At 43.2% G+C, this 56,530-nt stretch overlaps 1 protein-coding gene across 1 annotated transcript; it reads right to left on the reverse strand.

The window, feature by feature from the left end:
- Positions 1-11,537: 11,537 nt before the first annotated feature.
- HGD (homogentisate 1,2-dioxygenase) lies at positions 11,538-53,289 on the reverse strand. The gene is made up of 14 exons (XM_008708190.2): positions 53,275-53,289; positions 47,996-48,067; positions 47,087-47,175; positions 43,276-43,381; positions 30,545-30,604; positions 28,530-28,621; positions 27,385-27,419; positions 26,495-26,574; positions 25,830-25,929; positions 23,640-23,764; positions 21,143-21,247; positions 18,560-18,686; positions 14,333-14,514; positions 11,538-11,695 (listed from the first exon to the last, which is right to left on the reverse strand). The coding sequence occupies exons 1-14, from the start codon at positions 53,287-53,289 to the stop codon at positions 11,546-11,548; spliced, it is 1,338 nt and encodes a 445-aa protein (XP_008706412.2). The 3' UTR covers positions 11,538-11,545.
- Between the last annotated feature and the right edge of the window lie 3,241 nt (positions 53,290-56,530).

The following is a 56,530-nucleotide window of genomic DNA, read 5'->3' on the forward strand; positions in this document are numbered from 1 at the left end:
GAAGCTTGTGTGCAGGTAGTTTGTATCAGGCAGTGATCTCAAAGAACAAGTGGCAGACTGTAAGAGTGAAACGGCTAGAGGGACAGCTCAGGAGTGTGTGCTGTTGGCCTGTTGCCTCAGAGTAGTGGGCTCAATTCCCTAGGGACCTTCTCGGGAGCCCTGAGGAATGTACAGGAATGTTCCCTGCAGATAAGGAAAAAACAAGGATCTGCAAGCTCCTCCCCCAGTTGGTCACAACTTGTCTCGCGCAGTTAATTCTCTTAAACTTCCAGGTCTGGGCAAGCCTCAGAAAGGCTGAGGGTTCTTACGGGCTTCTCGCATGGAGGGGGAAGGAAGCCTAGGGCAGAAAGGAAGTGATGTGCTGTACAACTGAGGTGGGCATATTGTCAGGTCACACCTACAGGAGCTCAGAGATGCAGCAGCAATTGGAGTAAAAAGACTGGCCAAGAGGAAGTGAGCTAGGCACAAGAGGTAGATGATTTCCTCATCCACCATGTTCTCTTGGATCTGTGCACACGTTAATCTGCAGCGTCATTCGGGGAGGCGACTAGGTCCGATCTCGGTATAGGAGGGTTAGTGGAACAAGCTCCAGTCCCACACTGTTGAAACTGGTCTGAAGCTGTAACTGAGATCCATCATTTCTCCCACCACACTTTCTAGATTTTCCTTCCTTGGCCATGACTTCAGAAGGTCTAGAATGCTTGGGTGATGGAGTCACCAGGACCTCTATCTGCAAGGCCAGAACATTAGTTACTCTTGTAACTAATCAGGCCTTTGTTGCAGCAATTGTCTATTACCATTCATCACTGGACATGGAAACACCAAGAAGCATCAGTGACTCCCCTGGGTTCCAGATACATCCCTTTGGGCCCCATTCTGTAGTAGAAACCCTAGCTCCTTGTAATGAAGGTCATTTAGTGCTGCCAATACGGAAACTTTTTTTTTTTTTTGGTCTACTGTTTCCCAGGCACAAGAAGCCCAAAATGACCAGGAGGTAATCACAGTTTCAGATTAAAGTGAAATCCTATGATACTACGATTTATTAATAAGAAATACATATTTAGTCTTTGTCCTTGTATCTGGTACAGAGCTCCTAAAACCCTCAGGATTTCCCAAGTGATGAGATAGAGGTGTCTTATTATGTTAATTAGGTAACTTTTTGACCACACTTAAGGTTGGGGCCGGTTGCCCAGAAAACCAACTGTGTTAGTCCCACTCCCTGACCTTGCATTTATATCCCTGCTCTCCCACTTACTGGTGAAGTAACCTGGAACATATTTAAGTTTTCTGTGGCTTAGTTTTCTTATCTTTAAAATAGGTACGTATACTAGTAACACATTGTTATTAAATTCATTGTTTCATCAGTTACTACTTAGAAAGCATTTAGTATTTAGGATAGTTCTATTCTTAACTTTTTGAGGAACCATCATACTGTTTTCCACAAGTTTGCCTTCCTACCAACAGTGCACGGGAGTTCTTTTTTCTCCACATCCTCACCAATGCCTGGTGTTTCTTGCGTTTTTGATTTTCTCCAGTCTGACAGGTGTGAGGTGGTATCTCATTGTGGTTTTGATTTGCATTTCTCCAATGATGGGTGATGTTGAGCATCTTTTCATGTGTCTGTTGGCCAGCTGGATGTCTTCTTTGGAAAAATTTCTGTTCATGTCTTCTGTCCATTTTTTAATTGGATTATTTGTTTTTGAGGTTGAGTTTGGTAAGTTCTTTATATACTTTGGATACTAACACTTAACGGATATGTCATTTGCAAGTATCTTCTCCCATTCCATAGGTTGCCTTTTAGTTTTGTTGATTGTAAAACATTTTTGTTAACATTGAGAATTTATCAAGCGATATGTTCTTAAGAGTTTAATCAATTTCTAAAGATTTTTTATTACCACAAACAATCCCCCAGATCATACCCAGAAGTGGTCTGGTGAGAATACCGATTGCCACCTCATCTGAGTGCTTAATGTTACCATGTGTCTGACTGTTACTGCTGGACCTGAGCACTGGGCACAGGAGCCTACACTGGTATCGCTGCCTCTGTTGGCCCAAAAGCTCAAGCTTGTTACAACCGAACCACCACAGAGTGTTCCTCGAAGTCTCCATATCTTCCCATCACTCGCTTCTGCGTTCAGGAGCATATAATTGGCTGTTCCTGACTTGCAGCTGCAAGGAAGGCTGAAAAGTAAGCATGTGGCATGTTCAGCTCCAAAGTGTGAGGCAGGTAAGGAATCCCAAACATAAGAAGGTGGTTCAAATGCTGAGGATCCAAAAATGACAAGGAACCAGAACCAGATCATAAGGCCCTTATCACAATTAAGGAGTTTAGACTTCATCCTGATGGCAATGGGAGCCACTGAAGGTATTAACCAGGAGTAACCTGATGGGATTTGCATTCCTGGAAGATCATTCTGGATTCTGGAGGAGGCTCTCAGGGCAAGAAAGGCTAGAGGATGACCAGTGATCAGGCTGTTGTAAGCCTTCAGGCTAGAAATGATTTTCAGTTTTGAGACAGCCCTCTAAAGCAGTTCCTGCTAATCCCAGGATGACTCCTTTGGATGTGAACTTGTTGAAAGCTTTATGCAAGTCTAAATATATCATCTCTATTAGTTCTCCTTTATGCACATGCATGAGGAGCCAGTCTTCTTAATAATTCCTTATCCGTGTATGACATCCCTTCTCTCTCTGGGACAATATTGCTTCTGTAACAGGCTGGTTTGTTCAAGTACTATGTCTTTTTACCCTTTATTACGGATCCTGACTAGAGAAAAAGATTACATTCATGCTCTGATCAAAATCCCATTTGGTGCATTCTCTGATTTATTTTCCATTTTATTTTTTCTCATTCTTGGTGGCACTTGACACAGTCTTCTCATAACTTTGGGGGAGATACAAAGCATTGGTCATTTCTCCATTCTCCGGGATCATTAATGGAATATTTGAAAAGATTAGAGATCTGTATGAGAAACTATCTTGATCAAATATGCATGATTTAAAAATATGGACAGCATCTTAAAATTAGTAATTATATAATGCTAAAAATATATTCAAAGACTCTGAATTTCAAAGTTTCTGCTGCTACTTTTACCTTCTCATGAACACCTAGAATTTTATCATGATTCTATTAGCGGATCCATTCGTACCTATGATTGTAATACTTCCACTTGTTTCCCTGCTGGCTGTCTTGTTTACTGCCATTTCCCTAGCTGAGACAGAGACCCCTTCTGCTGATACTGTGACCTGGACGGACACTGAGCCAGCTCATCCACCTGGAGACCCTTCAGCATCCCAAGAAAGTGCAGTGTGCTTCGATCTCATTGCCAAGCTTTAGGTTTTAAAAGATTAGAGTCAAGCTGAAAGTCTGACATCCGATCTCTGAATGTTGCTGGTGAAACATCTGAGATTTCTGGAGCAAACTTACCATTAGAATTCAAGTTCTTTTCCTCCATAATCACAAGGAGTATCACCTTACCAGTTTTGAGTCAATTCTTTATTTCTATCACCAATTGCATTTAAATCATTCCCCTCTTATTTAATGATTAAGGTCTAAAAAAATAGGGGGTGGGAGTGGGGAAAGGAGGCAACTGGTGGCGGCTGCTCCATAAATCAATATAGGAGGGACTCAGGGGTTGCAACCGGATATGAAATTGTTGTGAGTAGGAGGAGAAGGTGTAGACTCTTGAAACTGCATTTGCACAGTTAAGACATTTTTTTTCTACTTACATTATGTTTCATAATTAAAAATACAAAGTTTGCTAGAGAGGGTTTTATTTATGCTTTATATAGGATGGAGACAGCATCACAGAGTTACTATTTTTTTTTATATGAATTGGGTTGGGTGAGGGTAGATGGAGATAAGTGTGGTCAATTACCCTGAAGCCATCTATTAGAAGCTGGATAGACAGCTTCTCCTCCAAAATCATGCTCTGCGGAAGAGGTGGTACAGAAATGTTTGGTCCCATCAGGGTATTTGGGAGGAAACACCAATGCAGGGTGCAAGGGGAGTAAGCTGCTCTTGGTCTGCAGGTACTGGAGGTGCTTGGTTTCCTGGAGCCACTGGGGTGAAGGAGCCTGCGTCCTACTGAATTCTAGGACACTGGCTGTCAGGTCTCCTGCACTGATCAAACACTTACTGAGCCCCAGCCATGTACTAAGCACTGAGGATACTTACATGAAGAAGATACAGCTCCTTCTTGGAGGAATGCACATTGGAAAAAAGCAATTATAGCAGCCAGCACTTAATTAAACTTTTACTTGTATTCTAGGCACTAAAGTAAGGGCTTTACACATCTCACAACATACCTTAAAAATCCCCATTATGCAAATGAGATTTAGAAAGGTTAAATAATTTGCTTGAGTCCTCAGCTAATAACAGCTGAGCCAGAACTTAAATCTGGGGCAGGCTGACTCCAGAGGGCATATCTTTAACCATTCTTTCAATTGGATAAAGACTGATGCTGTGTGGAGTTGGGGACTGAAAAAGAATGGGAGGGTCTGGAGGGTTTAAGAGGTGGTGTTTTCTAGAGTAGGGCCTGCCACTTGCACTTTTAGATTTTCTAGCACATTCACAGGTATACAGGATGTTAGAGCCAGAAAAATCTTCAAAAATCTGCTAGTCTCACAGCCTAATGCTATAGGAAAATTTTGGGGAGGAGAAATGACTTGTCCTGTTCTTCAAGAAACCCTGCTAATTTGAGGATTAGGAGTCTAGGTTTTGATTAAGATGGTCCATGTCACCTGTTTGTGATTAAAAATGAGACTTGGGATAATTGAGACAATTGCTCACCAACCTCCTTACCTCATACATACAGAAGACTCAAAAAGTCATTTTAATAAGGATGTATTTGGAGAAATCAGGCAGATGTTTGGAGCATTTCCTGTGTTAAGCGAGTATTCACAGATTTGTCTCCTGGACTGTGAGAGTGAGGATGTTAGATTCAAATCCAACACTTCCCATATTGTTCTTGTTGGATTCCCATAGGAATGTATCCCTGGCGGGCACCAGCTTTCCCACCAGCAACCACTACCCCTCCTTTCCTTCTGATAGAACCTCGATTTGTTCAGGAGGTCGGTGGAAGTCTCTTTATCTCAGTCTGGGCAGGCATGACCCAGCCCCAGGGAACGAATCTGGGATTGGTCTAAGTGTGGGCATGGGATCCAGTTCTGAGCGTAAGACATCGGGAGAATCTGGCAGGAGGGCTTCCTTTCCTGAATAAAAAGATTCTCCCAAGGAGAAATCCTTTGTCTCTTCCTGCTTTTGCTTTCTTCTCTTCTTCTAAGAACATGGATATAAGGCCTAGAAATGAAATGAAGATAAAACACTTTGCCAAAAATTGTGGAGCAGAAAACCAGAATGAATTTGGGTCCAGGATCATTTCATGTCCAAACCTGCCACTCTCAGTCTTCTTTTATGAGATAAAGTTCTCGTTGTTAAGCTAATGTTAGATTTTCAGTTTTACAATCTTTTAGAGTTGAATGCACTCTTAAATACCCCGTCTTTTTATTAAGAGAAGTCATGTCATAAAATATACCTGTCCTTCAGATTTTAATTTTATTCACAGGATCCCAAATAAAGGCAATAAATGCTCATGAGTGAGCAAAACTGCTCTATTTGTTAGATTTCTCTTCCACGGAATGTATAGCATTGCAGACCCTTGGTTTTTACAAGGAATCGCTGCTAATAGTGCTGTGGTGAGTTGTGTCGAAGCTTCTGACGCAATATTAGATTTATTTATTTATTTGTTTATTAAATCTGTTTATTTATTTGTTTTTTTAAACGATTTATTTATTTATTTTAGAGAGAGAGCTGGAGCAGGGGGAATGGCAGAGATGGAGGGGGAGAGAGAGGGAGAGAAAGAAGCAGACCCCCTGCTGAGCGCAGAGCCTTGTGCTGCACTCCCCTATCAGAGGTCAAGAGTCCCATTCTTTTCCAACTGAGCCAGCCAGGCGCCCCATAAAGGTTAAAAATTGAGCTACCCTATGATCCAGCAATTGCACTACTGGGTATTTACCCCAAAGATACAGACGTAGTGAAGAGAAGGGCCTTTATGCACCCCAATGTTCATAGCAGCATTTTCCACAATAGATAAATAGTGGAAGGAGCTGAGATGCCCTTCAACAGATGACTGGATTAAGAAGATATGGTCCAGGGGTGCCTGGGTGGCACAGTCATTAGGCACGTTAGGCATCTGCCTTCGGCTCAGGGTGTGATCCCAGTGTTAGGGGATCTAGCCCCACATCAGGCTCCTCTGCTAGGAGCCTGCTTCTTTCTCTCCCACTCCCCCTGCTTGTGTTCCCTCTCTCGCCGGCTGTCTCTATCTCTGTCAAATAAATAAATAAATAAATAAATAAATCTTCAAAAAAAAATTTAAGAAGATGTGGTCCATATATACAATGGAATATTACTCAGCTATCAAAAAGAACGATTTCTCAACATTTGCTGCAACATGGACGGCACTGGAGGAGATAATGCTAAGTGAAATAAGTCAAGCAGAGAAAGACAATTATCATATGGTTTCTCTCATCTATAGGATCTGGTCTCTTAATTATGCACTACACTGACTCACAAAAGGATAAAATTTGGGCATACCTCAGATTTGTGATGCAATTATATAAAGTTGATCATATGGAATTGAAGTGTATTTGATCACTAAATGTAATGAAGAAGTTTAAATGCCATCTCTCAAGCCTTTTTTTTTTTTTTTAAATTTTAGTAGTAAGATATCTTTCCAAGACAGAACTTATTTCAAATCCGTAGTGATAACTCTTTCATCACTCTGGAAAACCGTAACAGAAACTGCACACTAACTTCTAATTTATAAAGAATTTACGCCTAGGCCTTAGATTTCCTAACTCCTCTCCTCTTTCCCACACTCTCCCTGGGCACCTAAGCTCACTCTACTGTTTCTAAGGTAGTTTCCAAAACAGTGGTTCTCAGCTTTGCCTGTGCACTGGAATGACTTGAGGAGTTTCAAAAAAAAAAAAAAAAAACCCTCTCATTTGGGGCAAGAATATGCAATTGGAAAAAGACAGTCTCTTCAACAAATGGTGTTGGGAAAACTGGATAGCTACATACAGAAGAATGAAACTGGACCGCTTTCTTACACCATACACAAAAATAAATTCAGAAGGGGTGAAGGACCTAAATGTGAGACAGGAAACCATCAAAATCCTAAGGGAGAACACGCAGCAACCTCTTTGACCTCGACCGTAGCAACTTTTTGCTAAACACGTCTCTAGAGGCAAGGGAAACAAAAGCAAAAATGAACTATTGGGACTTCATCAAGATAAAAAGCTTTTGCACAGCAAAGGAAACAATCAATAAAACTAAAAGCAAGCTACAGAATGGGAGCAGATATTTGCAAATGACACATCAGATAAAGGTTTAGTATTCAAAATCTATAAAGAACTTACCAAACTCAACACCCAAAAACAAATAATCTAGTTAAGAAGTGGGTAGAAGACATGAAACAGACATTTTTCCAAAGAAGACATACAGATGGCCAACAGATACGTGGAAAGATGCTCAACATCACTCATCATCAGGGAAATGCAAATCAACACTACAATGAGATACCACCTTGCACCTGTCAGAATGGAGAAAATCAAGTGTTGGTGAGGATGTGGAGAAAGGGGAACCCTCGTGCACTGTCGGTGGGGATGCAAGCTGGTGCAACAACTGCAGAAAACATTATGGGCGTTCCTCAGAAAGTTAAAAATAGAACTACCATGTGATCCAGTAATGGCACTACTGGGTATTTACCCAAAGAATACGAAAATACTAATTTGAAAGGATACATGCATCCCTATATATAAGTCAGCATCATATACAATAGCCAAGATATGGAAGCAGCTCAAGTGTGCATTGATAGATGAATGGATAAAGAAGAGGGAAATCACTCAGCCATAAGAAAGAATGAAGTCTTGCTGTTTGTGATGACATGGAGGGAGCTAGAGAGTATCATGCTAAGTGAATAAGTCAGAGGAAGACAAACACCATGTGATTTCACACATTTGTGGAATTCAAGAAACATAACAAGTGAACAAATGGGGAAGAAAAAGGTACAAACCAAAAAGCAGACTCTTAACTATAGAGAACAAACAGAGGGTGACCAGAGAGAAGGTGGGTGGGGGAAGGGTGAAACAGGTGATGGGGATTAAAGAGCACACTTATGATGATGGGCACTGAGTAAAGCATAGAATTGTTGGACCCTTTATTGTACACCTGAAACTAAGACAATGCTGTATGTTAACTATATTGGAATTAAAGTAAAAAACTTAAAAGAAAAAAGAACTTAAAAAATTTCATTTGGGCTCTCTCGCCAGCATTTCTAAGTTAGCTGATCTGAGGCATCCCCCAGGCACTCGGAGTTTCCGGAGCTGCCGGGAGTCGGAAGGTACAGCTGAGCCTGAGAACCGTTGTGGCTTCGGCAGCGTTTCTCAACCTCGGCACTATGGACATTCGGGGCTGGCAATTCTTTGCTGTGGGAGACTGTCCTGTGCGCTATGGAATGTTGATGAGGGTCCCTGACCTTTATCTGCTAGATGCCCGTAGCAACTTCCCCAGTTGTGACAATCGAAAATGTCTCTAGACTTGGTCCAGTGTCTTGGGGAGGCCCAAGATGGCCCCCGTTGAGAACCATTGCTCTAGAGCCATTGCTACTGTCCAGGCTGTGAGAGAAGTCTCCCAAAGAGAGACTATTGCAGCCTCCCAGACAGGAAAATATATCATGATACCAAGGGGATCTGTCAGAAAACCCTCTAGTCACTGGAGGAAACCTAATCAGGGTGACTTTTTTATTTTGAAGAATTTTTATTTCTCAGTAAAGAGGTGGTGTCTCTCTTCCGGAGCATGGGAGAGGAAGGTAACTTTGAGAACAGGGAATTAAGGAATGGGTACGGATCTTTCTTGCTGATCTGACGCGCAACAGAAGGAAACTAAATCTTTTTTTAATTAGCGTGAACAGCCTGGCGGGGTGAAATCTCGTCTCCTGCTGAGGAGTGGCTGCCATCAGGATAAGGTGGAGCAGATAAAGCAGGGGCTGGGCCTGAATGGACGTAAATGCCGCATGTTTCCTCAGCTCCGGGAAGGCCCGGCCCCCAACCTGATGATGCAGCGAACAGAAATGGACAAGAGTCTAGGTCCGTGGGTAAGAGCAGAGTGAGGAGGTTGCTCTGGAAAGGTTGGAGTTTGGGAATCAACTATTGGAGTGGTCGTCTTCGTTTGGGTCATGTGAGAGAAGAGCCCAGGAAGCACCACAGGGGGTGGGGCGGGAGGGGACGGAAGCTAAAAACAAGCGCATTATTGGACATCGCCCCGTGGACACTGGAGCTTCAGGCCTCTGGAGCTTGCAGGGGGCCAGGGCCAAGCACAAGCCCCGGAGGTGTGGGGTAAGAGGGCCGGCGTGTTGACCCACGAATTCCCGTTCGTGGCTGGTTGAGGGCTGTGTCGACGGCCATTCAGTCCCTGCACCTTTGCGGGCTTCTGATTTGGGCCTCGGCAGAGCTGCGGTCTGGCGCAGGCAACTGGATTCGGCTGGTCAGCAGGGGATGGTGCTTGCTGGTGAGAGATGGGCGGGCCTCTAGCAACTTCCGCTGTACTGGCCAGTTTCAACATTTGCTTAAAGGGGTTGACGGCTTTACTGGTTAACAATGTTCCATTTTTAATAAAGACTTCCTTATATTAAGGAACATCAGGAAGGCACACCAGCCTCTGTCACCACCTCACTGCTTGAGACCATGAAATACCACTGCCAGAAGCCTACCAGTCTTCTTGGCCCTGTCCTCAACTCCTCCTCCCCTCACCCCTTGCAGACAGATCACTAACAAGGGCTTTCGGGTCTTCTCCAAAACACTCAAGAATTTACCCACTTCTGTCTCTGCTGCCATCTCAGTAGTCGAGGGCAATGCTGTCCTTTGCCAGGACTGTTGCAGTGGCCTGCTGGGCTTCACACACTCGCTTTTCTTTCAGTTCCTTGAAACTACAAGCCTTTTTTTTTTTTTTTGAATGCTCCTCCTCTCCACTACACCCCAGCCCAGCGCTACCCTTCCAATGACTTGTTTCTTCTTATCTTTTAGGTCTGGCCATCACTTAATGATCTCCCCTTCGCATATGCTATACCTATCTCAGTCCCTGTTTGTTTTGTGTTGGCATGTTTCACAATTTGTAATTATTTTGTTTGTTTATTTCATCAGTCTCCCTCTTCAGCATGTAACCTCCATAAGGGGGAGAACCATATCTATCTCCTGGACCACCACATCCCACATAGGGTTGCCAGATTAAGCAAATGAAAATACAGGCTTCTGTGTCCATACTTGTACTAAAAATTATTCAGGGTTTAACTGAAATTCAGATTTACCTGGGCATCTTGTGTTTTATTTGGCGACCCTAGTTCCTGGGCCCTGGCACATAGCTGACTCTCACTACATGTTGTTAAATAAAAACTTGATAGCAGCGTATCAAAACTGCTATTAGGGCAACAAAGCTGGGGGGGGGGGATGTTCTAAATCTACAGAACAGAGCAGTGAAAAACACACTTGCCATTCTTTTCCGTTCTGATTTTCCTGTCTTCTCTGTCCAAGAGAACCTAATCACCCCCCAAATCTTGGACAACCCAGTCTTCTGGGAGGGATGGCGGCCGCGGGAGGGGAGCTGTTAGGAACAGCATTTGTACACCGTGTGCTGCTTCAGTCTTGCTTGGCTCTGTGCTGTGCTGGGACCTTGATCTTCTTTGGCCCTGACCTCCCCAGACTGTGAGCTCACTAAGGCAGGGGACAGATGACTTCTTCCTTCTCAATCATTCACCCCCAGTGTCTCACTCTGTAGATGGCACTTACCAAGGACTCATTGAATGGTTGCCCAATGGACTGATAAATGAGTGAATATAGGGGGCTAACTAGTCTGGTTTGACCAGGCCTGAGGGTTTCCTGAGATATGGGGCTTTCGGTGGGGAAACCAGGGCAGTTGGTCCCCTCGGTGAGTGATGCTCACTCTCAGTGCCCGGGCTTCTTGTCCACAACCGTCTAGATTGGCTGCTTCATGACCATCACGATCAGACAGCCTGCTGGCCTGGCTGCCCATCTGTTTTAGGATGACGCCGGATGTTTGTGCTTTCCTATGCCTGGGACCTTGGCCTTGGCTTCAGCCTCAGCTCATGGTCCTTCCTTGTGGCTTGGTCTTGTGGTCTGTGGTAGACACCCTGGATGTGCACTCCTGGAATAACGGCATTCAGGCTAAGCTCATGCGAAGGGCTCTTGATCTTGAGCTAATCTCATGGACCCCCAGTCCTGGCCACTGTAGGTATCCTCACCAAGAGCTGATTATGACCAATTCCTACTTCCACGGAACACCAGCCAAGTGTTTATTGAATAATTAAGCTGACACAGAACTTTTCAAATACATTTCTACAAATGTCTGAGTTACTTGCCCGTGAAAAAAAATGAGTTCTTGTGTTAGCCAACCTCCTCTCCCTATTGCTAGAAGGCATGATTCTAAACCAAGCCACACAAATCCGTTTTCAGTTATGGCAGCAATGCTCCAGTCTCAGTTAGGTCCTGCTGGTTTCCTGGAATTAGGGGTGAAGTGGCTCTTGAGAGGTTCCCAGCACTTATAGTAGTTCTCATCCAAACAATTAGAGGTCTTGAGCCCCCACTTGGTGACGGCCATACTTAGAGAAGACTCAAACATAAATGCCTGTAGGAAATGAGGAGGGAGACAAGAAAGAAGAAGTGAGGTGGATAATAAAATATATTTGATTAGATGTCACGAGGAAAGGTGTAGGTAGGCAGAATCTTTTAATATAAGTCATGTGTGCTAACACAGTGAGGACAGCAGGCTCACACCTCGGGTTCTGGCTCTGGCCCCACCACTTATAAGCAAATGAGATTCAGTGCAAGACTCTTAACTTCTCTGAGTTCCATGTTTCATTCTATAAAATGGAGTTGGGCACGTAAGCCTCACACTGTCCTTTAGCATTATGGAGCTAAATTTGCCAGATCCAAGGGGAGAAGGGGGAGAGTTCTCGGAATATTCATCTTCTTAGGGGAAGTCACTCACTGTGGCTATGTCCTTGTGGGGAGGCCATACTCCCTATTTTGTAGAGGAGGAAACTATGGCTGAAAGCTGGGAAATAGCTTGTCTTAGGTGATGGTAGCAACAAGTGGAAGAGTTGGGATTTGAGTTTTCTTTTTCAGGACTCTGATCAAGAGATGGGCTGGGAAAAGGAGAAGGAGGAAAAGAGAGAGTGAGGAGGAGGAGGGGGAGGAGGGAAGGAGGAAGCAGAAATGGCTGTAACGCTTTTAAAAACCCTATCCCAGAAGGCTCTGAGTGGTGGACGTCCCGCTCTGTTCAGGAGGTTTCTGTCTCCAACAGAAAGACTATGCAGGTGTTCTGTGCAGCTTAGACATTCCACCTTCAGCAATTGCTGGTTTTCCTACTCACTGTGGCTTTTAAAAACAAAATAAAAACAAAAACAGAATAAAACCTTATAATTCTTAAGTGTCCACATTTCTGGAAATTTTAAAAATATAGATGGACAAAAGGAAGTTAAAGTTCTCCTGTGTCACAACCCTGAGAACCCATGTTAATGTTTGGTATCTAATACACATTAGCTTCTTTATACCTAGAACAATGGAGGGGATTGTCCTTGCCTGACTTCCCATGACAGGCTCGATGTGAGGAGCGTGTGATCACATGGAAGTGCTGTGCCCATCCTGCAGCACTATTCAGATATAAGGGTTATTATTATGGCTGTTGTTGTTGTCTCTTTGAGGACTGCTTAAGAGCCTTGCTGTCTGACTGGAGTGAAAAAAAAAAAAAAAACCATTCCAGCTGAGCTGCGAAGACAGTATTATACAAAGTTTGGTTATTCCAAACTGGAATAAGGATAAGGTGTATAGCTGGGCCTGGGTCCAAATTATATAATGAGAAATGGTGATGGAGACCCAAAGTTAGGTCTAGGTAAAATGTCAGAGCCTCCCCTGCCAGGTAGTCCGGGCTCTCTGGCTACCCAGGGCCTCTCCTGCCCTTAATCCCTTACATAGGAGAGCTCTTTCTGGCTCATGCTCCAGGCCCTAGGCATTTCCCAACGTCTTGCTCCTCATATAAACAGCCCTGTCATTGCTTCTCTGAAGCAGAACACTCAGATAACACTGACTAGCCTAAGCCAAGTTGGGTACCAAAGGTTACTGAGTGAGAAGTCTGGGGTAGCCCACGCACCTCAAAGAGCCTTTGGAGGCAATAGCTTAATTGAGATCGTCAAACCACATCTCACAGAGATGTAAGGTTCCACAGAAATCCTGCAAAGCCCCTTGGAAAGACAAAGAGAGCCAAGGTCAAGCAGATGGGACCCTGCACCCTCCCCCTGCAGATCAGCTCCATCAACTCTGGTCCTGAAGTTGGGACTGAAAACAAACTACAGTGGATAGGGAGACAGATAATGCTCTCTGTTTGCAAGCTGGGCATGGAGTCAGGCAGGTCTGTGCTATTGATTTTAAAGTCAGGTAGCACTGAAGGCATTTGCTTAAAAATGTAAAGTAAATTTGCATATGATTTAGCATAAAATTACTCCTTGTGGTCCATAAACTCCACCTCCAAGAATGCAAAAATAAAATAAAAATCAAGTACCGCAGCCAACTGCAATCGTGTTCAGCCTCGATGTTTACAGCCTGATACAGGAAGAATACAAAACAGGTTTTCAATCCCATCAATTTCGTCCCATGCCAAAGGAGAGCAAAAGAAAATGAGAAAACAGCCGAGAACTGCTGCTCATAAGCCTTGACTCTAGTGAGGCAAAGGCTTCCTGATCCTTCCTGGCTTGAGAACTCCACTGAAGGTGACATCCTGCATCCCTGCGTACTGTGGCCCTAGAAGATTACCTCAAAAAGCAGATGATTCTGAGACACAGCATATGTACTCTGGGCTGCATACAGATAGTATTAACAATATTCCCTTGTATTTGAACAGTGCTGCACAGTCTATAAGGTTGAATATAGCCACCTGCTTGGGGGAATACCACACCCATTCTACAGATGGGGAAAACGAAGCACAGAGAAGTTAAGTGACTTGTTCAAGGTCATGCAGGAACTAAGAGCTAGGATTTGATCTCAGGTCTGACTCAAGTCCAAAGCTCTTTCTACCCTACCACATCAGGAGTCCAGTATACACATGGGGGTGTGTGCATACACACATGGAAATAAATACACACACAGACACACACTCCCCTCTCCTGATTCCTTCTCTGTGACTTTGGAGAAATAAAAAAACAGCCACTCCTCTCAAGAAGGCTGGGAAGCCCGGAGGCTGCCAGAGCCTGGTATTTAATTTGCTTACCATGGTACCCTCAGCAATCCTCTCGGGTGCCAGCTTGGCTTTGCTGGCCTTCTCAAAGCAGTCGGCATCAGGCCCGTGGGGGGTCATGGAGCTGTGCAGGCTGCCTCCCCCGGGCAGGAACCCACCTTGCTTTGCCTCATAATGACCTTTGATAAGTCCCATGAATTCACTCATGCAGTTCCCTGGGAAGGTTGAAATCGTATTATTTTTATTATCCAAGGCAAGACCTGTAAAGTACCAAGACCTCTCAAGCATTATTTCTGTGGAATGCCAAGAAGATAGGAGAATCTGGTAAATTTTCTTAGGATTACTAACAGATGCAGATAGATAGGGGAACCCCCCCCCCCAAACATTCATCAGTGTGAAACTCTTGGTAGGCAAAACTCCACTTGATGGACATGTGGATTATCGGAGGTCTTGAGTTCCACTGCCTGAAAGAAATAATGTTGGATCTAAAGAAAATCATGGCCCAGACAAGAATGTTAATAATAATTAAAATGAAATTTATAATAAAGAGTAGATGTGCTCTATCATCTAGACTTATAAGCCCTATATTAAAATCATCTTTCCCAGATCTGATCTGCTCCTCCCACAAATAGCCCCACAGTAGTACATGGTATTACCATATTTCTGGTTCCCAATCCAGAAAGCTGAGATGGAGTGTGTATGTGTGTTAATGTGTTGATGGAAGAGTCATGTAATGGAAAGAACCCTGACTTGAAGTCTATTACCAAACGATAATCTGTGTGAAAGGATCTTAGTAGCTGTAAAAGCCGGTCCATAAATGCTACATAGCCTAACAAACATTATCTTCTGTATCTGAATCTATCATCTTATTTTCCACTCTCCAAAATGCCTCTTAGATTCATTCTTTTCTTTCTATTTCCATTGATATTCTCTTCATAGAATCCTAAAATTTTAAAATTGGAAAGGATCACTATTACTCAATACAGAAGAATTTCTATATCGTTCTTGACAGATTACTTCCTGGGGTCTGCCTGCATGCCTTCTGTGAATGGAAGCTCTCTACTCAACAAAGCAACCTACCATATTATTGAAAAGCTCTGGGTGTTAGAAAGTTCTCTCGTGTTAAGCGGAAATTTGCTTTAATCTAAGTTAAGTACATTGGTCTTAGTTGTGTTTTCTGGAGTCAGCAAAATTTGACAAAAAGCACCACATTCCCACTCTTTCAATCATATGTTTCTGTTGAAATAAAGCTCCTTATTAGAACAGCAACACACTTAAGGGCAAGAATTAAAGAAATACAATACCTGAGAAAATTGAAGTGCCTTTCCATTCATTCACCCATCTACCTATCTGTCCATCCCCCCCATCCATCTGCCTATCCATCCATCCACACATGTAATTGGACACTGTGCTAAGTGCTGTGACAGAGATCAGTAAGAAAGAGCCCATCTAAAGTTACTGGCATAGTCCGTCCCGTGAGAGGGCTGAGAGTGCAGACCACGAACAGAGCAGAGAGCTATGGCATTGGCAACCCTTGCAAAGCTGGACATTTGGCGTGATAGATGCCCCGGGCCTCTTCCTGACATGTGAAGAATAACCAAGTGCCAAAATATTTCTGTCCTTGACTAGGCAGCCATATTCATCCTGCCTAGGAAACAAAATACTGCTGCAGGCCCCTGTAGGAAAGGTAAGGCCCAGATCACAGCTCTACTCATTTCTTCATGAAGCAGAAATAGAAGAAAAGAAGCAAGGGTAAGCATAAGGTGTGTATATTTTAAAAGCAGCTCTGCTCATGACTGAAATATACGTCACCCTTCTCAATCTAGGATGTGTCCTCAGGGTCACCTTCATGGCTTAATTTTAAGAGCAGAGCAATACAGAATTCAGCTTTGATCTGAATATGAATTTAGGTAGCAATGACTTTGGTGATGACATTTCTATATCATTTTCTGTATTTCAAAGGACGGGAAGGTAGCCCTTGCCTCTCTGATTAATGCTGAATCCAGTTGACTGGAGGCAATGTTTCTACAGAAATAATTCTCTACTTCTCCTATAAAGTCACATCAAAGTAGCAAAGGTTTTGATTATTGCTAAAGCAATAGTTTTAATATCTCTGGAAAAAATAATTTTAACTTGGGGTTCGGTGGTTTTTCCAACTAACTCAGGCAGCCGTTCACTTCCGATATCTATCTACCCTGGGCCAAATGTACTTGAGAGTCTTTTAAAAAATTAAATTTAAAAAAGGGGCATTTTCACGAGGTCGTTTGTTTCAGGCGACCAAACTACAAACCGAAGTGGTTTGAGAGCTATATAGCACAAAACTTACCCGAGTTAGACAGCTCTACTAGCCTTCTCCCCGGGTGGGGAGCCGAGCCACAGGCCAGCGTCTCTCAATACGTGGCCTGTAGACTCCTCTGACTTGCTAACTCAACATGCAGATTCTGAGGTTCCACCTCAGAACCCACCAATTACGCTCTCTGAGAGTGGGCGCTAGGAAGGACTGTTTTTGTAGCAGGCATTCTAAGTGATTTTAACATTCCTAATGTTCTCTAGGTATGGTTCCTGGAGCAACAGCATCGGCGGCACACGGGAGTTCGTTTCAAAAGGCGAATTCTTAGGCCCCACCCTGGACCTACCGGAGCAGGAATTCTGAGGGTAGGGCCCAAGAATCTGTGTTTTAACAAGCCCTCCAGTGACACTGACACATACGAAAGTGTGAAAACCGCTACCGCTGGTACATAAAGCAGCCTCAACGCAAGAACTTGGGGAAATGGTGAATTATCAGGGACTAGCGTGTGAGGTGCAGGCGAGGGTAAAGCAATTCTCTCAGCGGCACTAACTTCCAGGAGAACACTCAGGGCCTGTGATGGGCTTGACACGCCTCAGAAAAGTTGGTAGTCTGTTTTGATTCTATTTACAAAGTATCTGGTGTCTTTGTAGCGGTAACTGATTGTATCCTTTCTTCCACCATTATGGTGTCACCCGAAAAAGGTGGTGCTGGAATTTGACCATGAAGCGGCTTTCTTCCATCCTCAGAGCCCTACTTCTGTACCTTCTATAAATGCCTAAATTGCCTCTTCAGTGCACTGTTGTATCTTCTTGAGCTGGGGGACCTGGGAGCTGGTACATATAAAGGGGAACCTTATATAGACAGAAGGCTCTGAGGTCGACTAAGGAAAGGGATTTGTTTTTAAGAATGTTCCAGCTGAAATGCACCTCAGAGTCTTTCCAGTACTCTATGCACAAAAATGCACTCTTCAGGAAGTGGATTGTGCATTGACCTTTAGGCTGGATTTACCGCTGGCTGTTGGACTGTTACAGATGCCCGCTTCATTAAGCACAGCCGCGAAATACCTATTCATTCTTGGTGTTGCATTTACTAATTAAGTAAATGTTTATTAGATGCGTATTGTGTATCGGGCACTGTGCTAGGCACGTGTTAGTGGTCGGGAGTGTGTGCGTGCTCTGGCATCAGACTACCTTCAATTAAATCCTGATGCCACCACTGAACTAGTTGTGAGGCCTTGAGCAAGTTACTCAGTCTTTCCAAATTACTTAATCTTTCATGCCTCAGTTTAACCTTCTGAAAAAAAAGGGGATAATGATACTACCTCCCTCTTATAACTGTTTTGTGGATTAAGTGAGTTAATACTTTTAAAGAACTTATAACAGAGCCATAGAAAATGGCCAATAATTGTTAGCTGCTAGTAATAATACTAATAAAATAAAAATAATAGATTTATTACATTCTGTTCTAGGCAACAAATGTTCCATAGAAACTGCTTTCAGAATGGGGTCCCTTCCCTAGTGCGGACTGCAGTCTGTTTTATCCCACTAAAATAATTGGAGAAGGCACATTTCACTGGCTCTTGAACCAGACTTAGGTAAAGAGCTTTCCAAAAACAACAAACTAACCAACAACATCCCACCATTCCCTCTCCCCCGAAAGAAGCATCTGAAATGTAAAGAAACGTCTTGCTTCACACTCTATCAGCCTTTCTGCCTCTCCTCAGGGCCAGAGGAGCTGGGCTGTAGGCATTACTTCCTTCTCAGAGCCAACACATCACTGGCATCTCCACAGAAGTCATGGTGTTTCAGTAATTACAAATTTGGGGAGTGGCACTAGGCCTCTGAGGCAGGATCCTGAAAGTCAGCATGGTATGGTGTCCAGAGACACCTCAGTGGTATTCCCAGTGGCTAATGTTCACCATTTTGTGGTCTCTTTGGTTTCCAATGTGGCTTGGTAAAATAGAGACTTACTGTGGTAATAAGGAGGCCTGAAGGTCTTGTCAGCAACCCCCCATCGAGGTGGGAAGATGACAAAATCAGCGACAGCCACACCGGGGCGAACAGACTTGGCAGTCAATACTGTGAAGATGGATGGGTCCTGTGAAAGACAAGGAGACGCTGAGCCCACGATGGAAGGGAGGTGACTGGACAATAGTACCCATGTCACCCACACTGGAAGGGGTTTCCAAGTTGATTCTAGGTTTTTTTTTTTTTAAGTAGGCTCCATACCCTTTGTGGGGCCTATTGTGGAGCCCACTGTGGAGCCCAACCTGGGGCCCAACCTGGGGCCCAACCTGGGGCCCAAACTGGGGCTTGACTTCACAACCCTGAGATCAAGAACTGAGCTGAGATCAAGAGTCTGAGGCTTAAGCAACTGAGCCACCCAGGTACCCCGGCACTGTAATTTCTGATCAAGCCAAGCTTGTGGCTGAGGTGCAGAAATCACTCATCTGACTTTGCCCTCTTGCTGTGCTTGAAGCAAAATGAATTAACACTAGCTAAGAGGATTTGGAGCTGCTTTCTCACCCTGCTGAGCCCCCATTTCATGCAAGTATTACCCCATGGGTCTGAGAACCAGTCGTGTCTACCTCCCAACGTCAGGTCAGGGTGACCAGAGCTGGGATGTGCTGCAGGGAATTCTCTGCAGGAGGGATGTTCAGAGTGAGGCAGAAATAGAAATAAAATAGTATCCAGCTTTTGGTATAGATGTAGGATATATTTCTCTTTGGGGGCATCACCGAGATTCCAGATGGTATCCTCATTGCTTTCCTTATCCTTGTTTGATTCTCAGGTCTAAAATACACCACTTACATCATTAGTTTGGGTGGTGGTAATATAGAGGGCACAGGCTGAGGGACAATACTGCGATTTCAAAAGAACTTTAGAATCCTTCAGTGGAAAGATTGAGATTCAATTTCATTGAAATCAAGGATCATATTTGCTTTCACATGCCATGTTAGGGTCTGGGATTCAAAGATGGTTGAGATCTATCCCTTGTCCCGTTAGCATTGTTAGTAGTGGTGGGGGGGGGTGCTGGAGGAGTCATCAAACAGGTGTATGAACAACTGACCACAGCAAGGTGCCAAGGGCACTCCAGCTTTATAAACAGAAATCCCAGGGAGTAGAGAGTGCCTACCTACCTAAGGGGATCAGGGAAGGCTTCAAAGAGAGGGTGGTATTTGAGGAAGTTCTTGAAAAATGAGAGGAGAAAGAAAAAGGAGGGAGGGAGGAAGGCAAGAAGGAAGAAAGGAAAGAAAGGAAAAGGACTTTAAAGCACAGAAAACAGGAAGGACATCAAAATGCACAGAGGTTTTGTTAAAAGGCAAGAAAGCTAAAGCCCAGAATGCACTGGCAGAAGGCAGAGGGGCTAAGAGTGGGCACTGGAAAAATGAGTCTAGGGCCAGATGGTAGACAGCATCAGATACCACGCTTCAGAGCTCAGACAACCCTAACCTACGGGGAGGCTGCAAAGATTCTCTAATGCAGCGGTAATGACTGGACCTGGATTTTGGAAGAACAACTGTAGCAGCAGTACAAAGACTGGACCTGTGCAAAGGCAAGCCAAAAACCCAACCCTATCGCTCCGAGACTTTACACTTCTTCATCTGTCTTGAGAAATGATCTGAAACTGTTAAAGAAAAGGTAGTGAGGCTCAAATAAAGCTCTATCTGTGTCTCTGAATCCTTTTTCATGCTGTTTTGGGCTTGATGCCTCATTTTCTTTTCCCTTTTGGTTTTGTTACGAGTTGTTGCTCTTCAGAAAGGTGGTTTTGTCCCCCTAGAGATAAGCTGAGTTGGCTCAGAGTAATCTTTCTGTCTCTGGTTCTCTGGCTTCTGCTCTAATTATCCTTCCAGCTTCTGGGTTAAGTTAATCTATTATAAACTAGGCTGCAAAATGACCTTTCCCCCAGGATCTCAGAACTAGTGCTTGATCACGAACGTGGGGCCTTGGGGGCTTGCCCTGTAGACCAGGGACCTATTTGTGGCCTTCTAATTGAGTGAAAAATATGACCGAGTTGATGCTTTAGAACTTCTTTGTTTTAAATTCAGGCACTGAACATTCTGAGAAACTAGAAGAGGGCTGTCCGCTCCATCACTGCTAGAAACAGCCAGGAGTGAAGGCACCGGAGGAGGCAGCTGGACCGAGCAGACTCAGCATTTGTGAGCAGGACAGAGAACTTTCCAAACCCAGAGCTGTTTCCTTCTCATGACTTTATCACTATCATTAGCAGTTGGTTTCCTTTGGGGATGCATTTGCCAAGGAGAAACTAAGTTTTTGGTCATCTGTGGGAGTTACTGTGATACTCGGTGTGAGAACTAAGCTGAGTTCAAGGGTGAGTGTTGCGTGTCAGGCTTGGCTCGCCCAATAGCTTGTTATTTAGTCCTTCCCCGAAGCCTGGCTGCAGGTGATTCAAATTCCTGTCAGTGCAATGATGAATGACTATATCTTGGGCTTCCAAGGGTGACACTGGAAATGTTAAATCTGTGACTATCAGGGAGCCCTCCCATCTAAGGGCTGCCCTAGCCCCAGGGCCCCTCCATGGTCTAGACTTACTGCATGGTCAAAGGCCACCGAGTTAATGACCATGAAGTTCTCCAAGTTGTACTTGTAGGGGGTGTAGTTCCCGTGCCAGGCCACCACATTGAACGGGGAGACATCCTGATCAAAAAAAAAAAAAAAAAAAAAAAAGGCAGGAAAAGGTAATCTTAGAACTTAATGCTTTTATAGCTGTGTTTCCACAATTTGTACTTGGCATCATGGTCTCTCTCTTTGATTTGATTTTGTTCTCATAATTTAGTAATGGCGTCCTTTGGGAGACGTATAACCCTGAATCATTTTGTGGTTGCTTCACGTGCCTTCAAACTGTCCCTTGTTAAGCCACTAACCCTATTTTTCCAGTTCATACGCTGCAGCTGCCTCCGATCGCATGTGCAGCAGAAGCCAGCACACTCTCCAAGTGTGCCTTTTCAACAATTTTCAACACACTGGTGAGATCTGTGGATGTCAGCAGTTCTCAGACAGTCTGGGCCACCGTCTGGGGTTCCTCGTGCAGAGGGCAGGCACTCGCTGAGACTGAGCTCCAGGTAACTGCTGCCTCGAGGAGCTTCTGGTACACACAGTGCCTGGGCTGCTGAGTGCAAGAAGGTGAGATGGTATCTAAGAGTTCCAGCCCCAAGGACCTGAGTTTCCAGAGCAATCCCGAGGTGATGTTCCTTGGGACTGCTCTGGAGAAGGAGAGGATCAGTGTTCTGTTACAGGGCGGTACTCCCCACTGCAGCTATGCATCTGTTCTGGAAACAGCATCTAACTCAGAATATTCTAAAGACTTTACTGAAGGGACTACTCACAGAGGTGTGATTAGGGTTAAGTGAACTGACTAGAGATGCTGAGGTTTCTGAACCTAGCAGCAGTGCAAAGACATTGCAATTCCTAGGCCTGTGGGATATGGGAAGAAAATGTTATAGGATTCCAGCAAGAGCTAGAACCACGAGGAAGGGGCTGTTCAGTGGTGTGCCGGAAAATATTTAACAACTAGCAACTGGCTCTCTGGGGGAAAAATGCTCTGTTTTATAACATTTGCTAATTTGGGGGGTATAAATATTCCATCTTGATCACTTTTGAGCTATTAATGTAATGTTGCTGAACACAAAGCTGGGAAGAATGTGTCCATCCCCTCTTGCATGCTGGTATGAACTGGCTCCAACACGCCACTGGGGCTAGCCAACAGAAACAGATCACGGAGGGGTGCAGTCCCAAATGGGGAAGAAACAGGAGAAGAAAATCCCCAACTTGTCTTTCCTCCTGCCCTCCAACTTCCTGTGAGTACCTCCCACTGGTTGAACCCCACCAAAAACCAGCTGGCTAGGGAGCCCATACAGGTCAAGCCCCCAGAACACAGATCATGGCAGAGAAGAGATAATGGATCAGTATGGGAGCTCACACAGAGAATAACCGGCACGGGGTCCGCTGTGGAAACCCATGGAGCTGCTGGCTACCTCTGGAATGGTGGTTCTCTGTCAACTGCATGTCAAAAATCATATGGGGAACATGCTTAACATGAATGTAGGTTTCCACACCCCATGCCCAGAAGTTATAATTTTTGCTAGGCTGGAGTAACATTTTAAACAAGCTTCCCTTAGGATTTCTGATGCAAATAATCTCTAAACCACATTTTGAGAAATCCTGACCCAGACAATATGAAGGTGACAATGTGTCAATGAGGCTGGCAATTAACTCTCAGGGGTTAATTTTAAGTGCCAAATTAGTTGGCCTCTGCTGGTTAGCATACTATCTATCTTGGATGCTGTTCAAGGAAAATAATATGCCTTGAAAAATAGAGGCTATATGTCAAATGGGCCAAAATAATGGTAATAAATAACAGGAAACAGAAGAAATCTTTGGATTATTTTGGTTATATAATTATTTTCTGCTAACATATGTTCAGCACATTGAGTAATATAATAAATGCTAATATAGATTACATATTATGTTATTTATTATTATTATTATTATTATTTTATTATTATTATTATCAATGCCTCTGCTTATCTCCCAAGTTTACAAGGCTGGTAGTATAAACTATGTCAAGCTAATTAACCGAGTTCTACTTCTTTTGTATCAGTCATAGTTTGTATTTGAAATATGGTGGCCATTGGTAATATAAGTCTTGGATGATCTGCTTGTTTACCATTTCCCTTTTTCACAACACATTACCCTGCCTGTATAGCATATTTTACACACCATTTATAGAGACCTACATATTGCCAGGATTCTTTTTGCTTGGTGAGTGGAAAGAACATGACCTTTGGAGTCAAACAGATATAGGGTTCTAATGCTAGTCCTGCCATTTACTATGACATTTGGTAAATTATTTGTCACTACTTGTTTGTGACTACAAATGAGGCAAATAGTACCTTATTTATAACATCTTAGTGGTATGATAAAGATGAAAGAATATAATATATGCAAAGTATTTAACACTGGCCTTAGCAATCAGTAGGTGCTTAATAACTATTTATTCCCTTCTTGTCCGCCGACCCTCTTACTTTACCTGTTTGGCAGCAAATAGCTTGCCCTGGTACTTATTAATCACAGTGTAGCCACCTGGCACTTGGCGATCTTCATACCAGGCAACAGGTATCAAAAAATCGCGAGGATTGGCCAAGCCATTGGCTCCTAGAATACAGCAACCCAAAAGTCTTTTAGACACTTCTGAAATCACATAGGAAAGATGCCCACAGTTGCACAAAGAGAAAGGGCCATGTCAAGAGCCATTCCACAATTTGCTTTCATTGTCCAAAGGCTCATTGGAATCCCTGTCTGGTACCCTTTTAGAAGGATCCAAGGAATTTGATTAGGAAAAGGAATGAAGAAAATCATCATCATCATCACCAGCATCACCTCCTAAAGTTGTAGAGTAAATACGGTTTATCGACCACGTTACACACATTATTGCATCACTGCAGGTGAGGCGAGAGGATGAGACTAGAAAAGAGGCGAAGGGAAGGTTCGGTAGAATACTAGAACTTCCCCCCGAGAAAACCGTGATGATTCTAGAACTCATCTACAGTCCTTGATCTCAGAAAGGAAGGGTTACCTACTATTGCCCCAGGCATGCCTCCGCTCCTCAGACAGAAGTCAGAATCCATCCAAGTCTGCAAAACTGCTCTCCAGCCTGACAAATCTGTCTGCCACTCAGGAAAAAAGTACTCAGGACTTGCCTGCTTACCTTTGGTTAGGAGTGAGTGTTCCCTCCAGAGAAAGAAAATAAATCAAAAGACCAAAAATAAAAAGTATAAGAGCAAAAACATAATTTAACTCTGAGAGGAGAGACCTGGGGAGTGTTTTATCATTTCCAGCTCCTGGGGTTAAAAAATATAAGCCCCCAGCTGGTTAGTAAATTATATATATTTTCCAGAGGGTGTGTTCCCCGGAACCTGGAGGCTATGCTGACTGTAGAGCAGCAGGAAGCCAGACTGAAGTGGGAAGAGCGGGTGGTGAGCCGGATGACAGACGGCCCGCCATGGCTCCAGCCGCCTCTCTGCTGCCTCCCACCTTCCTCTGACTATTTGGATCTCCCCAGGGGAGTGACCAGAAGGCACATGCTGGCCTGTCCTGTTTTGCTTTAAAAAAAGCTGTTGACAAGGAAAGGAGGAACTGGGAGGTGTGGCCACCACCTTTAGCAAACATGTCAAAGATGAAACCAAGGGCCAATTTTCCCAGCCCCTCTTTTCACTCCGAGAGATGTTTTGAGAACAACTCCTCCTTCACTTCTCTCCTGCATCTCCTGCCTCCAGTTTGCCAGAAGAATCGGGGGTGGGGGGACCTTGATTCACTTTTGAAAGTTTTCATCTTGCCTCATGGAGGAGGTTTCTAGCTCCTTCATGGCCCAAGTTAACTGCGTAGCTTTTGCGGAATGTGCTGAGTCGGAATGTGCTGAGTCAGAATGTGAGGTTTGTAGACTATGCATCTTTCAGCCCACGTCCCTTCTCCATAGGAGTACAGTCCTTGCCGTTTTTATGGCTTTCCCCCACTTTACTGTCTACACACAACTTATTGACTTAAGAATATGGCCTCCCTCCTAGTCACAAAGCTTATTCCCACATGTATGGTTTTGCTTAAGCTGTTCCCTTTCCTTTCTATTTGTCCTCAGCTTTTCATCAAGAATTAGTCAAATCTCATCTCTTCTGTAAAGCTGTTCCTGGTGACTTGGTCCCCAGTAACCCAAACTTCTACATCCTTTTGGGTGTACACTGTATAACCAGAAATCTATTACATACTGTCTGCTCTCCAATGGTCTATACACTACTCTAGAGAGAGATTTGTTATGGGTTGGCTTCGGTTGTGTACTTTTATGTATGTATTTTACGGGAAGACGCTTGTGCTATCCTTTGATGAGATTCCGTTATTACCCTCAGCACAACAGAGCCAAGACTAGCTGATGGATTGATATACTGATGAGCTAATTAATGATTTCATTCATCTGTTGGGTCAGACATTGCACAGAACCCCTGAACTTAGAGGTCTGAAAAAAAAATATCTGGGGTTGTTTAGAGAGTTCTAATATGCTTCTGAAATTCCCAACTACACCTGATCTAGAGAAGTTGTCTAGAGAAGAAAGTTGAAATTTGAGTGAGATCAAGAGGGGAGAAGGATAATGAGAGGAGAAGGATGTTTAACTCTCATGGGATTATTTGTCCTATATCTCAAGGGAACTTAACAGCTTGTAGTGAAGGTTTACCAATTGGTCCCAGGTCAGGCAACTCAAAGTGGACACCGTAGACCTCCAGGATGTAGCCCCTGGTCTCCTCGAACACATCAATGCTGAACCGCATTCCTCTCTGGAACAGGAAGCAGACAGCGGTGTGCACTTCCAAATCATACCTGTAGCTATGAAGAAGCTGCCCCAGAGCCACAGCTAGCTCCAGATGCAAAAATAAAGCCCTAGTCTGCTGAGCTATGAGAGGTGACCTGCTCAAAGATGAGTTAACAAAAAAATTTAACTCCTAATCACATCTGTGACCCAAACCAATTCTACTCTAATCTCTCATTGGGTTCAGAGATACCAGTGCCAAATTTTTAAGAAATTAATCTTCACCGCACCCCCACCCCCACCCCATACACACCAATCCATGGGAACAGAGCCTTATCCAAACTGTGTATCAGTATTTAGGAAAGCAAATTGACAATGCTCCTTGCTTTGTGATTGTGTCCTGTTTTAAAACAAATCAGGCACCCAAGCCTGCTTCCCCTTCTGCACAGGGAGCCTCCTGCATGACTGAAACTCCCTCCCCTTGCTCAGACACGAACCATCAAGAAATTTTAGAGTTGGAAATGACAGCAGCGGCAACATCTGATTGCTCCAAAATTAGGGAGAGGCAGGGGAGAAGGGGACACATCACCAACCTGAATGACGCAGATCTCATTGGGCTGCACAAGCATCTTGCCAAACTCAGTGTAAATGTGAAGTTTCCCTTTCTGGGGAACTAGCAAAAAAGACAGGGCAGCAGTGAACAACTCTTTTCACACGAGGACCACTTCATGAAGAGTAAAAGGCTCAAGGGCCGCATTAGATTTTTCATGCCAAAAGAAAAGAGCTTTATTTAGTCTCATGGGGGGAGATGTATATTCTGACAACTTAGGTTAGCAATTTTACTACTTGGGAGAAAGTGAATGAAAAAAATCGACTCTGTTTATTTTTGCTTGTGAGGTAAGGAGCTCGTATGTGCCCAGTTCTGTGGATTGACCAAAAAGGGCAGCAGAAATCGGATGGAAAACCACTCATTTCTGACAGTTCCAGTAAGTCTGGCATTTCCATATCTAATGTCTACACCAAAATGGTGACTACAAAATATCAATACTGAACCATCAAATAGAATGGGTAGACCAGAGAAATCTCTAAGAGACATTCTGTTTTAGACGGCATCATGAAAATTTCTATCTAAACAGCAGATATCAATGACAGATGGTCTTTTCTTGGGTGGGTTTGAAGACAAATAGAGTTATCTTAATAAGTTAATCACATGTTGGTATTACTCTTTATTTCTTTTCAGCTTTCCAATTCTCCCATATTAAAAAGGCCCAGCAGAGATAGGCAAAGATAGAGAGACCAGGAAATAGACCAGGGGCTTTGAGGTACACCAGGAATCTTTTCCAGATCACCAATGGCCTCTAGACCTCGGTCTGTAGATTGTATTACATAAGACAGATTGAAGGATAAAGGAAAATAATATGTATAAAATTGAAAAGCAGCTTGTGACTAGGGATCAATTCACAGTGAAATATTCAGAACTTACCAATCAAGAAGTCCCCATCTGAATTGTAAAAACATCTGAAACATAAAGAATAATTCCTGTGATTTTCAGTTTTAACACTGTCCAGACAAATTAATTCACTCCGCATATTACTATTTACCACTCACCATGTGCCAGGTTCAGTGCTGGATATAAACTGGTGAGCAAAATGACCCAGTCTCTGCCCTCATGCAGCTTAGAGTCAGATAGCAATCAAATAATTACAAGAACAGTATTGTTGTAAACTGTAATGGCACTATGAAAGTCAAGTTCAGGGGAATGAAGGAATAATGAACCTGATCTAATGTGAGGAGTCAGCAAAGGCTTCCCTGAAGAAGGGACATTTGACCTGAGATATGAAGGAATTGTCTAGGCAGGAGTTTGGGGAGTGGGGAGAACATTTCAGGCAGAAAGAACAGCACATGCAAATACTCTGAGGCAGGTTGAAAGAACGCTAGTGCAGCTCAGGTGAAAAGAGGGGAGGTGGTATGATATGAGGTTGGACCCAAAGAGACATCTTCAGTGCCTTGTCATGGCTCAGAGAAATTAAATGACTTGCCCAAGATTACTCAGCCAGGAGGAGTGGAACGGGGCTTCGGATGTAAGGATCTGGTTCCAGAGGTAGTGTGTAAAACCGCTATGAGATTCTGCTTCTCCAAGAAGAGGCAGAATGCCACTTGTATATTTTTTCTAGTTAAAAAAAATCCAATATGTAAGCTCCTCTACTGAGGAATGTTAAGTTTACACAGTTAATAGCTGAAGCCAAAGTCTATCAGCTTGACCCATCACCAACTGGTGGCCCTTAATGGCTGCTCATGCAGTATGACTTTGGACTCAAGAACAGCCATGGGGAAGTTTGAGAAATTAGAGATATTCTGACTCAAACCTGGTTAAAGTCAAAATGCCTCTTGGACTACTCTAGCTTCCTAATGCCCATTGTCTCTTTTCTATTTGCATTGTTATGTGAAATTCTTATGTATGTTACAACAATCAGTCAAGATTGAAATGCTCACTTATTAATAAATGTATATCAACATTGCTCTGGGGGAAAAAAACCACAATAACATAAAACAACAACCTGGCTTTCACTCTCTGGCCAACAGCTCTTGGGGAATAGGGATGTTCTGCCCAAGCACTGAGCCACTTACCTGTTCCCCATGGAGGTGTTACAGAGGAAAATATGGATGGCAAGTCCATTGTTAGACTTTATGTCTCCAGCTCCACACAAGGTATGCAGGCCCTGGGAGAAACCACAGGAGAAGGAAGGGTGTATGCGAGGCTTGTCCAAGAGGCCAGCCCCCCTCCTGGTCCCTGAGAGCCAGGAGGCAAGGTTCTACTAGGGTCTGCTCCGTGGGATAAGTGGGACATTCGGGGTCCAGCCTGCCTCTGGGGAGCTCAAGATTTATGGGTTTTATGCTTGGTGGGTGGTAGCTCACCCTAGCTGCCAGCCATAGAGCTATATTTGGGTTGTCTCAATGGCTAAGATGATCTCACTTGACATTTTATCAGTTTGGTGCTTAAGATCAGCCTGGAGGAGAGCTTCTTTCTTAGGTAAAACCAAGTATCTGGGAGGCCTAGGGAGGAAGGTTGCCACATTAGGCCCCTCAAATACACTCCACCAGGTAGGCAGCCCTGTGCTTATACGTATGATCAGCCCCAATTTTTCCACAACAGGGAAATGGAATCATTCTGACCAGCTGTAATCCTCTCTGCTGATAATCCACAGTCCAAGAAACCTAACACATGGGTCTTCTCAAAACCCTCAGCCCCAAATCTGCAGATGGAAAGGAGGGAGCTCCACTCCTTCAGATATCCATAATTCACCCAGAGTGGGGGATTTCTTTTAGTATTTTAATTCAGTTTGCCAGTTTGGGATCTATTTAGATGAGTCTACACAGAGCTTGGGGTACTTAATATAGAGAAGGAATTCTGCATGATCCAAACAATTTGGCCTATGGCTGGGCACCTGAACTCTTCCTAAGTAAGCCGTGGGCTGAGGTTGGTCTGCAAAATCTTTCAGTGCCTTCTTTAAGGCCCTCTGCCTTGTAGCTCCCTTCCCTCTCCCCTACATGTGGTTTGCTCTGAGCACAAGTGTTCCAATACTCCCGAGACCTGTAACTACCAAGCAGAACTTCTGATCAGCATTGCATTAACTAGAGTTGTCACCCTTGAGTCAATGCTATTCTAGCTCAAGGGTCCATTTCAGAAAGTTCATGAACTTGGATAGGGACAAAATTATATATTTTTTTCACTAATCTCTGAAATATATAATTTCCTTCAATTAATATGAATGTAAGAAACAAATCACAGAAACATTAGATGTGACCTGTAACCTGGTCACCGATAGAAATCATGGATATTTTTAGAACACATTATAGTTGTTACAGCTTTTCCGGAATATCATTTATGTTCATACTTCTAACAACTATAGCTATTAGATCTTTCCATAGATCTTGTAATTTAGTGCATTGATAGGAAGCATATATGTTACTATAAAACCAAATTTGTTATTTTAATATTTTTATCATTGTATTTCAGTATGATCAATTCTTCGTAATTTTATGCATGTAAACATTTATTTTATGCATGTAGAAACACAAGCTTTACCAGACTATTGAAGGAGTCCATGGAGAGGGAAACAAGCCATAAGTGACTCTTAACTACAGAGAACAAACTGAGGGTTGATGGAGGGAGGTGGGTGGGGGATGGGCTAGGTGGGCGATGGGTATTAAGGAGGGCACTTGTGATGGGCACTGGGTATGTATGTAAGCGATGAATCACCTAACTCTACTCCAGAAACCAATATTGCACTGGATGGTAACTACCAAAATTTAAAAAAGAGAAAAAAGGCGTCCATGGGGGGAAAAAGCTAAGAACCCCTGTTCTAGCCAAAAACAGAGAGACCTGAGGCAGGTAAATGCTCAATCTCCATTGGCCATTCAGAGATGTTGTAAAGAGCTCACCAGTGCGCTTTGGTGTCAGAGGCCATTCGGTGCCTGTAAGTAAGACATCCGTCGGCCAGCCCTGGAAGCAGAGGCAGGCGGTGCTGTCTCCGCTGCCTGCCTCGAAGTCGCTGTGGCTTGGCATTCGGCCTGCAGATGGCTGGATCACTCACCGGGGAAGAAAGGAGAGCAGAGGGAAGGTGTGGATGGTATTGACTTACGCTCACAAAGTCCACCTTCTTCTGAGATGCTTTTGGAATCTCAAATGGTTTCCATCGAAGCTGGAAAAAAAATGCACGTAACAGGAAAATTATTTTATTTTTTTATTTATTATTTACTTATTTATTTATTTTTTTTTTGAAATATTTTTCTATGGACTCTGAGAAACAAAGGAAAATTATTTTAGAAGGGGAAACCATGGGCTTTCTAAATAAATAGCATCGATTACACAGAAAAAGGATGGCTGTTCCTTCTGCGTGGCTCCGACTACTTGTAATTTTGTTATTTTAAAATTAATAATTACCCATTTTTCCTAAAGGGTCTCAGTGTGTATATAGCGTGTGTATGTGTGTGTGTGTTTAATCTATATGTATATATATGGTTTTCATTCTTAAGCACTTTAAATTTAAAAAATTAAAAGAGATCATTGCTTCTTATTTCAGGAGCTGTTTGTTTCTTTTAACATTTTGCTCAGGCACATCAGTGAATTTTGACTGATGCTGCTTTTTATGCTATTTATAATCGGCTCCCGTTCCTGGCATGCCAGCCGCACTGTGTGGGCTCCTGACACTGCAGGGGAAGGTTCTACTTCTACTTCCAGCCTTGGGAGTTTTGAATTATTTCTTTAAGAGAAAGAAAAAGCACCCAACTGAGGTTGGATTTAGTAAATGCAGTACCAGGTTCCATTTCTTCACCAAACCCCATGTTTGTCCCCAGGCTGCCTGACAGTTCAGTTTAAATCACAACAATCTTAAATTTAATGAAATGATCTAAGGAAGTGGGGAGAAAAATCAGCAGGTCTAGGACCTACTAGAAGTGTGTCAGCCCAGCACTTATTAATCATCCTGGCAGCAGGCCTGCCCCAGCCAGCCTGGCAGCAGATAAACCTCAGGACATCTCACATAGTGGCCTGTGCCCCATGGCCGGCTCCCCTGGCTGCGGCGCTGGTCCGTGCAGGTGAGGCTGGGCCTCCCCTAGGTCATGGGCCTCAGCTCATTTTGTATTTCGGAAAGGCAGCCAAGTGGGAAAAGAAGCAGCAAGTGGGAAAGGTGGCACTGGGATCATTCTACCTCTCTGACATACACAATCAGGTGGCAGTCTTTATTTTTTAAAAGCAAAGCAGGATGATCTCATCCTGGGACTACTTAAAAAGGATATAAAATGTCGATTTGAAAGACGTTGTTGAAACTGAGGGCTTCAGAGGGGAGGGGGGTGGGGGAATGGGATAGGCTGGTGATGGGTAGTAAGGAGGGCACGTATTGCATGGTGCACTGGGTGTTACACGCAACTAATGAATCATGGAACTTTACATCAAAAACCAGGGATGTACTGTATGGTGACTAACATAATATAATAAAAAAAAGAAAAAAGAAAAAAGAAAAACGTTGTTGAAATCATGCCTGAGAAGGAAGGAAAAGGTTTAGGGGCACCTGGATGGCTCAGTTGGTTAAGCATCTGAGTCTTGATGTCAGCTCAGGTCTTGATCTTGGGGTCATGAGTTCAGTTCAAGCCCCGCGGGGCGGGGGGGGGGAAGGAAAGGTTTAGGACTAATTTCATTAAAGACGGTATTTCCTGGGAGGAAGGGGGACATGAGAGCAAGGATCTGGGACAGGGCTTCTCAACCTGGGCGCTGTTGACATTTTGGATTGGATAGCTCCTTGCTGGGGAGGCTGTCCTGTGCGTTGTGGGATGTTTAGCAGCACCCCCGACCACTCCTCACTAGATGCCGGTAGCACTCCCCCCAAGCTGTAATAACCAAAATGTCTCCGGACATCGTCACATGTCATCTGGGGGACAAATTTTCCCCAGTTGAAAACCACTGACCTAGGAGGGTAGTCCTCTGACACCAGGAAGGGCCACAGCTAAGCACTGCTAGCTTTTGGAAAGGAAGTTCTAGTCTACTACTAATCACTACAGGCTGCCTCCTTCTACATGAGCGGTGTTCAGTTTGTATACCCAGGAAGGTTTCCTGGAAGACTACACCACCTAGCATCTTAGTCCCAAGAAGAGTCATCATTCTAGATTTCCCAATGGAAGGGATTTAAGCATCAGATCAGTGGTTGCCTGGGCAATCTTTTACCTATCCAGAGGTTCTGAACTTGATTACCCATGAGAGTCACCCAGAAGGACTTGAGATCCAAGATTAAATTAAATCAGAATCTGTTCAGTATTTTATAAAAGCTTTATTTTATAAAAGGTCTACTAATGGGGCAGCTACAGTTTAAGAATCAGGGATGTCTGGGTGGCTTAGTCGGTTAAGCGACCGGCTTCAGCTCAGGTATTGATGCCAAGGTCCTGGGATGGAGCCCCACATTGGGCTCCCTGATCAGTGAGGATCCTGCTTCTCCCTCTCCCTCTGCCTGCTGCTCCCTCTGCTTGTGCTCTCTCTCTGTCCAACAAATAAATAAAATCTTTAAAAAAAAAAAAAAAAAAGAAGAATCAGTACACCCAGCCAGAGATTCTGTAATTCTTATATTGCTGAACCAAGCATTATATTCAGAAAAGTCCACCCAGTCAACCAATCAACAAATTAATCAGTCAACTAAATCGTGGTATCTTTGACCAGATGGGGCAGTGACATACTAGCTACCAAATAGCAAGGATGTTTAAACAGCACAAGCATAAAGATTACAAACCTAAGAAAAAAAAGGAGAGCAAGAAAAGAGATGGGGCGCCTGGGTGGCTCAGTTGGTTAAGTATCTGTCTCTTGGTTTCCTTAGGTCATGATCTCAGGGCCATGTGATCCATCCCCATGTAGGGCTCCACACTCAGCAGGGAGTCTGCTTCCCCTCTCCCTTCCCCTCTGCCCCTTCCCCGCATGCATGGGCACACACACATACACACTCCCTCTCTCAAATAAGTAAATTTCTAAAAAAAAAGAAAAGACAAAGAAATAAGAAAGAAAAAAAGAAAGAGAGGAAAGAAAGAAAGAAAGAAAGAAAGAAAGAAAGAAAGAAAGAAAGAAAGAAAGAAATTCCAGTAATAGGAGAAGCACTGCCTGATTTGTTTAACTGAGACAACACCTTTGTAGATCTTCCTGAAATTGAAATACCTGTTAGGGGTAGAAATCAAGTCCTGAAGCCCAAAGAAGAGACTTGTCTTTGGTGAGTGGGAAAAACTAAGCCAGAAGGGCTGAGAGGTTGGTTTGGTTGTTTCTGCTGGTCAGTTTTTCAGTTCTGTAGCCTATCGACCCTCAAGCCATGGGCATCAGGGGTGTCAGGTGGACAGGCACCTGCATGATGTAGGAGCGTGTCCTCAACAGGGCCCACACACTAGATGAGGCAGTGGTCTTGAAGAATCTTCTCTAATGCAAAAATGATGTCCCTCAAATGCTGGAGATGGCATAGAGAAGGAGGTAATTTATCTGCTGGGTCTGATAGCAGCAGGTTGTACAGGATCTATACTCAGTGTGTTCTGAAGGGTAATAAAAACCCAAGCTGGTTCTGATAAATCCAGTACTCACAGGAAGAAACCAGCTTTTGATCTTTGGGCAAGAGATTTGTGTCAGGAGCTTCAGTGTGATATGTTGTTGAATGTGAGGAGGGAGATTTGGGGAGATGATAAACAGAAAGAACCCATGAAGCGGAGGGGAGACACATCTGCTGCTAAAGCCAGATGTTCAGCTTAATTGCATGCCGTGGAGCAGTGACCCTCTGATCCAGGCCAGCCCAATGGGGCTGTGCACTGGGCTGAGCCAGGAAAGATCTGGGCCCTGCTACTGCCTCTGTTGCCATTTATTCTGTGATGTCAGGCAAGTCAAGGCATTTTCTGTCTCTGGATTGTATTTTTCTTACATGTAACAATGGGGTGCTGGAGGAAACTATAATTCCAGAATTCTCTTCAGAGAAGAGCTTCTGAAAGTGAAAAAGGATGCTTGTTAATTGATTTTGTCCTACCACTTTTTCAACAGTTTTTAAAATTCCAACTATATATTATTGCTAAATAACCCTTCACACGGAATTTAATTATTAAACATTTCAAAAGCAATGAAATCAATTGTAAGACTCAATGCAATGTCTTGACTATAGAGGATATTAATAAATTTCTGTTGAATGATTGAATGAATAAATATAAGGCATTAAGAACATTGCTAATATCTCAAAGAATAAGACTAAAGCAAATTTGTGAGATTATTTGTGGTCGAGTGACATTCAAGCAATAGTAAATTGGCAAATGTTTCTGAAAGTCCCAAGATTTTTTTCAAAAATGTAAGTCAATTCTTTATGTATGCAAAAAACCCTCAGTTCTTCCATATCCTGATTTTCTGTCTAGTTGTTCTATCAACTGTTGAGAGAGAGAGAGAGATGTTGCAATTTCTAACTACTGTGGATTTATCTATTTCTCCTTTCAGTTCTAACATTGCTTCACACATTTTGCAGCTGTATCCTACAAATTCTATTGGAAAATAAACCTTTACTTACCGGAAATGAGGTGGTTAGAAATAATTTGAAAAGCATCTTCAAGGGAATCGAAGTTAGAATTAAAATTTTGTTAAGGTTACCAAAGGAGAAAAACAGAATCAGTGGCAACATTTAGTCATCAAGATTTAAAATGCATGTTCAGGAATGAAAAGGAAATTAGAGAATTGGCCTCAGTATTTCCAGAGTCAGAATATCAGGAGTTGGACTGGAAGATCTGAGTATCCCTTTTAACAGTAAGATTCTTTGATTTACTGAAATTCCCTCTAAAATTGCCTTGGACTCAACTAGATTAGATGAGTTAGATACTCTCAACAATAATGGCTGACTAGAGGTAGACATATCATTAGAAGCCAATACCACCTATCTAAGAATTTGGAAGTAACTTGTAGATACAGAGTGACCACAGTGTGTAAGCAATTATTAGCTGTAGCTATGGCTAGGAGAGGCCCAGGGTAATCCCACTACAGTGAGTTTTAGTACAAACTCAGGAAGGTGTGTGTATATGTATGTGGGGTGAATAAAATAAAACAGTGGCTCACTGAATTGTTCAGCAAATCTAGTAATTTAAGAGAAAAGCCAACATGATATATGTGGAGAGAAACCAGGCTTTGAGTGACCCATTAGAGTTCTTTGAGGTAAGAGGCAAGAGCATGGGTAAGGAGGATGCAAGTTACTATACTTTATTCAGACTTTCAAAAGTCTTGCATGAAAAGAAAACAGATGAACTTATGGGAAGGGGGAAGAAAAGGAGAGAGGGAAATAAACCATAAGAGACTCTTAACGGTAGAGAACAAACTGAGGGTTGATGGAGGGAGGTGGCTGGGGAATGGGCTAGATGGGTGATGGGTATTCAAGAGGGTAAGTGTTGTGATGAGCACTGGGTGTTGTATGTAAATGATGAATCACTGAACTCTACTCCAGAAACCAATATTCCACTGTATGTTAACTAACGAAAATTTAAATTAGAAAAAAGTCTTTCACGAAGCTAGAAGAAAGATAACTCTTCATTGGATTTGAGTGACATTTTTTCATAAATAGAAACCTGGATTCCCATTTGACCTTGCATTTGAGTATAAAACTAAGAGCATTACATCCATTACGCAGCACCTAACACAGAGCGTGAAACATAGTAGTCACTCAGTAAATATTTGTTGGATGACATTTAATTCTCACGACAACCTTCTGAGATGCCTATGATTATCATCTCTATTTTAGAAGTGAAAGAACTGATGGTTTAGAGAAGTTTTCTTTGCTAAGAACAGATACCAAGATTCTCCCGGTCTCTCTTAGTAACCTACACCCTGAGCCCTTATATCTCAGCCTATTTTGATCTGCTTCCCAAACTATCCATGATTTGCATGGCTTCTAAACCCAGGCTTCGCCTCACTTTAATTCTTGTACGTGGTCTTCCAATCTCACCCTTATTTACTACTCCTCCAGTGCTAAGTTGCCCTGGCCCAATCTGACTCCTGGGACCGGAACATTGCTAAGGTCATTCGGTGTCAGCATTCTTGTTCGAGCCCCTTATAGTAATTCATTCAAATGATTTATTGGACCTTTCTGTGTGCCAGCTTTAATGCCAGGTGCTGGCAGTAAACATGACAGTCTCTGCCCTCAGGGAAACTATTACAGAAGACCTTGGAAGTGTGGGCACTTTCTGATAGGAAAACAAGGACATAGGTCAGTAGAAATGACTTCGGAAGAGAAACGTTCCCTCAGGAATAAGTCCTGGCATACAGCCCATTTAACATTCTTATATATGGAAAATAAGAGACACAATGAAATCATCTGGTTTTCAGAAAGTACTGACATCTTACCAAGGAGTGAAATGCAAGTTGATGGAGATTTCCTGTAAAAAGAGCCAGCAAGCTATCCAAAAGGGCTGAACATAGAGCAACGTGCACTCTAATACTTTTGGCAAACACCAGTGAATGCATTTAGGAAAATGCAATCCAGTCCGTTTATAGGATGATGGGATCTGAGCTATCAGGGAGTCAATTCAACAAATACTTGTGGTTCCACTATTTGGAAGAAGACGTGTGGAACACAGCAGGTCATATGAAGATGATGGAGACATAGATCCTATTCTCGAATACCCTGAGAAATATAGATAGGGCTCAAGGAAGAAAGTGGTATTTAAGATGAGTCTTAAATGACGGGTGGGATTTGGATGGGTGAATATTTATGAGGGAAAGAGAAAATTCCACATGGGTGAAAGAGCATAAAGCACTGAGGCAGGAAAACTTAGGGTATTGCCCTGAAATGGTAAAAGTTCCAGTATGGCTGGTGGGTAGGGCACATGGAAGAAAGTGGAGGGTTCAAAAGACATGATAGTAAATTAGGGCTCTTGCTTGCTTGTCTTGGGAGCCTGCACAGGAAGAAGAGAGGGAAGTCAACTGTTGTAGGCTTTGGGATGTTGAGGAGAAAGGATTGTATTTAGCTATAGTTGATTTATGATAGTAAAAATGGAAACACTCTAAATATCTGACAATAGAGAAATTATCTTATAAACATATATTGGATTACAAAGCCACATTAAAAATTACCTACACTCAAGGAGTTTAAAAAGACATGGGAAAAGGCACAAAATATGATGTTTAAATTAAAAAAACCCCACAATGTAAAACTGTTTTAAAGCACGACTTTCATTAGAGTAAATATATATGTAACCGATTTTTTTAAATTGAAGTATAGTTGACACACAATGTGACAGTGGTTTCAAGTGCACAACATAGTGATTTGACAAGTCTGTACATCGTGCTATCCCCACTACAAGTGTAGTTACCATCTGGCACCATACAATGCTATTAGAATATTATTGACTATATTCCCCATGCTGTGCCTTTTATCCCTGTGATTTACCCATTCCGTAACTGGGAGCCTGTACCTCCCCCGCCCTTTCCCATTTTTCCCATTTCCGCACCCCCCTCTTCACTCTGGCAACCATCAGTGTGTTCTCTGTATTTATGGGTCTGTTCCTACTTTTTGTTTGTTTGTATAACTGATTTCCGAAACAACATTAATATACAATTATTCACAACCCTTCCTCTGCCCTTCCCCGCTCCTTTGGAAAATTCAGATTTGCCCATCCTTGCTCCTCTCAATCTTGTGAACTCCAGCCTCACCATGCAGATCCATGTTTCATGTGTGAGTCTCCTAGGAAACGGGATGGGGACCAACACTGTAAGTTCATTCTCCAGGGGCAGAAAAGCAGAAGAGGAGGCATACTGTGAACCAGAGGCAGGGCTAAGGAGCTTGGGGAAGATGAGCAGTGAAACGAGAAGAGGATTCAGGGTGTGAGAGGGCTGAAGTCTGGGGAAACTGGGGAAAGAGGAGTGTACCAAGTGTTCTTGTAGGTTATATTTGAGTATTCTTTAATGTTCTCAGGAGAAACAAATGAAGATTGGAATTATTTTCTATTAATTTTGGTTTCTGGCTGCATGGGACCCCAGATCTTATTTACATATATGTACAAAAAAAAAAAAAAGACTGGAAAGAAAAAAAACTAGAATTTAGAAGTGGTTAGCTCTGCATTGATGGGATTATTGGGCATTGACACTGTTATGTAAGTTTTGCATAAAAACATGTATTAATAGTGGGGAGTGCATTATTGTTGTTTAAAGAAGATATAGTTTCAATAGGGTAGTCTGGACAGGCTGAACTGTAAAGGGTTCAGAGATGAGTGGGGGTGATAAAATGGGTTTAGATTTCTTTCTCAAGAAGTCTGGTATGAATAGGAGAGACTTGGTCAGAAACTTAAAGAAGTGGGAAATCCAGGACATTTTTGGAGAGAGGGGGCTTTTAGGGATAGGGGAACTGAATAGTTTGACAAATTAGACAGCAAATACCCTGGGAGGGTGTATTTTTTGGAAACATTTTTGGTAATTTCCATGTCCTAGAGGCAAAGGGAATTCTATGGCTTGGTCTTTAATTAGCTGTGAGGTGTTTATCACTTGGTCCAAATTATACTGGTTGAGAACTAAGAGGTAATTCCCTCAGCTGAGGCTTAACTGGCTCCAGTCTGACTTTCCAAATGTCAAAAGGTTAGGGATGTAGTAGTAAGAAAGACAAATTTTAAAGGACTCTGATCTTTAAAGAGGAATGCTGATTCAGAAATGCTAACTGAAATCTGCAAAATCACAGTTAGAGTGGATGCAGATTTGTTTGTTAAATTCTGAAATTCCAGAAGTTAGAGGAAGGTACATGATGAACAAAATTAGGTATATTTCTTATGTGAGATATTAATTGATTGAACTTGTTATGTCCACGGCCTGAATCTAAATACACTCAAAATAGTTTGCATTAATACTTAGACAATGTGCTAAGAGGAAATAAAGCTTTTGGGAACATTGTCCTCAATCTTCCTGGGAAGGTATCAAAGATGACAGTGATGATAGCATATCCCATGATGCTCTCTTGGAGGAAATATTAGGTAATCTTCAAGTCTTCAAATTCCCAGAGATGACTAATGTGCGGAGTTGGTGAAACTGATGAATTATTTATTTTGGTCTGTGACAGGTGAAGACATACCTACAATACAGGCATCAACAGAGGACTGTCAGATGGGTACCTAAATATAATTTTCTGAGACTTTCTCGATGAGAGTCTAGTGTCCATATTTGGAAGAGGTTATGAGAGGGGAGAAGTGATGGATGCAGATTGCTGTGGTTATTAATGCAGCATAAAATTGGGAAGAGATATTAACTTGTCAAGAAGGTGCAAATGAAAAGACAAAAGGATCGACGTAGCAGGAACAGCCAGGATGTGTGTATCAGGGCAAAGGAAGCAGGATGGCACAGGGTGTAAGTCACAGAGGATGAGACACCACTACCCTTGGGGGAGCTGTTGCTCACAGAGGCACTGTTGAGTTCTGGGGCACAGCTGTCCCAAAGCGTGTAGCACAAGGTCATGAATGGAGAAAAGGGAAATAATGGAGAAGAAATTCATTTGGTGGCCATCATATAGAATGTGTCTGAAGGAATTCAAAACAGGAGATAAGTGACACGTTCAAGGAGAAGCACAAAGGGAGGCTAGAATGGGAAACACGGGGATGGAGAGGAAACAAACGTACACTGAGTACCAGCTAGAAAGCAAGCAGAAACCGCTGCTGCTGTTCTCTGGATGCCCTCTGCATCAACTCAGGATTTTCAATGCAGTTGTCTCAAACTTCCCTCTCAAAATGTCTGTTAATTAGAGATGAAGCAATAAAATAACATGCAAAGATGGCATACTTGACTCTTGCCTATAATGAGAGACTTCCATTTTCTCCTTCGGTAATTTCTACAGCGTTTGAGTTTTTATAACTATGTATTACTTTTATAACAAGACAAAACCAGAAAAATTCTATCAGAGTGAGGTTAGCTTCCATGGATAAGCCACCTGTACTACAAAATAATCACTCTAAAGGGGTGTATTCATGTTAAATAAAATGTATCAGTAGTACCATAGAAATGATAACATGTAATAAAACAATATTACTGAGTATGTTAATTATCACACTCACAGTAGACTCATATTACACTCACATTTTCCTTAAAGGTTAGGCTTAAAACCTGACCTCTACCCCAAATAAATTATATAAAAATAAGTGTGGCTCCACTCTTGGCCACTCAACCATAAACAAATCTATGAAGATATATTAAGGTTATAGAGGGTTTTTATGACTGGTGTGGATGATATGAGCAGGCAGGGGCACTGAAATTCCCCACTCTGCCTTATTGACCGCTAGTTATTTGAGAGCTATCATAAAGGCCCCATGAGGGGCATCTGGGTGGCTCAGTGGGTTAAGCATCTGCCTTTGGCTCAGGTCACGATCCCAGGGTCTTGGAATTGAGCCCTGCATCAAGCCTCGTATTGAGCTCCTTGCTCATCAGGGAGCCTGCTTCTCCCTTTCCCTCTGCCTGCTGCTCCCCCTGCTCGGGCTTTCTCTGTGTCAGATGAATAAATAAGATCTTCAGAAAAATAAATAAATAAATAAATAAATAAATAAAGTCCCCATGATTTGAATTCCTGAACATTTGCCTGTGGCCTTTCCCTGTAATCCTTCTTTTAGTCTAGCTCAATTTAGTGTAGTTAGTTCTCAAATTCAGTGTACATAAGAATTACCATACAGGGTGGCGTACACAAAACCAAGTATCCTATAATTTGTAGGTGATTCAAGGGATCTTTCAGAGATAATTTTGTTTGTACTTAATTTTTGTCTTGCTGATTCTACAACCACCCTATTTCTTTGTGTAATGTGAGATTTGGCTCCACTTGAGAGAACTATCAGAAATTTAATTGGGTATTCCCTTATACTGCCTGAAAAAAAGAATAGGGAAAATTCTTGTGGCTCACATACTCTCTCAACCTTCCAAAATTAGTATATATTAAATGCTTAATTTATTTAGCCTGACCAGGAATCCTATCAAAGTACAGGTATCCATCCTTTATATTTTTTAATAGAAGATAGAGTCCCGTTATTAAGCAGTCAGGTCTATTTATTGGTCAAAAACAAACAAGCATGACCATTTTAACTCTAAGAGAGAAATTAGCAAGTTTGAGATGTAAGCCTTGAGGAATCCAGCAGATTCCCAGAGAATGAGCAATGACTTTGGCTAGAATGATTTATGGCCCTTTACAAGCTAAGTGGGGAACCAGATGGTTAAATGAGGATGGTCTGCCAGATGCATTCTTAACCTGAGGGTGGGAGAGAAAGTGGTCAGGTGGGCCTGGATTAGGAGGCCAGGTGAGACTCAAGGACGTGGTGAACACAGGGTCCCCACGTTGGTTGTGCAAATTGTGATCTGCACAAGAATCCTGACTGGAGGAAGCAGGAAGGGGCAGGAGCTGGAAGCCTGGCTTTGGGTTTTGGTAGGGCACGGTGCCCGCAAGGTTGGGGGCTGGAGGAGGGACTGACATTTCCCATATGCTGAGAGGCAAAAATAGGCCAGTGGTGAACGGGAAGGATGTTTGCTTCCTGCATTAAACTTCACACAAGTTTAAGGGGCAGTCATTTAGACAACATATCCTGGTTTCAAAATGGCTGTGAGATGGCTAACATTTTAAGTTGTTAACTCACATTTTGTTTTTTACTCTGAAGGCCTCCCTTCTGTCCCTGCTGGAGAGGAGAAAGTAGCATTCAAGGAGGTACTCAGTTCTCTGAGATTTCCGTAATTAGAAGAGATGGAGCAGAGCAGGAAACCAAAAGTGATTATGATTATTCTGGATTTTGTTCTACAAAAAATCTAAGCATTTAGGGGAAGTGGGTTTGTAGATATAGACATAATGTCTTGGTAAACCAAGGGGAGGCATCAGATTTCCGTGGGCTGTGGGAAGGACAGAATGAGAGAGGAAGAGAGAGATGAATTGGTTGACGGATCTATGTGGACTCTGAACACAAAGAAGACTCTTGAACCTGCACCCTGGAACTCCGAGAAGGAGGGAGGAGTTGTGCGACATACCCAGGACAACAGAACCAGAAGTGGACTGGCAGATGATTGCGTGCCCAAGCCTCTGCATGATGGTAGCAGAACAGTGGGCATCTCAACATTATCCAGTGAGGGAGGACCAACCAGCAAGGCCCAACCTCTACTCCTACTACTTTGGCATTGTTTAAAACCAGCGATTCCCAAGGAAGACTGAAATGAAGTTGTTTTCTGCCAATCTGGCAGATAGGGACCTCAGAATAAAAAAATAATATAAAACCAAAAAACACATTGACCTGAACATAAAATTCTAGATTTTATACTCAATATGATACCACTGCCTTTAAGTGAATATATCGACATAGCTGTATCAGAGTCCTGGGTCTTGCCTCCTGTGTGCTAGGCACTGTGTGAAGTATGTTCACACCTGTCCTTGCATGTAATCTTCACAACAGCACTGCATGGCCAATGTTGTGATCACTCCAGTGTGCAGGTGAAACACCGCGGCTCAAAGACCCAGCGGGCAAGTGGAGGAGCGGGGATGCAAGCCCAGGTCTGTTTTCCTTCCTGCATTCTGTACCTGTTATCAGTGGCATGTACCTAAGCTAAGAGACAAAGAGAATATACCGGAGTTCTCAAAGGTAAAAAACAAAAAACAGAGCTCAGTCCACTACAGTATTGGGTCTGTCTCACTACCGAGGGCAGAGTATATGAACACACGCACTCACTCATGCACGTGCGCAATCAATTCCAAACCTCCCACCCAGGTACGAGCAAAAGAACAGACGCACTTTAGCATTTATGTTTTAAAAAATGTCTAATTTCTCAAAGACCCAGCTTTGACTTAAATATTTATAGTCAAGGCTTTGGCTACATGGTATGCTCTAATGCACAGGACTGGTTTACCTGGTTAGGGTCCGGGTCAACTTCATCCCAGTTGTGAGTGAGATGGCCTTGGTCGAAGGATTCAAAGGGCTTGTGAGAAACTGAAGGTAGAATCCTGTACAACCAACTGGGGGAAAACAAGGACACATAAGCCTTAGGGTGGTGTTACGAGGGATATGCAAACTGGCTCAGGAAGTGCCATCAGGAAGATGCTCAACAACGATCTGTGGGCTTTAATGTGAGAAACAATGACACAGCATCACTTCTTAATAGCTGCTCTTGCCCATAGGCCTGGCCTTTTCCCACCTTTCCACTCTACCCATCACTCTTCAAATCGAGGCTCTGGCTCTTGGTGGTTCCCATACTGACAAAAAATGAAGAATTGTCTTTCCCAATGACAAATATAAAGGAAGGGGAAAAGTACCTTGAGGGATATCTGTACAGGAAAATCCATAGAAAAACATTAGTGTGTATACGTCATCGGATACTAATTCTTACTCTGGAAGGTGAGGGCAATGAATCCTACATAGATTGAGAGAATATGGGTGGTTTCTTTGTTATTTTTGAAATATATATATATATATTTAAAAAATTATAAAAGTAATACATGCTATTGGTAGAAATAATTTAAGTAATTCAAAAGTCCCTAAGGGTAAATGGGTCCTCCAATTTCTCTTGCAATTTCTTCAGGGCCAATTACCAGAAGCGTCAGAGCTTAACAATGTTCTTGTGTATTCTCTCAGACATCACCAGTGCATATATAAACAAAATTGCCAAATCATTGTACCACTTTATTCTCACAACAATAGTGCATGAGAGTGACTGATGGCTCATGTCTTCACAAATATGGGGTATTATTAAAAATAATTTCGGACTTATAGGTAAAAAATAGTATCTCATTTTTATTTTGTATTTCCTTTATTATGAGTAAGGTCGAGGATCTGTATGTTTATCGGTCCTTTGTAATTTTTCTACGAATTACTGGTACAAGTCCTTTACCATTTTTCTGTTGGGTTATTTATCTTTTTGATATTAATTTGTAAGAGGTTTAGGAAATTAACACTCTATATTCCAACATTGTAAGACGATCTGTTCATATATTCTTATTGTAAGTATATTTGTAACATTGTTTTCTTCCTTCCTCCCTCCCTTCCTCCCTCCCTCCCTTCCTTCCTTCCTTCCTTCCTTCCTTCCTTCCTTCTTGAGTTTTATTATCTGTTTATGTCAAGGCCTGAGCTGAGGAGCTCCCTGCCAGGACCCAGACCTCAGGCTTCAGGAAGAGAAGACTTTGATGCAGAAGACCTGAAGGACACCAGGAGAACTGTCTGTAAGTTGAGAGGGACACTGAAACTCGCTAAGCAGGACCCAAGTCCTTTCAGAGGCCATCACTCTGGCAGTGTACAGAATGACAAGGAGCACGACCTCTGACAATGGAAGACCCGACCTGCTTGAATGGGCTGTGGCCCCTTAAGCCCTAGGACAGTCTACTTCAAGGGGTGGAGTCTACCTGGCCCTACACTGAAACTTTTGGGAGATAAAAGGGCTAGATTTGTCCAGTGGGTGTTTGATTCCTTCACTTCAAAATGATATGACCTCAGACCTTGGACTTCAGGCTATGAATAAACTAAGCCTCTGCAGCTTCCAGTAGTGTCTGGAGTTGAGGGCATGTATGTATATCTTAGAAGCAACTGTGTGATTCTGGGCAAGTTACGAAAATTCCCGGATCCTGTTTCTCATCCTTATCGCCTAGGATTGTTGCAAGGATTCAGCTCATGTATCTAGAATGCCTGACACACAATAGGTGCTCACTTACTAGATTTGAGTTGAATTGTCTGTCTATTCCTAATCATCTGGGTTTTTATGATGGTCCAGATTATCCACATTTTCTGTCTTGACTCTCCCCTCTCAGTACTTAAGAGATCAGCTAACGAGTCTGATAAAAATTAACCCTTGGTGGGTATAATCTCTGATAGTTTTGTGAGAGCCCTCCACTCTGGTTTAAAGGAGGATTGACTCACTCTAAGAATCCCAGGCTTGCTCACCTCAGGAAGCTAGTTCTTTCTTTCCACTTGGGATTTTGAGCATTTTCACAAAATTATTGTGGATACCTTTGGAGAGTTCTAAACAGATGGGTGAGCCATGCCGAGTGTCCCTTACTTTTTTAGCTGTTTATGAAACTCCCCAGGCAGCACTACATTGCCCTGGACAGAGATTTAATTCCGACTGAAGGATTGTGCCAGCTTCTTAATGAAATGCCAACAGCTCCTTTTCAGCCTCCTGGAACAGAGCTAAGCTCCTGCTGGCTGAAGATATTGCTGAATAATGGGGGTAGGCAGTAGAATCTGGAGTCCTGGTGTCCCATTAGCGAATGGGCCATAAAGTCAAGAACATAGTCATGGAGGCGAGGTTGTCATAAATTAGAATGGACAGGAATTGTCAGTGTGCTTACCTTACCTTGACTGTTTGGGATTGCAGAGAGAGATGATTAAATATCAATAGAATTAACCCCCAATTTTGGCAAGTATGAGGAACTATCCCCTCTTCCCTCCATGCACATAGCTATCAAGAGAGCAGCAATACTGATATGGACAGGGTAGCATAGCGCTTGCCATCGCTCACGCTGAGCTCTCCGACAGCCTCCTAGGGATTCCCTGCACTGGAAGGAGAAACTCTGCTATGGCGACAGCAATGATGGTTGGAAAAATTAATGTTCATTGAGCACTCACCGTGTGCCAGGCAATGTGCTAAGTACTTTATAGGCATTCTTTCCTTTAATCCTCACCACAACTATGAAATAGGTACTATATTATCTCTTTTACAAATGAGGAACCAGAGGCTCTGAGAGGGTAGATGACTTGCCCAAGGTCACACAGCTGAAAAGAGAAGGAGGCAAGATTCAAACTCAGGGGACCTTACTCCAGACTGGGCATAATTAACTACCAAAGACAACAACCTATCATTTGTGTGGTCCATTGTGCTGTTGTATTCACTATCTCATTTGCTTCTCAGGAGGACTTTGTGGAGGTAAATCCAGTCCCTCCCACTAAGCAGTACCAGACCAACTGCCCTCCTCCCAGATCTCCAATATTAGGAGCAGCCCTCTTCAGAGGCGCTAGCCTGATAGTCCTATAGATCGACACGACTTGATTAAGCCACAGCACTTACTGCCTCCCCAAACCGCACATCCATTGCATTCAACCTGTCCCATGGGAGTCAATCAAGGGAGTGAGTTCATTGACCTGGCTTGTGGGTTTAGAGCAAACAGGGAACATGACACATTATGCTAATGAATGTGCTTGGTTTTCAGCAAAGGCAAATTCCAAAGAGTAAAACCTTATTAATTCAAACCACGAGGGGCCATAATACATGACCTTTCAACTGCCCAAGCTTAGTTTTCCAATATTTCCATGCAAAGAACATAATACTTCGTAATACTTCTATCTTCTAAAGAAGTTATACTGAATCATTTATAATTCTGAGTTAGCCATTATTTAAAAAAAACCCAAGTAAACCAAACTTGAAAACTCAGCTGGACAACCTGTAGGGGAAGGCCAGTTTATTGGGGACTTTCTTCTGAATACAAGTGAGAATTTGTAAATGGAGCTGGACATGTGTGTTTTCCAGACTCTGTGCAGCCGCTCTCTCACTTTCTTCCACCAGTCACTTGATCCTAGCAGGAGACGGGCCCATCACCTGACACCACCCAGAGCACGGCCTGTGAAGAGCAGAATCTTGGGCAGCCGTGGAAGACTATGGTCCAGTGTAGGAGACAGCACTAAGTACTAGTCATAAATCCCACAGTCTGCAGGTCAGAATTAACTGAATCCTGTACCTTCTCTTATTTGTGCTCCGTGGACAAGTGAAAGCAGATCCTGAGAGCTGCTCAGCGTACAGATTGTAAGGGCAGACTTGAGGATTGTTCTAAAACAAAGGAGGCAATAAACAACATCACTTCAATTAGAAAACCATCCCAACCTTCCCACCAAGCAATTCAGTGGGGGAATTCTGCCCCAGATGGGGACGCTCTGGGGCACTGCACATGGACCATCCTCAACGCATACATACTTTTTGTGGCAACTTTTTAGGTGACTTTCCCCCTGGTTAGAAAAGCAATACATGCGTAATGTAGAACATTTATAAAATATAACCCATTATCTCACCATCCAGAAATAACCCAGTGTTGACATCCTGGTGTATTTCCTTCCATTCTTAACCTCCAAAATGGGGAGCCAGTGTTGGATGATGTGTGTAGTCCTATAATGACCACGACTTTTTTTTTTTCTTAAGAGGGAACACTATATCGTGAGCATTTTTTCATGCCATAAAATGTTCTTCAAAATTTTTGAAAAAAATTTTTGTTTGCCATATTTTTGTTATTGTAACCAACACTAGTGTAAACATCTTTGTGGATACATTTTTAGGACTGGTTATTTTCTGATCACTGTCATGCCGTAGGCTGTTCAAGGGGACTACAAGGAAGTCCTCTTAACCTTGAGCCTAGGGGATCCTCCTGAAAGTCCTATAGTTGACTATTTCAGAGTGGGTGTTTTCCCATAGGTAACCACCATCCCACTTTAATCTTCGTATTGTCATTGTTCTGTGTCCTAATTGTCTTAAAGATTTGTGGAAACGCCTAGACAATTCCCAAGAACAATGGTGGCTAGAGGTGCTTTGGCCTGAGGGCTGGTTATTCATTCCTACAATTCAGAGCTGTCTGAGCTAATAGTCTATTCGTTCATACCTGTCCTTCTGGTAGGGCACCTGGGCAGCGAGGGTCTTCTGAGGCACACTCGTTCCCAAATCCAGAAATGTACTGCACATGACAAAGACACAAAGGCTATCATTAGCACGATTAAAAGAGCATTTCACAACATTGATAGTCTAACGAAGGTAAGAATTTCTATATGGACATGTGTTTGTGTATGATGTTCCATATATAATACGTTTACTTTGTCTCAGCGTGTGGGCCATTCAGAAAAGGAAATACGCTTTGTGTTAACTTTAAAGACCACCAATTAATTGGGAGAAGACCGCTGGATATGGCAGAGACTCTCTGCCCATAGCTGTACTTAGTTGATTAATGGGCTTATTCTTAATGATCCCACTCCGAGAATAAGTTCTTTAATTCTTTTTTCCACCAGGGAGTTCTGGAGAAGGGAGATAACTCAAGCATCACGTCAACTCCAGATTCGTGGGATCTTGCTGGGCCTGGGTGGCAACCTCCCCCCATGTGGAGCTCCATTCCCCTCTGTTCTCTAAAATATGCAGCCGTAAAGAGGCACGGGGATCCAATCTACAGCAAACCTTTATTATCTGGTTCACCTATGGAACACTTGTGTATATATTTCTATTTTTGTGGATTCATGAAAATGAAGTTTGAAGATAAGAGAGGCTTTCAGGAGAAGTGCCAGGCCAGAGTCCGTCCACAATGGTACAATGGCGTCTACTTGGTTGTCGGCTTTTTACTCTCTACCCAGAGGGGAAAAAAGTTAGGGATTTTTTCAACAAAGCAAAGTATGGGAGCCCCTGAATTTGCTGTTACAACATTTAACACACCTGTGAGGTTTTGGTCGCTGTCTGGCTTTTCTGCTAGTTGATAAGGCCCATGGAATCTGTGACTAGAGCCGTCTTGTTTACCTGTATGTGCCCTGTGCCTGGGTTACCAGAAGGTACTCAATAGATATCTATTGTTTGATTCAGCCTTTCACTTAGAGCCTATTCTGGGTGTATGTGTGCTGCTAAAATGAGGTTAGAACCCACTTTTCTCTAACTCAGATATTAAAAAATGGCCATTTTCTTTCCAGAGTTGTTCCTAATAAATGTACTTAATTTTAGCTTAGGATAATGAAAGTGCAGCCTTGCTCAGTGGGTGAAATGCCACCATCTGAGCACATGTCTTTAAGAGATATAAGAAGGATGTAAGTGGGTGGGGGGTAGGCCCTCCGGAGTTCTCAGTAGCATGGAGAAGGATGAGCTAAATGCAATATGCCCGAATGTGTAAGCACTGATCAGGCCGATAAGTGCTATATTTGGAAGGAATAGCAAATGCGAAAAGTTATGACCTAGAAAGCAATGGAAGTGAAATTACCTCCAGACACAATTTTTTTGTGTGTGCGTGTATATCTGAAAATCTGTCAGCACTAAAATCACTGAGTTCCGTGATACTCAGGTTAACAGCAGCAGCATGCGGTTTGGGCTGATTCCTTTGGGAAATGGCAGAGGATCGAGCATTCCGGCTCTCCACTGAATACAATTTTCTTCTCTCAGAATGGACCTCACACTCACCATCAGCGGGACTGAATGTGAGCTGCTGAGAAATGGTAATGACCCCAAATTATCTTCAATTCTGTGGAACGGCATTTTAGACCTATCTGTGACTGAAGCCACTGAGCATTACAGCGCCTTCGCTCTGTTCACCTGCCGCATTGTTTCTCTCCGCAAGAGAGGCAGGGAGGCCTGCGTGCGCAGGAATACAGCCGAAACTTCTCCAGGCATGGGTGGCTGTGCTTATTAACCTTCCCCATTCTTCGCAACTGCTGGCCTCAGAACGGAGTCCAGGGTTATATGTATTTTTGGAACAAGGGAAAAGACACTTAGTATATGTAATTCTGAAGCATTTGCTTCTGACTGCTTTAAAAAATAGAAAAGAAAGGAGAAAGAACAGCTGGTAGTTTGGAAGGGAGCCACCCAGCTCCGAGAGAGGTGTGAGTTCTGAGCCGGTTTCTGCATCTTAGCTGTGGTGCATTGGCTAAAGAGGAGGCGGAAAATGCTGACTCACTCTCCAGTCGATTTTCCTAATCCTCTGAGAGAAGAATTACAGATGAGTTTATTAGAGCTTTCAAATGCCATGTCCCTTACTGCCGAAGGCATCTGACTTGAGGAAGCAGTATTCTGCAGCTGCTTTCCCAAGGCGCTGAGATCAAGGGCAGAATCTGGGCTCTGCTTGTATCAGCTGTGAACAACCAAGCGTTCAACGCCAGCTGGTTCAGTGACTATGTACAAATGCACCTTACGCAAGAAGAAAAGAAAATCTAACATTAAGCAAGTGAGTTGGTATGTTTCCTTCAGTCCAGGTTTCTGAATAACTGGATCCAACATAAAAATATGATGTCACTTTTTCCCAAGAGAATGATCTGAATCTTTTCTAAATGAAAGGAGAAATCACGGGGCTCCATGTAACTTCAGTGCCCTCGGTGGTCGGGCAGCTATCTAGTATACCGCTTTTTAATCCGCATCTGGTCCCCGGAATGTGCACTGTGTGTCAGAGTAGGTTTACGAGGTGCTCTCTCCCGACTCCGATTCTGGGTAACAGCCTGTTGGGATGAGCAGATGGTGCACCTCCCTGCCTATCACTGAGCATGAAGGAAAGAGAGAGAAGTCAGGCTGGAGGTGCAATTAGAGCTACCTTGTTCCTATGGAAAGAGTCCAGTATTTCTCCTGAACTGTGTTGGGAACAGAGAACAGATTGTTGGGAACTGGGCGGTTATTGTGGTAGGCTGAATCGTGACCCTCAAAGATATCTATGTCGGAGTCCCTGGGACCTGTGAGTATTACTTCATATACTCAAAGAGACTTTGCAGATGTGGGTGAAGTAAGAATTTTGAGATGCGTTACTCTGGACTGTTTGGGTGCACCCTAAGTGTAATCATAAGTGTCCTTAGTAGAGGGAGGGAGAGGGAGATCTGACCACAGGAGAGGAGAAGGCCATGCCCTGAGGGGAGTGGAGGCTGGAGCTGTGCATTTCCAAGATGGAGGAGGGGCCTCGGTCATGGAATGCGGGCAGCCTGGGCCAGCTGGATTTTAGCCCCAAGAAACTGATTTCACAGTTCTGACCCCAAGAATTGTAAGACAATAAATTTGTGTTGTTTTAAGCCACTAAATTTGTGGGCATTTGTTACAGCAGACACAGGAAACGAATAAAATGACAGTATTAGTGGGTCCCATTTCTGGCTAATAGAATCACCCCCAGAAATTTGTTAAACACATACCCAGACCTAGTGAATCAAAATATTTGGCAGGTCGGGGTGGGGGCGGGGGGGGGGCAAAGTCTGGATATTAAACAGCTCTTCATTTTAGAAATGAGGAAATCAAGATTTGTAGAAGTGAAGCAACGTAAGAACATGGGTGATCTATTTGAAATTTAATTTTATTATTTAATTTTTTGAATCTTCTTCCCCCAGTTGGGCTGCTTTTATGTAAATGCGTTGAGCCTTTTCTTGATGTATCTATTAAAACGAAGAAAAAAAGCTGAGAAGTGTATTTTTTTGACTTATGTAATGTTTATTGATTAGAATGATGCAGTCTGGCTCTCCGTGTTTGGATTCCTGATCTCTAGAGCTAACCTTTGCTTGTGGAGATTAGACAGCAGGCAGGGAAGAAGGCCTTTGAAATTGAGAACAAAGACCAGCGTGCAATTTACATTGGTCTGCTGGTGCTGTGCATAATAAGTTGCTAAAAATTTCAGCAGGATAGGATTTTAGAAATAATTTATTTATAAGTGGTAAGGATGTTTCCAACCCCTGCTGAATTCCCCTATAGGATTTTCATCAGGGAACAGTTTTTATGCACTCTCCTTCTTCGAAGACTTCAGCTACCACCATTGTTAGGGTGACCTGCCGTATCTATCCTCCCTGCCCTACCCATTCCTCTGAGATCCAGATCCCTACATCCCACCACATCCTGGGTATCTCAACTTGGCTGTCCCTACAGCAGCTTAAATTTAGCCGAAACTCTGTTGGCTCGCAGAACATTCTGGGCTGTCTGCATGTGCCACGCCTTTGCACTCACTGTTTCCTCTGGCCTCCACCTCTTTTCACTTAGCCAATTTCTACTTCTCTCTTAAGACTCAGCTCAGGAACAGCCTCCTTCAAGGAGTTTCTCTAGACCCTACCTAGCCCAGACTCAGTTCCTTTCCGATATTAATCTGTGGCATCAGTACTAACACATAATATTTGCTGAATCAAAGAATGAGAGTTCTTTTGCGGTCTTTCTCTCAGTCAGGCATGAAGATAAGCTTGTTTACCTCAGTGAGGAGTGTTTTCAGGATCCCTATCAACTAGGGAGATGTTTGGTTCTTAAAACTCAGCATCAATTGAAGGGCGTTAGGGAAGTACTCAAACTCTGTATCCTGAAAGAAGCCTACAGTGTGGCCCACCTGGCTTGAGTCAAAGTTCTGGGCAGTTCTATTCAGTTCCACATGCATGTGTTGGGCCCCAATACAAGCCCAGGCTGGACACTAGGTGTGGTTTTAGACACTGGAAAAAAAAATCCCTTTGGATTTAAGGCACTCAGTTCATTAGATGCCACTAAGGCTCCTTTTGGAGCCTAGGGTCTAGATTCAGATAAACCAGGTTCTGATCCAGTCTCCATTACCAATAAGTAGTGACCTTGAGCAAATCACTTAATCTCTCCAAACTTTCCTTCCCTTATTGGTTAAATAGAAATAAGAGTGCCTATATCCCAGATTTATTTTGAGGATTACAATATGAGTTAATTCATTAATACCACATAACCCACACATACTTTTCAATTGCACATTAAATAATAAAAAGGAATTATTTCCTAGAGGAAATGCTAGGGCTTCTACTGGCCAAGGGCCGATTGTGGATCCTCAAAATAACTGAATAGGTGAAGCAAATCTAATTGGTCGGCTGGAGGCAGTCCAGGAAGCTGCAGCCATGGGAAGATGTCAGGGTGTTGGGGCTGGGAAGCAGACAGTCAGAAATGCGTCTGCCCATGGTGGAGGGGGGCCTTATGATGTCTACAGGTTCCCAAGACAATATTTCAAATGAACAAAGGCAAAAGATAGACAATGAAGGTTTCATCTCTTCTTTATCACCTCTCCCTCAACCCCCCAGCCCCAGCCCCAGCCATGCCTGCAGACACCATGGCGAAGCTTCTGAACACAGGAGCTTGGAATGGGACCTTGCTAAGTCCTTTCTGACTCTGACACTGGAATTCTCAGAAGCTTCCATAGGTTCTGGCTGAAGAAGCCAGAGCAAACTTGGCGGAGGCTCTTACCTTTAACTCGGCCATTTTCCGTCTGCTGCAGGTGTGCTGACTTCAGGAAACGCAGGCCCAGAGAGGGTATGAAGCCAAAATCCTTCTGTTTCTCCTTCAACCCACTCTCTGGACGTTATTCTCACCACTTCACTGTGCTCACTGGTTAGCAGGCAGCTCAAACTAGCAACAAGAATTGGCTAACTGATAACTAGGGAGAAAGTCCAGCATGCTGATTTTCAAACTGCTTACACAATTGCCTTTGGTTTTTGTTAAACCCAGGTTGTTTTGGGAAGAGTTTGCAGAGGCTTATCTTCTCTTCATCTGAGGTAAAGATTAGCCAATTATGTGTTCCAGTGAAAAGAAGGAGGCTTCTTACTGAAGACAGAGAATGTAAAGCTCTTCAGGAAAGAACTGTGGTAGTTAGTACCTGCTGTGTGTGGCAGAGGCTTCCCCACTCAGTCCTGACTCAGGCCCGGAAGGAAGAGGGCAGGGTGTTCACTCTCTGCAGAGCGTGACAGAATGAATTGTGCTCGGACACAGGTTACACACACCTGCTTGAAACAGGGACAGGGGCTAGACGGTGTCTGGAGGTGCCCCCAAGGGATGAGCTGGGTGAACTGTCCAGAGCCTGAAGCACTTCACTTAAAGCAAACCGAGATGTTTACTACTGTTCCTCTTCATTTCTTAAACACATGTAGTGTTTTTATATGTTCTTTAAGAATCTGGTTTTCTAATACCTTTATCCTTCTAAAAACAGACTCAGAGATTACTTTCCAGCCACCTTTTCTCGGACTCCCTTGCCCTTCATCTTGGCTATTCTCCTCAGCCTTGGTCAGACATCTACTTCTTGGCTAATTGTATTCGGGAAAAAAGAAACCATATATCGACTGTCTGTTTGTGCCAGATTTTTCCAGACATTATCTCATTTAATTTCACGAAAACAATCTTGTAAACTAGGCTTTATTATCACAAACTTAAGTGCAACAGACCAGGCAGGAAATGTAGGCTAGGTGGTATTTCAAGGTTAAGGCTTTATATATGAAGCTCCGATTTTTAAACACTGGCAACTAAAACAAACGAATGAATGAATGGAAAAAACCATTGTGGTAGATTGCAGACATGTCCACAATTTTCTCCCATCCACGTATGCATGCTCTTTTGTGATGTCGACTTTGCTGCTCTTCCCAGTGAGTAGTCTTTTTCTTGACTCCTTGAATCTTACTTTGGTTAAGAGCAAACACAACACAAGCAGGGGCTTAAAAAGTACTTGTGCCTTGGGATTTGTCTGTCTCTTACTACCTGAGATTACCATGCCGAGAAGCTAGGTTAGTCTCCTTTAAAACGAGAGACCACACGAAGAGAGAGGTTAGGGCAAGTTAGTCCAGCACTAACTGCCAGACATGGGAATGAGGCAATCTGTCTGCCAGATAATGACAGGCATATGAATGATGCCAGGTGAGAACAGCAGGAGAACCACCAGCAAGGCCTAGTCCAAACTGCTGACTCATAGAATTGTAAGCAAACAGAATGGTGTGTTTTATGCTATTAAGTTTTGGGGTGGTTTGTTAAGCAGTGGGAGATAACGGGTACAATGATGTCAAAAACATGCATGCAGAATTGAAAAGGTTATGGGCTGCCAGTTTAGACCCCCTGCTCCATATAAACGGGTCTAAGTTACCTCCAGAGGTCCCCAGGCTCCAGCATACTACAGTAGCAAAAGAATGATTTGCCTACATATGAAGTGTTAGCAGGGAGGGGGCCAGACTGAAGTGTGGCTTGATGCCCGAGTTCCAGGCAGTTATAGGACATCTCAGCATATGTCAGCATAGACAGATGACTTTGTGGTATTATGCAAGCTTCCCCGGAATTTATATACACACCTGGGAGGAAATGTTATGTGCTGGGGGAGGCCCCAGTTTTACTGAGGCTGTTTTTTTTTATTATTGCAGTGTGCAGACTCAAAATAAAAAATGAATTCAAGAAAAAAATATTTCTTACATCTCAGTTTATGAGTACTTTGGGTCTTAAATCTATCGATCCTGGAAGTTAGTCTTTGGTGGTTAGGGGGAAAAATGAATGGGAGTCAATAAAAGACAAGGGAAAAGCTTTACTGCTTTATTTTTCCATAAACTTCCTATGCTCTTTCCACTCAATCAGTTGTGAAGGCAGATTTAAGAAGTGTTTAAGCTCTTTCCTAAGATGTGGGAGATTTCTGAAAGAGTAAGAAAGTGGTCACAGGTCCCTGACTGGATGAAAATTACTTTGAGGGGCTTCAAAATATTTGAAAATCGAATAACCTATCTCCAAACTTTATGGATTGCTCCTAACTGGCTTACCTGTATTTCCTTTTTTCTGTTTTTATAATTGTGATGCAATAAAACAAGTATCTGCTTTGTATAACCACTATGTGTCGCCCACTGTGCTATATACACACAGGGGACATGAGAATAAATAAAACTCAGGAACTATCTGATTCTATGTCTGATGGTATTCCATTTTAATTAATGTAATCACACACTCACTGCTTTATTTTACAGTTTTTGAGGACCTGCTATGTGCCAGATCCTGTGAGATGCAGGGGATACAAAGATGACTGACTCAGTCCTGTTCTCTACTAGAACAGCGTACTGGGGAAGAGCATTACAACCGAGAACCATACCTGCTGTGACAGGGAAGGGCCCGGGGTGCTATCAGAGGGACTGAGGGGCACCTAGTCCTTAAGAGGAGGGCAGGGAAGGCTTCCCAAAGGAGAGGATACCTGAGCCAAGTCGCGTAGGGTGAATCAGGATAGGGCATGAGCCGAGGAAAGAGTGCGTGCAGAGAAGAGGAAGAGCAGTGCATTGAAGGAACCGTGTTTAGGGCAGAGTGGAGGGGTCTAGTGAGGGCAGACCCGGAAGGAGAGGGTTTTGGCAGACTTCTGGATCAGGGGAAGGGGGGTGCCTTCTGGGCAGGGTTTGGTTTTTAGCATTCAAAGACGCCCAGTGGAAAGAGCAGGTTGTGTAGGGACAAGGCAAACATATCCTGAACCAGAACAGAGTCCCAAGATCAAAGCTGTGAGCTAAGAACAAAGATGCTAAAACCAGACAGAGGAGGATAGATTCAGTGGATGGATACAGGGAACATGTGAGGTGGAGAATTTGAAAAGGACCAGGAATCGGAGACCCCAGGTATCTGCTTCTCCCAGATTCTAGGACAAATTAGAGTTATGCTCCACAGAAGCTCCAGAAGAGAAGTCAGAGAAGTTCCAGACTCAGGGAGTGGTGAGTAGGTCCAA

The sequence above is a fragment of the Ursus maritimus genome, unplaced genomic scaffold (assembly GCF_017311325.1).
Source record: "Ursus maritimus isolate PB19 unplaced genomic scaffold, ASM1731132v1 scaffold_4, whole genome shotgun sequence".
Lineage (NCBI taxonomy): Eukaryota > Metazoa > Chordata > Mammalia > Carnivora > Ursidae > Ursus > Ursus maritimus.

What these genes read in the sequence shown, in the direction of transcription:
- HGD (XM_008708190.2), bottom strand. An exon ending in GTGCCCTACCAGAAGGACAG is followed by an intron (nt 47,176 to 47,995) that starts GTATGAACGAAT and finishes CCTTTGTTTTAG; the next exon opens with AACAATCCTCAAGTCTGCCC. An exon ending in GCCTGACCTGGGACCAATTG is followed by an intron (nt 23,765 to 25,829) that starts GTAAACCTTCAC and finishes GCTGTATTCTAG; the next exon opens with GAGCCAATGGCTTGGCCAAT.